Source organism: Vipera berus (genome assembly GCF_964194415.1).
Source record: "Vipera berus genome assembly, chromosome: 2".
Lineage (NCBI taxonomy): Eukaryota > Metazoa > Chordata > Lepidosauria > Squamata > Viperidae > Vipera > Vipera berus.
This window is the reverse complement of record NC_138203.1, coordinates 266,438,256-266,508,546: the sequence shown is the minus strand read 5'-3', so window position 1 is coordinate 266,508,546 and position 70,291 is coordinate 266,438,256. Positions and strand designations below refer to the sequence as shown.

Genomic DNA, 70,291 nt, shown 5'->3' with positions numbered 1-70,291 from the left:
ATCGACTGGGCTGTGGGTAAGGGTGATGGGTATAGGCCCAAGCGCCCTCTGGAACCGTTCCGGGTCCATGAGGCGCCTGGGGCGGAACCACCTGGTCGGTTCCGCAGCCCAGCGGCGGGGGGGTGGCATAACGGAAGACCAGCCGCAGGAGGTAATGATCTGACCATGACAGGGGGGCGATGGTTGGTGAACCCCCTCCCAGATCATCCAACCACTGTCCAGATAGGAAGACCAGGTCGAGAGTATGATCCCCCACATGAGTCGGGCCCTCAATAACTTGGGTCAGGCCCATGGCCGTCATGGAGGCCATGAACTCCCGAGCTAACTCAGACGACCCTCCCAGTGAAGGCAGGTTGAAGTTACCCAGAACTATAAGCCTGGGGAACTCCACCGCCAGCCCTGAGAGAGTGTCGAGCAGCTCGGGCAGGGCTGTTGCCACACAGCTGGGCGCCAGGTATGTGAGCAACAAGCCCAACTGAGCCCGAGGACCACATCTCAAGAGGGATTCACTCCCGGCCATCTGGACAATGGTGGCCTCCCGCGGACATAGAGTCTCCCGGACAACCACCGCCACCCCACCACCCCTGTCCTGAGCCCGTGGCTGGTGCAGCACCCGGAAACCTGGAGGGCATAACTCGGTCAGAGGCACCCCTCCCTCCGAGCCCAACCAAGTCTCCGTAATGCACACCATATCCGCACATTCCTCCTCGATCAAATCAAGGGGAGCCTTGTTAACGACGGATCTGGCGTTAAAATAAACCAGCCTGAGCTCAGGGACCTGATCACCCTCATCCCCGGTTAAGAGGGTGCTAACCGGAGGGTCGGAGCGTGCCACCGCTCGAAGACAGCGGGGGCGCGATCCCAGATGTCGATATGGCCCTCCGTGCAACCACCTGCTGCCATTCCCTATCGTCGTGGGGATTTGAAGCCCCACCCCAACATTCACAGAACCAGCAGCCACCTCCCCCAACCCCGTCCCGTCAGCACCCCTAACAGGCCCAGACTGAGTGCTGGTTAAAGATTCCCTTCCTACCCCTCCCCCTCCCTAATCTTTTAAAACAACCGGCTAAAAAAATTATCAGGGGCCTCTTAGCGCGTCTCAACTCGAGGCCCCTATCTAAGCCCAGCCACCTCTCGGAGTCCCAACACTTGGGCTCATCATTAAGGGGAGTGTGGAAACAGGCGGTAGGTCGCGCCCAGGAGGGAGAAACCCCCCTGAGGGCATACAGATCAGCTTCAGAATAATGGAAGCAAACCATGCAGCACTAGAATGTTCACATAGGGCAGATGTAACAGATATGTCCAAAGGGTAGTTCGATGGTATTGTTATAGATGAAAAAGTAAATCCAGTAGGCATGTCTCTCAATCCACTAGACCAGGGGTCGGCAACCTAAAAAAGAAAAAGAGCCACTGGGAACCGGTTCCATCACAAATTAAAAAAAGAGGGAGCCGCGTGCGTGTGTCCATGCACGCGCATGCGCAAAAAGGTTTTTTGCGCATGCACGGATGCACGCGGCTGCCATTTTTTAAAAAATGAGATGGAACCGGTTCCCGGTTGCCCGACGGCGACGGCCCGTCTGCAAAGCTGCCGCTTTCGGCAGCTTTGCAGACGGGCCGTGGCAGCTTCCTCAAAGAGCGGCGCCCCTGCCCATTCCGAGAGGTGCGCGCGCACCTCTCCGAACGACCGGAGGTGCGCGCGTACCTCCGCGCGAATGGGCAGCGGTGCCGCTCTTTGAGGAAGCTGCCGCGGCCCGTCTCAGCTTCCTCAAAAAGAGCGGCGCCCCTGCCCATTCCGAGAGGTGCGCGTGCACCTCTCCGAACGACCGGAGTTGCGCGCGCACCTCCCCAAACCTTTGGGGAGGTGCGCGCGTACCTTCGCGCGAAGGGGCAGCGGTGCCGCTCTTTGAGGAAGCTGCCGCGGCCCGTCTGCTAAGCTGTCGCTTTCGGCAGCTTCACAGACGGGCCGCGGCAGCTTCCTGAAAGAGCGGCACCGCTGCCCATTCGCGCGGAGGTACGCGCGCACCTCTCCAAAGGTTTGGGGAGGTGCGCGCGCACCTCCGCCCATTCGGGGAGGTGCGCGCGCACCTCTCCAAACGGGCGGTGCCACTCTCCATTTGGAGAGGTGCGCGCGCACCACTGCCCGTTGGAAGAGGTGCGCGCGCACCGGGCGGCTGGGAGCCGCAAGAGACGGCTCAAAGAGCCGCATGCGGCTCCGGAGCCGCAGGTTGCCGACCTGTGCACTAGACCATCTCAGCTCTCACCTGAGATGGCAATCAAAAGGAAGCCCCAGCCGTCCTCTCACTCCGGCTGAGGAGTCCAATCTGGAGTGGAGAGAAGAGGGAGTCCTGGGCCAAACCCACCCCAACTGGTCTCTCACACCAGTGGGGTGGTCAATGACCAGTCCATGACCGTCCTCCCACCACGGTCAAGTCCCAAGCCAAACTGGTCTGTCAATGGGGAGGTCTTGATTCCAGCCGGGCATGGAGATAGCCATAGTACCTGCCTGCCAGCACAGAAAGCAAGCCAGGCCTCTGCTGATCTTCGAGTCGCCGGCCACTGCCGCCAGTCTGGGGGGGGAGGGCAAAAACATTCTCTCCCCCAAGCGCCCGCCCGCCAATCCAAACGATATTCCAGCGGCGGAGAAAGGCATTCCCGGGAGCTATCTAGAATCCGGGCATTCACCAGCACATCCGCCGAGGCCGATGTCCAGGCCCACAATCCACTGCCGCCATCCGGGAGGAGAGGGAGGCTCCGCGCCGCTGAGGACGGCGCCTGCCAGCTGATAGCCCTGATCGAATCTCCAGCCAGTGGGATCGTCGCCGCCGCCCGTCCGAACGAGCAGAGGGTATCCACGACGAACAAACAGGAAAGGAAAGGCAAGCAAGGATGCCCACAGCATTCGCAGCATTCCAGCATTGCTCGGCAGGCCGGCAGGCCGGCAACATCCAAAGCACCGCTATTCGGAGGGGGGGGGGCTCAGCGCCGCCGAGAACAGCGCCCAGCAGCCGTTTCTGCATCCCCCAGCCCCCGGAGTCACCCCATCATGCCGTGCCGCGGCTGGGCCTCCCTAAACTGACCCATTTAGAGCCCTTGTGGAGCGCCCGAAGCTCAAACTGCGGCCGCCGCCATCTTGGGCAGAAAAAAAAATGACTTCTCATCACGTGACTATGGGGATGCAGCAGCGGTCAGAAGTGTGAAAAACAGCCATACGTCACTTTTATCCATGCAGTTTTAATTTTGAACGGTCACTATACGAAGAGTTATAAGTCATGGACTACCTGCGATACGAGTGTTCTGTTTGGCTTAGGGATGCCCCGCAATTGCGAGTAAGTAGGGAAATGTAGGGTTGTGTCGTGTAATAAATCCTCAGGAGGCTTCATTGCTCATATTTACATGTTTATAAGCTGAAAGCTGCTGCTGTGGAATGCTGTGTTCAAGAAAGATGGAGAAATGGACATACAGATGGTCCTGTATGAAGAGTCTTTGCTTTATTGGAGTTCCACATTTGTCAATTTTAATCATTGCAAATTTGCTTTTCCCTTTTGGAACAATACTTAAAAGAGTCTTGAGGTGGTTCCCAAACATGTTCAGTTTCAGCATATTTTCCTAGTGCAGGGGTAGGCAACCTTGGCTCTTTTATGAGTCGTGGACTTCAACTCCCAGAATTCCTGAGCCAGCCATGCTGGCTCAGGAATTCTGGGAGTTGAAGTCCACGAGTAATAAAAGAGCCAAGGTTGCCTACCCCTGTCCCGGTGTCCTAGTTCGCTTTGCCAGTTTCTTAGATTGCTTTCATCTTTTCTGGGCTGGGCCTATTCATTTCTCCTTGGCTTCCTTCCAGATGGGACTGGAAAAAGGGAAAACCTATGCCTAGTTCAAAATATGGTAGGGGATACTGCTAATCAGAAGACCGCGGGGCTCCAGGTGGGCAAGTGGACTTGTTTAGTATAAAATAATTCCTTCTGTTGCTATAGTGAGCAAGTCACACAGCCAGAAAAACTGCCTGTCCTCATATAATGTTTCCTGTTCCCTAAAATATCACGGAGACTAGATATACAGGATTACCTATAAAATGGATTCATTTGGTAAACTCGAGCCGTGGTCTTTTCAGTGGTGGCCACTCCTTTGTAAATTTTTCAATGCATAGAGATAAGATCACATCAGGTCTGGTTATATAAATGGGTAGAACTCCATTTCTTTTTTATTATTTCCGTTTAAGATACTTTCATTTAATGAGCTTGACTTACTATACATTTCATTTCAACAGTCTTGAGTTAACACCAAGATGAATTGTTAAAGAATTGACTGGCAGGCAGTTGCGAGTTGGATTAGTTAAGTCCTGAGAAAGAAAGCATGAGAAAGAAAGTTAAAATAACTTGCCTTGATTCTGTTTGGTAGAAGAGGGGGCAAAGGGAGACACATGTGGGCTTTCAAGATTTCTGTTATCATACCTTACAACTATAAAACGGCAATTCTGGAATCCTTGAGGTATCTGTTTCCTGACCTGACTTACTTCAAAGGGTTGATGGTGCATATGAGATGGTAACTTCTTGTCCTCTGCATACTGAGCACGTTTGCAAAATGTTAGGCACAGGTCATAATTTCCTTTTCCTTTCCCCTTTAGAATACATAACTAAATATGGCAACAACCCCGTCTGGTTTGGATACAGGCGTAATTTCAAAGGTCAGGTTCCACCACAGAAAACCCGGAAGACATGCATTGTGAGTACATTCTGTTTATGTAGGTTTATGTTCCCGGAGAACTGAGCGTAGTATTTGCTAATGTTGCAAAAATCATGCTTACAGCATTTTCTTTCTTTCTTTCTTTCTTTCTTTCTTTCTTTCTTTCTTTCTTTCTTTCTTTCTTTCTTTCTTTCTTTCTTTCTTTCTTTCCTTTCTTTCTTTCTCTTTCTTTCTTTCTTTCCTTTCTTTCTTTCTTTCTTTCTTTCTTTCTCTTTCTTTCTTTCTTTCTCTCTTTCTTTCTCTCTTTCTTTCAAGGTGGTGAACATACTCCTTCCTTCTATTTTCTCCACAGCCAGGGCTTTTTTTTTTTGTCATAGAACGCACCAGAACAAAGTTCCAGCCCCTTTTTTCAACAGGTGATAACATTAATAGTATTAACTTAACCTTGAACCAAATCCTAGTCTTTTAGATAAATTAAAAACTGAAGAGGTTTTTTTTCATCTACAAAGGTAAACCTTGTAGGGTAGGCAAGGCAGGTTGTATGACCTGTGTGAGTTCCGGCACTTTTTTTTTTTTTTTTTTACAAAAAAAGTACTGTCCACAGCAATAATCCTTTGAGGTCGGTTGGGCTGACAGCTGGCTTTTATGCCAAAGGCAGGACTAGAACGTACGGTGTCCTGGTTTCTAGCCTGGTGCTTTCAACAAATTGGCTCTCTTTAATTTGTTAGGTAGTGTAAAAAAAAACCCATAAAAATTGTACGGACAGTTGGATAAGATGCAGCATATCTGTAATTTGTACTTGAAGGGATTTCAGGCTTAAGGGATCAGTCGTGTGTATTATTAACTCTATGCAGTATAACATGGTTTGCTCCTGGAATGAACCAGGTTTTTCTCTTTGAATTAGCTAATCTGAGTTTTGGGGAAGGGAAGGGCAGATTCTTACTCTGAACATTGTAGGAGCTCCTAAGAGCATTGAGTTCAAATCCCTTCTCAGTGTGGGAATCCTAATTAATTCATCCTGTCTGGTTTCTGCTTGAACCTATCAGGACAAATCCACGGGGAGGCCAATTATTGTCAAGCCAATTACTTGATGTTTCCGTGAGACGTGTCCCAAAATGCAGAATTATGGATTTGTTGTTTATAGTAAGGAAAAACAACAAGCCCATAATTCTGCATTCTGGGAAAAGGGGGAATCAGTCTTCATCTTAGATTATGTGATATTATAGTACAGTATTTTAAAATTTCACCCTGGTCTCTTCTATGCTAAACATTTACAGTTCCTTCAATTTCTGCTCCTGAGACAATTCCCAGTTTCCTGCTGACTCTTGAACTTGTTCCAGGTGTTTAAATGTTTCTTAGAGTAGGTGCCTATCATCATCATCATCATCATCATCATCATCATAGGTGAAAGGGACCTTGAAGGTCATCTAGCCCAACCCCCTGCTCAGGTAGGAAACCCTATACCATTTCAGACAAATGGCTGTCCAGTCTCTTCTTAAAAACTTCCGGTGTTGGAGCATTCACCGCTTCTGGAGGCAGGTTGTTCCACTGGTTAATTGTTCTAACTGTCAGGAAGTTTCTCCTTAGTTCTAGGTTGCTTCTCTCCTTGATTAGTTTCCATCCGTTGCTTCTTGTCCTGCTTTCAGGTGCTTTGGAGAATAGCTTGACTCCCTCTTCTTTGTGGCAGCCCCTGAGATATTGGAACACTGCTATCATGTCACCCCTCACTCTTCTCTTCATTAAACTAGACATACCCAATTCCAGCAGCCGTTCCTTGTATGTTTTAGCCCCCAGTCCCCTAATCATCTTTGTTGCTCTTCTCTGTACTCTTTCTAGAGTCTCAACATCTTTTTTTACATCACGGTGACCAGAACTGGATGCAGTATTCCAAGTGTGGCCTTACCAAGGCATTGTAAAGTGGTGTTAATACTTCATGTGATCTTGATTCTATCCCTCTGTTAATGCAGCCTAGCACTGTGTTGGCTTTTTTTGGCAGCTGCAGCACACTGCTGGCTCATATTTAAGTGATTGTCCAGTAGGACTCCAAGATCCCTCTCACAGTTACTACTACTGAGCAAGGTACCCCCTATACTATACCTGTACATTTGGTTTTTCTTGCCTAAATATAGAACCTTACTTTTTTCACCACTGAATTTCATTTTGTTAGATAGCGCCCAGTGTTCAAGTCTGCCAAGATCCTCCTGTATCTTAAGCCTATCTTCCTGAGTGTTGGCTATTCCTGCCAGCTTGGTGTTGTCTGCAAATTTGATGAGTTCCCCATCTATCCCCTCCTCCAAATAGTTGATAACAATGTTGAAGAGCACTGGGCCCTGAACAGAGCCCTGGGGCACCCCACTACACACTTCCCTCCATGTAGATGCGGCTCCACTGAGGACCGCATGCTGAGTATGGCCGGTCAGCCAGCTACGAATCCATCTGGTGGTGATGCTGTCTAACCCACATTTTTCTATCTTATCAAGTAGTAGGTTGTGGTCTACTTTATCAAATGCCTTACTGAAGTCCAAGTAAATTATATCCACAGCATTTCTCTGGTCCACTAATTTTGTCACTTGGTCAAAGAATGCAATAAGATTTGTCTGGCATGATCTGTTTTTGACAAACCCATGTTGGCTTTTAGTAATGACTTACTAAAGAATGAATTATTCTAAGTAATCTGTGATGAATGGGACATTTATAGCATTTTCTTTTCTTAATTTTTTTACACAATAAATTGTTTTGTTCTGTACTTACAGAGAGGAGGTCACGTTTGTGGGAACCCCTGTCCCATCTGTAGAGATCAACATCTTTTTTTGGATTATAGGGTAAGAGTGGTGGGATTTTTTCTTCTTATATTTCTGTTTAAATATACCGAAATTGCCTGAAAGTCCCCAGAGCAGAGATGTGAACCTGTTCCATTGATTAAACATAGAAGAAGGATGTTACAAACAATATACACAATATAAAATGTAGACAGTTCTGGAGCAGCTGGACATAAAAACTATAAGGGCAGCATTGGAATGTTAATGGAAAACAATTGCCATAGCACCACAAGCTTAACTGGGTGAACTTTTAACGGGAAGTTTGAAAGACCAATGCCAGTGGCAGAAACAATTCTGGTCTGTCTTGCCACCAGTTGTATTCGGGCAGCAACAAAACAAGAATTTAATGAATAAAAACAGTTGCAGTTGTTGTATAAGCCTTGTTTCCTTTTCTAACCGATGAGTAAAATTGGGCATGCCCTTTCATCTTACAGAATGTGAAGCTTCTTGAACAGTTTATCTGCCCCCACTCAAATATCGTCCTTGAACCAATCCAAACAGGTAAAGCAGCTATTGCATTTCATGCCTGCTCCATTTAATTCCCTGTCCTAGGTATGTATTCTCTCTCTCTCTCTCTCTCTCTCTCTTCCTCCCTCCCTCCCTCCCTCTTCCCCTTTCCTCTCTCTCACTTGATTTGTGTAACTATTCTTGTTAATTCTGCTCTCCCCCTACTCCATGCACAATGTTATGGCTGACCACATTTGCAGCAACCGTAGTATTTCCCAAAACCTTATTTTAGACAATGTCACAGTTGGTTTGCTACTCTTCAGGCAAGATGCCGGGGCTTTGGAGTGACAGCATTTTAGTAGAACATCTGAGGACCTAGGTTCAAAACCACCGGACTTGTGTTACACACAATCAAGTCCCTGGATGCAAATCCGTCTAGACCACAGGTCGGCAACCCGCGGCTCCGGAGCCGCATGCGGCTCTTTCAGCCGTCTCCTGCGGCTCCCAGCCGCCCGGTGTGCGCGCACCTCTTCGAACGGGCAGTGGTGCGCGCGCACCTCTCCAAATGGAGAGTGGCACCGCCCGTTTGGAGAGGTGCGCGCGCACCTCCCCAAATGGGCGGAGGTGCGCGCGCACCTCCCCAAACCTTTGGAGAGGTGCGCGCGTACCTCCGCGCGAAGGGGCAGCGGCGCCGCTCTTTGAGGAAGCTGCCGCGGCCCGTCTGCAAAGCTGCCGCTTTCAGCAGCTTTGCAGACGGGCTGCGGCAGCTTTCTCGAAGAGCGACGCCGCTGCCCATTCCGAGAGGTGCGCGCGCACCTCCCCAAACCTTTGGAGAGGTGTGCGCGTACCTCCGCGCGAACGGGCAGCGGCGCCGCTCTTTGAGGAAGCTGCCGCGGCCCGTCTGCAAAGCTGCCGCTTTCGGCAGCTTTGCAGACGGGCCGCGGCAGCTTTCTCGAAGAGCGCCGCCGCTGCCCATTCCGGGAGGTGCGCGCGCACCTCCCCGAATGGGCGGAGGTGCGCGCGCACCTCCCCAAACCTTTGGAGAGGTGCGCGCGTACCTCCGCGCGAACGGGCAGCGGTGCCGCTCTTTGAGGAAGCTGCCGCGGCCCGTCTGCAAAGCTGCCGAAAGCGGCAGCTTTGCAGACGGGCCACGGCAGCTTTCTCAAAGAGCGGCGCCCCTGCCCATTCCGAGAGGTGCGCGCGCACCTCTCCGAATGACCGGAGGTGCGCGCGCACCTCCCCAAACCTTCGGAGAGGTGCGCGTGTACCTCCGCGCGAACGGGCAGCGGCGCCGCTCTTTGAGGAAGCTGCCGCGGCCCGTCTGCAAAGCTGCCGAAAGCGGCAGCTTTGCAGACGGGCCGTCGCCGTCGGGCAACCGGGAACCGGTTCCATCTCACTTAAAAAAAAATGGCAACCTCGTGCATCCGCGCATGCGCAAAAAACCGTTTTGCGCATGCATAAAACTTTTTTGCGCGTGCATGGACACACGCACGCGGCTCCCACTTTTTTTAATTTGTGATGGAACCGGTTCCCAGTGGCTCTTTTCCTTTTTTAGGTTGCCGACCCCTGGTCTAGACTCTAGAATTTACACAGTACTTACGTAACCTTTTGGACATATAATGTACTTGTCCTGTTGATTTGAGTAGGTGTGAACAAAGCAAGCTAGACTGAGAGGCCAGGGATTTATCAGCAGTACAGGAAGTTGCTGAGTTGTTGCTAAACGAGGACTAACTGTATTTCAGGTACAGTTGTTTTTTTGTTTTGCCTGCCATAATGATCTCTTATTAAGTCTTGGAAACACATTTCCTCTTGTTTCGTAGGCCTGTGTGTGAGTAAGCAGAAGGTGCTAGTCAAAGCCATTGATCAAGCTCAAGACAGTGGTGAGTAGCATAAATTGGGACTGGAAAATAAGGCAGAGTCGACTGGTGGCCCCCAGGGGGAGGGCATTCTCTGTGGGCGCGCCGGATTTATGGAACCATCTTCCGGTTGAGCTCCGGATGGCGCCCGACCTTTGCTCCTTCCGGCGCGATCTAAAGACCTACCTGTTCGAACAAGCCGGCCTGGCCTGATGGGTGATGGGTTTGGGTTTTATTGTTTTTATGTATTTTAACTTATTGTTATAGTTCTTGGGCATCTTGTTTAATCTCTTTTAATTTTTGTATTCTTGTCTTTTAACATGTATTGCCCTGTTCACCGCCCTGAGTCCTTCGGGAGAAGGGCGGTATACAAATTATTATTATTATTATTATTATTATTATTATTATTATTATTATTATTATTATTATTATTATTAGTTCAGCGGAAGGTGGCAAGTGCCTGTATGATACGTTTTGGAGTTTTTAGAGCATCGAGGGCGAGAATGGGAGTGGCTCACAGAAGTTTTGCACACCCATTTTTACTATTTTACTTTCACCATACCATTTGCCATTTTGCTGCCAAATTTCAGCAGCATGGTCTTGGAGTGCTTTGCAGGTTATAGATAGGATGCTGCCTGCCTTCCCCCACCCATATGAGCCATACGTTATCTACCCTGTGCCATGGTTTATAAGCTCACTCAATGTATAAGATAAGCTAAGCCAGGCCCCTCCCCCAATCTTCTGTTAGATAGAAGGTGTGAACCAGATCAGTCGCTATCTTCTTTCTAATATGTTTTCTCTTTTTTTCTCCTTTGTTAGGACTTATAACAGTTAGCACTCCCTTGGTTTCCTTCCAGCATGTGGATTGGAGCAACCAACATCCAGCTGTTTCCAAGACTCCTCCATCCCCAGCTCTGTGTAGCAAGACATCATGGTATCCTTGGTATGACTGGCAACAGCCTGCGGAGAAAAAAATTAAACTCTTCAGGAGGATTTACAAGGATTACCTGAAAGAAGAGAGCAACCTTTCATAAACCAAGCCAAAAAAAAGTAATTATAACATTCCCAACGAAGCCTGTAATCGATCCTTAAAAATCCTCTGAAGAATATAGTTCAGCTGTTAGAGGGCTGCTATTATTTCCTCCAGAAGGACTTCCAGTGTCACTAAATTGATTCTGGTGATTGAACTTTGCTGGGAACTGAATGGGGTAGGTGGAGGGGTGTGTGTACGGCAATGGTTAAAAAAAAATTCCCTTGAAAAGCTATGTGATGTGTGATGGGCTCTTTATTTTACAATAAATCATGTTTTTGACTGTTGGCTGCATTCATACAAACCCTAAACAGGTTTGCTCACCCCCACCCCACACTATGCTTAGGACAGGGGTCTCCAAATTAAGAGACAATATAGAACTTTCAAGATAACTTTTTGGGGCAGTTGTTTTGAATCCAACCAATATATGCAATTTTAGCCATTTGTAAAAATGCTGAGTTTAATGAAGGTGCTTGACAATGTGCATCTATTGTAAAAAAAGAAAAGGCCAGTAGGCCATGTTAGGAATAATAAATGGTGTTAAAAAATAGATGCAATTATCCTAATGCCTAAAGTTAACTCATTTGTATAACCATATCTAGAATATTGTGCATAGTTCTGGCCAACCATACCTCAAAAAGGAGCTAGACAAAGTTCAGAGGAAGGCAACTAGGATGATCAAAGGGCTGGCGTGGCTTCCTGATAAGGAAAGGTTGGAACATGTGGCCTTTTTGGTCTAGAAAGGAGTTGGATGAGGAGATTTGAGGTTTACAAAATTACGCATGGTGGGGATAAAGTAGACGAGAAGCTATTTTGCCCTTCTGACAATACTAGAGTCACCTGTCTGAGACGGTATAGGTTCTCCTGCTTGAGCAGGGGGCTGGACTAGAAGACCTCCAAGGTCCCTTCCAGCTCTATTCTATTCTAGACTCTGCAGTCACTAGAATCGCAATTAGATGGAATCCTGGAAGAATCAGGACAGACTTAAGAAAAAATAATTTTTATCCAAAGCTTGGCTGACTTCAAAAAAGAATTGAACCAAATCACCAAGTCATGGGGATCTATGGCTGTTGTCAACATTGATGGCAGTGTGATTGCCTCTGCAAGCCGCCTGCTGGGACACTAGTGGATTCCTTGAATAGTTGGTTCTTCCTTCTGAGAAAAAACTGCTGAATTACATGGGCCAGGAGTCTAATTCAAGGATTGAAAGAAATCCCTGGATATCCCAAATTTAGGATTCCAAATGGAGAATTTATCGCTTTCATGAATATGTCATTGTGAAGTTACTGGCCTGTTTAATTACTCATAAAAGTCATAGGATCTCAGTTCAATTTAGAAATATATTCTAATATATGAAAAGTCAATAAATGCAGGGTACATATTCTGCAAATCGATAGGTTCTTGTCTGAAATGATCAAATGACATGCTTATGTTCTGATGAGCCTTCATCTCAGTAAAATACCATATTTGATCTAGTGATGATGATTTGATCTAATGGTTAAAGGTACCAGTTAGAGACCCAAACTGAGTTCTAGTCCTGTGTTAGCACAAACCCAACCAAGAGACTTTGGGCCAGTCTCTCTCAGCCCTAGGAAAAATGGCAAGCCTCTGATGAAAATGTTGCTAAGAAAACAATTGGCAGGAATCAAGACTCAAAGACACATTAAGAATTCATGAATAATTTTGGTGATTTTTTCCCCTAGGATATTTCAATGTTAAGAAAACTCTTTTAATTACACAATATATGAATGACAACCCTAGGGTGATCAAGTGTGTTTTTCTTATATAGTAACAGCATTCATATGCTGAGAAACTTAATGAAACTCTTACCTAGTGGAAATATGAGAATGTTGTCAGAAATTTATTCCTTTAAAAAGTCATTAAAGAACAATAGGTTGTTCCCATAAGACACATGTAGAGACTCTAATAAGGCACAGCAATGAACAACGTAATCTTGCAACTTTATAATAAAGTTGGAAGGTACCATAGAGGTCATGTAGTCCAAACTTGTGCTCAGACAGGAAACCCTGTACCATTTCAGACAAATGGCTGTCCAGTCTCTTCTTAAAAACTTCCAGTGTTGGAGCATTTGCAGCTTCTGGAGGCAGGTTGTTCCACTGGTTAATTGTTCTGTCAGGAAATTTCTCCTTAGTTCTAGGTTGCTTCTCTCTTTGGTTAGTTTTCATCCATTGCTTTTTGTCTTGCCTTCAGGTTCTTTGGAGAATAGCTTGACTCCCTCTTCTTTGTGGCAGCCCCTGAGATATTGGAACACTGCTATCATGTCACCCCTCGTCCTTCTCTTCATTAAACTAAACATACCCAATTCCAGCAACTGTTCCTTATATTTTAGCTTCCAGTCCCCTAATCATCTTTGTTGCTCTTCTCTTTACTAGTCTCAACATCTTTTTTACATCTTGGTGACCAAAATTGGATGCAGTATTCCAAGTGTGGCCTTACCAAGGCATTGTAAAGTGTTATTAACACTTCACATGATCTTGATTCTATCCCTGTTAATGCAGCCTACCCCTATGTTGGCTTTTTTTGGTAGCTGCAGCACACTGCCGGCTCATATTTAAGTGATTGTCCACTAGGACTCTTGAGATCCCTCTCAGTTACTACTTTTGAGCAAGGTATCACCTATGCTGTACCCGTGCATTTGGTTTTTCTTGCCTAAACGTAGAACCTTACTTTTTCACCATTGAATTTCATTTTGTTACATAGAATTTCATTTTTGATAGTCTGTCAAGATCCTTCTGTATCTTAGCCCTATCTTCTGGACTGTTGGCTATTCCTGCCAGCTTGGTGTTGTCTGCAAATTTGATGAGTTCCCCATCTATCCCCTCATCCAAATCGTTGATGAAGGTGTTGAGAGCACTGGGCCCAGAACAGAGCCCTGGGGCACCCCACTACACACTTCCCTCCATGTAGATGCAGTTCCATTGAGGACCACAAGCTGAGTACGGCCTGTCAGCCAGCTACAAATCCAATTTAAGCATTAAATTGATGGCATTTAAACATTAGTCTTTCCAACTGAGAACTGACTTCCTCAGTGATTATCCAACCTCTGCAATTTCTCAATACAAATGTCTAACATTGCTCACCCTGCAGTTTTAGATACATATAAGAGGAAAGCACAACTGAGACTTAACCGAGACAGATCAGTTGCTGTTTCAAATGGATAAGCATTGAAGCAGCTTACGCCAAAGTGGAATGCATATGGTAATGAGTCCATAACTGGCTCTCTATTTTGGAACCCACCTCCATTTGGGAAGTATGTTAGTGTTTAGAGACAGATTGGTATAGGGCAGGGGTAGGCAACCTTGGCTCTTTTATGACTCGTGGACTTCAACTCCCAGAATTCCTGAGCCAGCTATTCTGGGAGTTGAAGTCCACGAGTCATAAAAGAGCCAAGGTTGCCTACCCCTGGCATAGGGGTTAAGGCACCAAGCTAGATACCAAGTGGTTGTGAACTCAAGTCTTTTATTAAAAAGAGTTTTCTTCGGCATGAAAGCAACTGTTGACTTTGGATCGGTTGCTCTCTCTCAGCCTAACCCACCTCACAGGGTGGTTGTTGGGGAGGAAAAGAGGAAGAAGTATTATGGTTGTTCCAACAAGCGGGCCTGGACTGACGTTTTTTAATTAGGCTTTTTACTGGGTTAAATTGTCTCGTAATTATTTATCTATTGTTTAATTCTTTTTTAAAAATTTTTACTCTTATGTTTTTTTTTAATTTTTATTGTTGTGAGCCGCCCTGAGTCCTCAGGGAGAAGGGCGGCATATAAATTTAATAAAATCAAATCAAAAATCAAGTATTATATACGTTCACCCGCTTGAGTTATTTGTAAAATAATATAATAATAATAATAATAATAATAATAATAATAATAATAATAATAATAATAATAATTAATAATAATAATTTTTACTGGGTTAAATTGTCTCATAATTATTTATCTATTGTTTAATTCTTTTTTAAATTTTTTACTCTTATGTTTTTTTAATTTTTATTGTTGTGAGCCACCCTGAGTCCTCAGGGAGAAGGGCGGCATATAAATTTAATAAAATCAAATCAAAAAGTATTATATACATTCACCCGCTTGAGTTATTTGTAAAATTAATAATAATAAATAATAATAAATAATAATAATAATAATTTTTACTAGGTTAAATTGTCTCGTAATTATATATCTATTGTTTAATTCTTTTTTAAATTTTTTACTCTTATGTTTTTTTTTAGTTTTTATTGTGAGCCGCCCTGAGTCCTCAGGGAGAAGGGCGGCATATAAATTTAATAAAATCAAATCAAAAAGTATTATATACGTTCACCCGCTTGAGTTATTTGTAAAATTAATAAATAATAATAATAATAATAATAATAATAATAATAATAATTTTTACTAGGTTAAATTGTCTAATTATTTATCTATTGTTTAATTCTTTTTTAAATTTTTTACTCTTATGTTTTTTTAATTTTTATTGTTGTGAGCCGCCCTAAGTCCTTAGGGAGAAGGGCGGCATATAAATTTAATCAAATCAAATCAAAAAGTATTATATACGTTCACCCGCTTGAGTTATTTGTAAAATAAATAATAATAATAATAATTAATAATAATAATAATAATTAAATAATAATAATAATAATAATAATAATAATAATAATAATAATAATAATAATAATAATAATAATAATAATAATAATAATAATAATAATAATAATAATGATGATAATAAAAGGCGGGCTAGAAATAAAACGACTCATTATTTGGCCAAGCGGCGAATTTGAACTTTCAATGGAACATTGACAGCCGTTGTGGGCGAGGCCGTCCGCAGTCTGGAACTGAGAGATGCAGAAAACAAAGGAACGCATTCAAACCGCGTCAACGAGACCTTCGCTTTTAAAATGTTAAGCAGAAGAGCGGGTGGCACAAAACAGCTACTATCCACATTCTTTCACCGCTCAATATACGCATAGAGAATTGAGCCGCCTCATCCTCCCTTTCCCACCGCTGCGTTCCACTCTCTTTCAGATTCCCCTCCTGGCTGCCTTTCGAAACTTGCACCGATTTTTAACCATCAAGCCAACGGCCGTTTCGAAGCTCCCCCGGGTTCCACGCGCGCGCGCAGACGCGCGCGGCGCGCGCCCTCCTCCAGGCCAGGCGGAGAGGCGCGGTCGCTGGAGCGAGCCTGTTGCTAGGCGAGTTTGGCGGCTCGGTTGCTAAAAGGCGGAGCCGAGCGCGGGCCGTCGCTCCGAGACGGCCGGGCCCTGCGTCGTTAGGCGGAAGTCGTAGAAGACATAGAAGAAAGAAAAGGACCCGGATGCCGAAAGTATGGAGTTCCCTTTCGACGTGGACCTGCTCTTCGGCGAGCGGATCACGACGGTGGATCAGCACTTGCAGCCGTCGGGCAGAAAGGGAGCCGGGCTCGGCGCGGCTCACAGGTAACGTTGGCGGCAATGCAGCCTCCGGGGACGCTTTGCATTCCTAAGCGTTGTCCCGGGGCATCATGGGAAGCTCGTCTCTCCTGTCTGGCCGGCGTGCGCGTCACGCCTTCCTCCGATCTCCCCGGCTGTCTCGAGGCTCACAAAGAGCCCGAGCAGCAGCTGGGCGGCCTTCGGAGGCCGGGAGGGGGAGAGGGGAAGTGTGTGGGGAGTCGCTCTGCGGCCGCCACTCACTAAACCAGGGGTCTTCAAACTTGGCCCTTTTATGACTTGTGGACTTCAACTCCCAGAATTCCTCAGCCAGCCATGCTGGCTGAGGAATTCTGGGAGTTGAAGTCCACAAGTCATAAAAGGGCCAGGTTTGATGACCCCTGCACTAAACAGAAGAAGGCCACTGAAGGCAGTTTCGGGTTCAGGAGGGCAAGAAAGGGTCATAGACTGAAACATAAGAAATTGGGGGGGGGAACACAAACACGCACACAGCGGTCTGTTGTTGAGCAAAAGAGCCTTGGTGGAGCAGTGGGCTAATGCCTCCTTAAGTAACACCAGCTGACTGCAATTAGTGCAGGTTCGAGTCCCACCAGGCTCAAGGTTGACTCAGCCTTCCATCCTTCCGAGGTAGGTAAAATGAGGACCCAGATTGTTGGGGGCAATAAGCTGACTTTGTAATAATGCTGCTGGGTGTGTGTGTGTGAAAGCCCTAATAAGCAGGCATATACATAGAATGAAGGCTACTGCTAAGTACATTGGTTTGTGCTTCTTAGATTGTAAGCCGCCCTGAGTCTTCGAAGAAGGGCGGGATATAAATGGGATTAAAAAAAAAAGTTAAACTGGCTAAACCAGGGGTCAGCAACCTGAAACAGTGAAAGAGCCACTCAGAACCGGTTCCCTCACAAAAGGAAAAACTGGGAGCCGCAAAAAATGTGTGCGCATGCGCACACGTGCAGAACAGGGTTTGACTGAAGAGTGGAGACAAGGCGAGATATGCACCTACCCTGCATATTTGAATTGATTGGTTGAACTTTTTTAGTCCCACTTTTTTTTTGGACTGCACATGGCAGAGGACTGGGAGCCGCAGGAGACGGCTGAAAGAGCCGCATGCGGCTCCAGAGCCGCGGGTTGCAGACCTGTGGGCCAAACGTAGAGCTAGCTCATGAGTGGAAAGGTAGATGGCTCGAAAGGGGTGGGTAGGCGAATGCATTATGTTGGGGGTCTCATGCGATATTCCCCCACCCCCCGGTATCCTTCCGGTGCTCCGAAGCACCCACGGAAAAATAGAGATGCGTGAATGAAAGAGTTGGACGGAAAATAAAGGGATTTGGAACTGTCTCCACACTGTTTCTATGACTGATTGATTCTGCACCATCAAAATGATGAGTCTTTGAGGACCACGTTTGTGTGCGTGTGTTTTGCCTTCGAGGCTTTGTTGATTCCTGGCCTTGGCCTGGATAAGTCCCTGCAGTTTTCTCAGCAGGATGTCAGAAGTGGTTTGCCATTGCTGCCTTCTTCCTGGGGTTGAGAGAAAGCGACTGGCTCAAGGTCACCTGGCTGGCTTTGTTCCTCAGGTGGGAGTAGAACTCACAGGCTTTCTGGATTCTAGACTGATGTCTTAACTGCTAGGCCCACTAAGGACTACATAGATAGATCTATTTCACACCTTGTAGATAGATACTCCTATGCAGTGCTTTTTTTGTAAAAGAAAAAGGTGCCGGAACTCACACATGTCATACAACCCACCTTGCCTACCCTACAGGGTTCCATCCAAAAAAGGTGCCGGAAGTCCGTTCTGAGCGTTATGAGAAAAAAAGCCCTGCTCCTATGTCTTAAACCTCCAGCTCAATTTTAACTTGATATGTTAAAACTAAGCTACAACCTCCTCCTCTTCCACCCCAGCGAAATGTTGCACAAGGTAAAATAAGTATGCCTGCAGTTCAGTGCTGCTGGTAAAGGAAGAAAGATTCAGAGGTCAAAATCCCCTTTTTCACCAGTCTTAATAAGAAATTAACTTGCTTGGGGTTTTTTGGTTATATATCTATATCTGTATATGAATTCTGGTTTGCTGTGGCACATAAACTCAGCTCAGGTGTCAAATAGGACAATCACTTGAAGCCATCTTGTGTTGAATCCAAAAGTGCCACACACACACACACACACACACACACACACACACTGTATATATAGAAATCAGTCCTGGATTTTATTGTATCTCTGATGCATCAAATTATCCATTTTTTTAAAAAAGTGGACAACCATTTTGTTCTTGTTTTATTTTTGCCTTTCCGATAGTTACTCCATGTTTTGTTTTACCAGAGTTGATATGCAGCAACAACTCATGAAGATCATAGATGAGATGGGTAAAGCCTCTGCCAAGGTAGGTTAGTCTTTGTTAAAGACTCAGTTATATTTTTGGAAGAAGTAGAGATAGCAACAAACTATTGGGCTGAATTTTCTAAATTAGCTCATTGATTGAGCTAGAGTACAAATCCAATCAGAATCAAGGAAGAGCTAGCTATTGCTTTGCCAAATGTGATCCTGCTCATCTGGTCCAAACATTAAGAGACAATTAACACACACATCCTTTTGAACTAGGATGTGTGGATCTGGATCCAAAAACAACATAAGAAATAGGCAGGCTTCAGGACTTTTTATTTCCCAAAGTTAGCATTTTTTCCATGTGCTCAAGCCCAATTTCCTTTTTCCAGTTGAGATGACATTTTTTCCTATATTTTCTTAATGACTTGTTTCCTTTTTATCTACCTCCCCCAGAGGATTTCTGGATTTTTATCTTCTCTACTTAACATGCCTCTGAATCTTTAGTTAGAGCAGTTTCAGCCTAGTTCAGGGGTAGGCAACCTTGGCTCTTTTATGACTCGTGGACTTCAACTCCCAGAATTCCTGAGCCAGCCATGCTGAGGGGAAAGGGAGAGGTTTCTAAGCTGAGCCATACTGGCTCAGGAATTCTGGGAGTTGAAATCCACAAGTCATGAAAGAGCCAAGGTTGCCTACCCCTGGCCCAGTTTCACATATAGGAAGTCCTTGACTTATGAGCACAATTGAGCCCAAAATTTATATTGCTGAGACAGTTGTTAAGTGAGTTTTGTCCCATTTTATGATCTTTCTTGTCATAGTTGTTAAGTGAATTGCTGCAGTTGTTAAGTTAATATCACAGTTGTTAAGTAAATCTGGCTTCCCCATTGACTTTGCTTGTCAGAAGGTTGCAAAAAGTGATCACATGATCCCAGGACACTGCAACTGTCATAAAGATGGACTAGTTGACAAGCATCCAAATTCTGATCCTGTGACCATGGGGATGCAATGGTCGTGTGAAAAATGGTTGTAAGTGACTTTTTTCATTGCCATTGTAAATGAACGGTTACTAAACGAATGGCTGCAAGTTGAGAGCTATCTTCATTCCTCTTGGTTCAGGGTGCTGTGATTGGTGTATAGATCCCAGGATACGCAGGCTAAATGAGGAGATGAGGAATAGATGAGGCAAAGAGTATATTCTTCTCTCTAAGCATTATTTCAGATGCCTATCATGTAATTGCATCTTCTCTTCCTACCCTCTTCCATCATTCTGACCAAAACTCAAATCTCCTTGATTTCAGGCCCAGAATCTGCCAGCTCCAATCACCAGTGTCTCACGGATGCAAACCAACCGCCATGTGCTCTACATCCTGAAAGACAGTGAAGCAAAAATGTGAGTGTCATAGCAAAAAGAATTTGGATTCTATATAGCAGGGGTCTTCAAACTTGGCCCCTTTATGACTTGTGGACTTCCAACTGCCAGAATTCCTCAGCCAGGCATGGCTGAGGAATTCTGGGAGCTGAAGTCCACAAGTCATAAAAGGGCCAAGCTTGAAGACCCCTGCTATATACAGTCTGCCTGTTTGGAAGTAACGTTTGCTTAGTTTGGAAGGATTGATTTCCAGATAAATGCATAGAGCAGAGCTTTTCAAATTGTGGGTCAGCAGACTCATAAGCAACTTTGAGTAGTGAAACAGGGTTGTTTTGTTGTTGTTTTTTGAGAAAATTTTGTCAGGCTTATGAAGACAAAATGGGAATGTTGTCAAAACTCATTCTTGTTTTGGCTCATTTTGCTTATAGAAGCTCACAGTTGGTAGAATCCTCTTTGCTATGTAGCCTAAATCCACATAAATTCATTTATCATTTTAAAGGTGCAAAGTACTGCAAGAAGCCTTGGCATATAGAGTTGCATGACAGTCAAAGGATACTTTTGTGAAGGGAGCATCTGCTATATATCTAATCTTAATTTCTTGAATATTTTTCTCATCGCTAGAATAAAGCACGATATCGCAAAGAGCACTGCAATACAGAGTTGCATTGCAGCTTCTCCAAAAAACTTTGTTCAGCTGCAGTGGTACTCCCTATGTCAGTGCCCGTTGCAGTATCATGCTTTACCCTAGCTGTATGCCAAAATGCTTTTGACAAACTGGTGTTGTCGCAATCCTTTGTGTTAGGATCAATCTTTGGTCAAGTTTTATCTAAATTTCGCAGATCTAGATAGATATTCTACAGAATATTTGCTGAATATTTACCGCTTTTAATCTTTCCCTGAAGAAAATCTCACTTTTTGTAAGATGGGCAGCTATATAAATTTGATTGATAAATACATAAAATAAAGCTTTCTGTCTTTTTTTTTTTACTGATTTCAGGACTGGGAAAGGGGTTATAATTGGCTTCCTCAAGGTTGGTTATAAAAAACTCTTTGTTTTGGTAAGTACACCGGGGGGGGGGGAAATCACCCTTGATACATGGAATTTTTGCCACTAGTAGAAAAGGACGCTTGGTTCCCGAACAGGATCAGTGCAAGTTCTGATTGGGAAGTTAAACTAGTAGATCTCCAAGATCCCTTCCATCTCTATGATCCAAGAAGTTTTAAATTATACTGGTACTGGTATATTTCCACACTGATTTATTTGAGGCGTATTCTCAAAGCATAAAATCTCTATTTGTTTGACACCCCTAGTTTAGGGGCTCAGGGGCAAAGCTTGTTGCAGTTCATTTACTGAGCCATTGCTTCCTGTTATGCTTAAACTAATTCCAACAATAAAAAAATCAAATAATGTATCTTGGTGAATACTGTAGTGTTTGTGTCATAGTTCCAACAGATGAAACTCTTCAAAGAACTTTGAGGCATTGTTTACCTTAAAGAATCTTTATTCGAGTGGCATAACATCGGCACCCCAAAGCCCAAATCTGAATTCCCGTCCCCTGAGCACATAGTATCAAAGCACAATTCCCCCCTCTAATTAACAGTCATAAATCACATTCTCCAATTTTTTTGAAATGCAGGCTTTCCCTCCAGTTCTCCAACCGCCAATTCTTATCATCTCTTATTTCATTAACCTTGGCTCACACACACTAGTTACAGTATTGTTATGTCTGACTAAACTCCCATGCACATTCCTCCTCCTCCCCCCACCAGTATCATCTAATTCTAATTTTAATTCTAAGAGTAAAACATAAGAAGGAAAATGGTTGCATCTCCATATGTTGTCAAAGCAAAAACATCTGATGTTAGCAGCGTTGACAGTTTGAAATCAGTGAAGAACAGCTGAAATGCTTTTTAAAAAAGAATCTTACAATAGTACGTTATGCAGTCACTCTTGTACTGATTTAGCTGCAGTTTACTCTGTTTGCTCTAACTTGAGGCACAGAAGGTGAAATAATCCTTTTCTTGCTTGCAGAATAAATTCCTCCCCCCTTTAACAATCTGCTATTTGTGGAATATAAAAAATTTCATGAGTCGAACATACTATTTGCTTTTGACCGAGGCTTCCACAATTTGTATCCTGAGGGTTCTTCATCTTTAGATTTTTGCCCTAAATTCTGCTTACCATAGGTGCAATGGATTGTTAAAATATAAATTAAGCTGCTTTATTTCAGTATTTGGAAATAAAGTACTATTGTCCTTGGTTTTATTATACCTCTGTGGTGTTATGTGTCTTTTTAGAAAGAGTAAATTTAGTAATGCCCAGGTGCCAAAAATTGTTAAGAATATTCCTAAGAAAAAGCCTTAAATGACTTTGCGAGGGCAGACCCAATGACTCTGGGAAACTCTTAAGGACTGGTGAGTTGAAGGAGAATAAAAATTGCAGTTCACCAGGCCTAATGTTCTTGAACGCTAACCAGCATTTAAATTACTGGTTTGAGCAAACAGTCCAAAGATTGGGATTCAAACCTGAGGTTCTTTTGAAAAGCGCAGGAAAAGTTAGCATGCGTCAGAATGCCTGGTTCAGAGACATCTGAGCTGTTTTAACATAGAAGACACTCTGTCTTGTTTTTTGCAGGACCGTCAAGGGGCCCACAATGAAGTGGAACCTCTCTGCGTGCTGGATTTCTACATTCACGAGTCTCTTCAACGGCACGGCTATGGCAAGGAGCTCTTCCATTACATGCTGCAGGTGCAGCCTTCTTTTTCGCAGTTGCGTAATCCAAGAAATGATTTTCCTAACTTGGATTAAGCCACTGTATTTCATTGTTACCACTTGCTTCATAGACAAGGCCAAACCTCCCCATAGCAATATTAAACCTGCAGGATAGAGGCATGGACATAGAGCTGTCACAATCCCGGAAGGATTGGAAAGATTTCTGAAATGCCAAAGCTCTGTCAAAGAAGAATTAATGTGACTCCAGTAACCTACCCCTTAGCTTGCTGCCTTCCAGATCTGTAGGAAATGCCAATCTCGTAATTCATGTGATGGCTGGGAATTTGGGGCATTGTTGTTCCAGTGTATCTGGAAGTCCCAAATTTGGGAAAGACTCTTTAAGAGGAAATGAATCCTTCAACTAGCCAGGTTGAAGGACATGGGACTGAGGAAAGGTTTGTGTAGCACATGGACTCTGTTTTGAGTAAAAGCTTGCTTCATAACATAGATCTTTTAGGCAAGAGGCATTTTCGCTATTCTCTAATCATGGCTACTATACTTTTTACTTTTATTTGGGAAATTGGTTTTAGGAAGGTTAACAGAGGGTTTCTTGTACCTGGACATTGTACATTTTAATACAAGTATTCCTTGACTAACAGTCATTTGTTTAGTGACGGTTATAGTTGCATGGGGAAAAAAGGGATTTATGACTGTTTTTCACACTTATGACTGTTACAGCATCCCCGCAGTCACATGATCAAAATTTAAATGCTTGGCAACTGGCATGTATTTATGACGGTTGTAGTGTCATGTGATCACCTTTTGCGAACTGCTGACAAAAGTCCATGGGGAAGACAGATTTATTTAAGAACTGTTTTACTAACTTAAGAACTGCAGCGATTCACTTAACAGCTGTGGCAAGTAAGGTCATAAAACGGGGCAAAGCTCACTTAAGTGTGTTGCTTAGCACTGGAAATGTTGGCCTCAATTGTGATCATATGTCAAGGACTACCTGTATATAAACATTTCAAGCTGTCAAAACTGAAGGGAACAAGATCCTCTGATATCTTAGAGCCATTGTCTGATTATTTATTTCTGAGCTGAAATTGTTAGCTAGAAATAACAGCCTGGGAAGAGAACAGCCTGCAAAGCTAAGGTTCAGTTGCTCCTCTCCCCCTCTTTTCGGGTCAGATATAAACTGGTCCAATCGTGAAAGATAAAATAATAAAATCTGTCTCTAAATCTTATTTTCCCCCAGAGAAGTAAATTGCAGAGAACTTCTTTCTTTTTTTATTCCCTCAGCGAGAGCGAGTAGAGCCCTATCAGTTGGCAATCGACCGGCCATCAGAAAAACTTCTGTGCTTCCTACGGAAACACTATAGCCTCAGTGACACAATCCCCCAGGTGAGCCATCTTCTTCAAAACAAAGGCCGCTCTCGCCTCATAGTATTGTTTTGTCATCTGTGTGTTTGTACTTTGTTGTCCTTTTCAACCACGACCACAAAGACATACAACTTGGACATTCTGCTTACAAAAAGTACAAAATCCTCCAAGGTTAAGTGGACACTGTGTGGTTTTTGTAATGCTGATTTTCCACATTTTAAAGACGTGAGCTGTGGAAAAAGTGATGTAACTGGTTAATAACTTAATAAGGGACAATAAAAATACTGTACTGATTTTTCAGTTAACTATTTTAAAGAGGATTGCCATGCAGTTTAATTGAACGCATTATGTAGAAGTGGCCTGAATCAAATGTTTGAAGGAGGTGAACCTGGATTTAAGAATTTCGTATTTTAATTACCATTTGAAAAAATTAAAAGGCTGTACTGTGACCTTCCAAAGCTTTTACAATACATACGCTGAGAATTTAACCCGGCATCTTCTGCATGCAGAGCATATTGGCCTATCTCTGAACTGTCCTTTTCCTTTTAAAAAATGTTTTTCTATCTAGTGAGGAGAAACAAATCTTCAAATTAATGGCAGAAAAAAACCCCAAGAATGGTGTAATTTCTGCTTCGGGGGACATTTGAAATGGACAGTGGAATCAGACTGGTTTATTTAACGGGTTTTTTTCTGTTTCAGGTGAATAATTTTGTAATTTTCCAGGGCTTTTTCAGCCATCAGCATGGTGAGTCAGTGATATAAATATCTGGCTATATCCATTTGGAGTTGTCTCATCTTGCACAAAGTGTTTTAAACAAGGAGATTTCTGATTTCAGAGTTATGAAGACATACTGCAACAGCTGTTGGCTGTGTGGCCTAGAAATGTTGAAAGCCGATATCCAAAACATTTGCAGGGCACTAGACTGGGAGAAATTGGATTACATTGTTATCTTATAAACAGTGCATGCTACATAACAAATAAATAGATCTTCTGGAGTTGTGAGATACGGAGTGCTTGAGAAAGTTGAGAAGGCACATGTGGTCTCAATTTATGTTTGGTTGTTTAGCAACCATTCAGAGTTACGACTTATCTGAAAAAGGGGACTTAACGTGCAAATCCACTATTCCATCAGTCAGGCTGCTCCCCGCAGTCATGTGACTACACTTTGGGCGCTCGGCTACACAGCCACATTTATGACTGTTTGCAGCATCCTACAGTCACATGATCAAATTCTTTTATAACCTTTACTACTTAATGGGCCCACTCCATTGCGGCTGCCATTTGAGAACTAACTTCAGTGCATTTATTTCTATTGCTGCATTAAGGTTTTCTCTGAACCTCTGATTTTGCAGCTGTTGGTTCTTCTGTAGTGAGGATGCAAATATGCAGCTTGTGAAAAGTTAAATGTAGCAGAAAATTCCAGTTTATCTGCCATATTCCATTTTTTCATGAGATACGGTTGTACAATTTTTAATTTTTTTGTATGAGCAGGTCACTGATCAAGGGAGTTTATTAGGTTCAGAATGGGGAAACTATGAATGACTTAAACTGACAATAATGAATGGTTAGTCAAAATTAAACCTAACATAGTAAATTATTTCTTCTGTAGATCATGAATATCCTGCATTCCTTTCATAGCTTTTGTTTAATCATAGAGTACTTATTCTTTGAAACCATAAATACTGTCTTGGCCTGAAATAAAGACAAATAAGAATATGATTTAAACAGGCATCTAGTAGGTGAACTAATATCATACACATGATGTCACCATAGAAAGGATATAATTATGTGCATGGTGCAAATTACATAAGTACTGTCATTTGTGTAATAATAGGGTGATACATGTTACTACTAAGAATGGACTAAATGTCTCTTAAAATATTATATGATGTTCTCCCAGTCTTTGTTCAGCATAGTCTTGTCTGAAAATACCATTTTGGATATAAAACCTGAAAACAAATGGACAAATACATCAACCAATCAGAGGAACACCCATAGGATCACTACTCTGAGGACTCATAGCAGAGACTGTAATGCAGCATCTAGACCAGGGGTAGACAACCTTGGCCCTTTTATGACTAGTGGACTTCAACTCCCAGAATTCCTGAGTCAGCATGGCTGACTCAGGAATTCTGGAAGCTGAAGTCCACATGTCATAAAAGAGCCAAGGTTGCCTACCCCTGATCTAGACACTAGAGCGCTCTCACACATACAGCCAAAAGTATGGATCCAGTTCTGTATGTAGACAACATCTTTGTCAAAACAAAAAGAACAACTAGAGAAGACCACGTAAAACAACACCTTTAAAGGAATAAAAATCTCAAGAGAAGAAGAAAACAAGAAGACAGCTATCCGTTCTAGATATCCTCATCAGCATAAATAACAGTGGCAAGTTAGAAATGCGTGTTGAGAAAAACAACCCACGCTAACCAAGTGCTCCATTATCAAATTAACAACCCAACGTCCCACCAGGGAGCTGTGTAAAAACATTATTCAGATGAGTACAGATGCATTGCGACAGCCCAGGACACCAGAAAAAGGAAACAGAACTTCTACACAACATCTTCCAACAAAATGCATACCCATCCAAATTATCAAAAAGTGCCTCACTGCTCAACCCACTGCAACACAAGCTATGCAAAGAATAACACTGCCATAATCAAAAACATCTCGAAACAACCAACAAACTATTAGAGCTGCACACTATTGCTGTATCCTCTAGAACGGGTCCCCAACCTTTTGGGCTTCACGGACCAGAGAGGGAGGAGATTGGTTTTGTGTGCTCAATCCCATAAAATAAAACTTCATTATGCTCTCCCGCCACTCACACGGCCCATTTCCCAGTGGACCACAGGCTGGTACCAGTCCATGGACTGGGGGTTGGGGACCCCTACTCTAGAATTTGTCTTATCCCCTTTGATAAATAATCAAAAATGGTGCAAGGCAAAAACAGTTATAAGAGGTCTTTTATATTCTTTCTGCCTCAGCCTCAGAATTTCTCTGTCAATTAGCTTTAGGCTCTCGGTGCTTAAATAATTTTCAGTATCTAGAAATGTTGCATTAAATGAGTTCAACGTTCTGGTCAGGGCAGTTCCTTCATTTAATGACAACATGGTTTCTGCGGTTTGCAGAATAAATTGCCTAGCTTGCGTGATGGAAGTCTTTCAACGACTGTAACATTGCTTCTGCTCTTTCACTTCGCTGTTCAGAATTAATGCTCTGCAATTTTAGACTCATTTATTGGGATCTGTCTTCTCATACCTCCACATAATTTTGAATGGCCATTCTGCACAATGTGATTCTTGAAACATACTGTCTCATGATAATGGAAACTAATATTTCTGGATGGTATTTTGGGGATTACTTTCCTACCACAACCACAAATACTCGTTTGTTTGGTTTTTTTACCCTCTTGTTGCAGCTCCAGCAAGAAAGCTGCCTCTAAAACGCCCCGAGGGAGACATAAAGCCATATTCGCTGTCAGATCGAGAATGTAAGCAGTGTTCATTCTTAACTGGAAAAATGGGTTTGAGCTTTTTGAGACAATTCAGGTAAATCAGTGTCTAAAACTGAGCTGATATTTAGCTTACAGCTTTGTGGAAATGGTTCCTGTTTGGTCGCCTTCTCCCATTTTAGCAGCTTACTTGATCTACTTTTGGAGGTGGGGGCCCACTGAATTCATAAGACAGAAGCCTACACGCATAATGTTGTAAGGAGCCGGATAAAGACAATGATGAAATAGTTAAAAGACAGGAGAAGGCATTAGGCTGCCAGCCGCCCTCAGGATTCTGTGCTGCTCATTGTACGCCATGCAAGTTGGCAGAGCCACATCTCCTTTGAAAGACTCGGAGAGTGGGGGCCCACCTCGCCTCTGGGGAGGGAATGTTCCAACGGCCAAGGGCAATGGCAGAGAAGGCTTTCTTCCTGGACCCCACCAATCAAAATTCTTTAACTGGCCGAGTCTGTAACATACCCTCCCAGCCCGGCTGGCTGGGTGGGACGGGCTGAAGTGATGGGAATGAGATGGATCCTCAGGTAGCCCGACCTCAAGCCCTGTGGGGGCTTTCAAAGTAATAACTAACACTTTGAATTGGATCCGGAAGTAAACCAGCACCCAATGCAGCTTAGGCAGCAAAAGGATTACATGCACCATGTGTCAACGCTGCTAACATTGAAAGTTCTTGCTTTGACAAAAGATGAAGCAGCTGTTTCATATTTGTGTGTTACTTTTAGAGCTAGAATCAGTTGTTGCTGGGGGGGGGAGGAGGAAGGCTGTCTCTCAAGGCTGTCTTGAAATAAGAGAAGAGAAGAATTTGGCGGGTTGTCTAACAGAAGGGAAAACTGACCCTTCAAATCAATTGGAGAATGTGATTAATGACAGCAATGAAAAGGAGGAGAATTGTGTTTAATATATTGTGCTAAGGGGAGGGGAATTCAGATTCCAGCTTCCCTAGCAAGCTCTGCCGATGTTATAGGGCTCTGTTGTGACTCAGGGCCAGCCTGTGGGTCCGGCAGCCGGCTCAGATGTCTCGGATGACTCAGATGAGGGGGAGGAGGAGAATGTGGAAGACGAACTGGTTGATGATGGCTTGGAGGCTTCGCAGAGCCCTCAGCCGGGGCCCTCTTCTCAGCTGCGTGAGCCCGATAGTGCGGAGGATGATGACCCACAGCTGGCCCTGTTCAAGGACGCCCGACGCAGGAGGCAGTCGAGCAGGAACAAACAGAGAAAGGCTGTGGGACTCCTCGGGAGGAGGCACAGGGAGGCCACGCCCTGAACTCTAAATAAAAGGAGTGTTTGGGGAAGGGCTGGTTGCTGAAAGCAACCCTTCCGTTTGAGGATTCAAGTTCCAGTGTTTTTGTTTCTTGTTTGTGTAATAAATCTTGGCAGACGCTTTGCAGCCTCAGACGCTCTCCAGTCTCTACTGTTTGAACAGGGGTTTGCCTTATTGCAAGGCCGGTAGCAGGCTGGTTCAGAACAGGCTCTAATAAAAGACTTTTAAGGTAAACAATGCCTCAAGAGTCCTTTGAAGAGCTCATCCGTCGTCGGAAATTTGACACCATGCTTGAAGCACCCCAAATTGCTCTCCTGGCCGCATTCTGTTTCTGTTAGATGAAACAATCCAGATTGGGATGGGAATGCTATTTGGTGTCCAAAAGGTATCTAAAACTGCCTCCAGTTAGGAAGAATCTCAATCCTGTGTGTCGACTACGCAGGAATCAGAGAGATCTGAATTGGCGTTTTCTAGGAAGAGCTGTTATACGAAAGCTAATTTGTAACATTTTGCCTAGACTTCGTTACCAACTTTAAAATGTGCCGGCTTGAGATTTCTTTCTTGTTCACCTACAGACAGAATCTTGCCAGACTAAAGCAACTGTTTGCATAACTATTAGATGCACTCTGTGAACTGCTAGAGAGGGTCTGCCTTCACCCTTTTCCTGCCTGCCAGACATTCCAAACTCCGCTGTCTCTTTGTCTTCCGGGAAGGAACCCTTCCTTCTTGTGACCCTACGCTATTATTCTACCACAACTAATCAGACAGTAAGATTTAGATTAGCAGACAGATCCTTCTTCTGTCTACTAGGTTATGTTAAGTCGTCTAAGTCTACTTAGGCAGTAATCTTATTTCTGTAAATTTCTGCGTGCTAACTCTTCTATCTACTAGTCAGGGGTCCTCAAACTTGGCCCCTTTCAGACTTGTGGACTTCAACTCCCAGAATTCCTCAGCCAGCGTGCCTGGCTGAGGAATTCTGGGAGTTGAAGTCCACAAGTCTGAAAGGGGCCAAGTTTGAGGACCCCTATACTAGGTTATATTAAGTCTGGTTGAGAACTGAATTGTATTTTCCCTTTTGTTTATTTACTCTTTCTTGTAGTCTTGAAGGAAGAGACTGAGCCACCTTGGCCCTTCAACCAGTCTCGGGCACTGACCCGCTCTAGCAGCGTGGGGAATTCTCCAGTGCGAGGCTGCCTCAAACCTTTTCTCAACGAGCAAGAGTTGCTGAAGAACTTGCGTCTGTGTCCCCCACGTGCAGCTGCCCAACATCTGATCAATGGTGATCCGGGTAACTTGCTTTCACAGAGGCGGAGAACCAGGTAGGAAGGGAGAAGGATTCTGGAGAGTTCTATTTTACTCAGAGGGCTAATGGGATGTTGCAGTACTGATCCTCTAGTAGTACAGGGGTCCCCAACCCCCGGTCCATGGACCAGCACCGGTCCGCAGCATGGCAGAAAATGGGCTGCAGGCAGCACACAAAACCAAACCCCCTCAAGTCCAGTGGAAAAACCTCTCTCCACGGAACCGGTTCCTGGTGCCCAAAAGGTCAGGGGCCACTGCTCTAGTAGACACATGAATGCTATGGATGCAAGGTGCATTTACTCCTCCTGCTTCCAGTCCCATACAGAAATCCTCCATTCTAACTTAGAAGCACAAGGAGGAAGGATGAACTTTTAATGGCCAAATAACGGTTGAATTATCTTTCCGGTTCAGTTTCTTCTTGTTGCCTAATGCAGAGGTCTCCAACCTTTCCGGGCTCGAGGACCGGAGGGAAGCAGCTTCAAAATTGATGGGCGTACACGTGCGCGTGGGGCCACACACGCTGGCGCAGCACGAGCAGCCCTGTTTGTGCATGCGTAGGCGTTGTGCACGTGCCCGAACGTCCATGCAAACTGCCCAGGCTAGCGACGCATGTGCAAACAGGCTGCCGACACCCGCCCTGCGCTAGCATTCCTGTTTGCCCCCGTACGCATGCACAAACAGCTATGGGCTCGAGGGGGGGAATGCACACCCCAACCTTTCCAGCTTTGCAGACCAGTGGGGGAAGGGGAAGGGATTGTTCAGTGCGAGCAGTGGGTGAGCAAGTGCACACAGCTCCATTTGTATAATTGTATAATTGGTGGGCACGTGTGCCCGCCGCTCAGGCAAATGGAGTTGAGCGCGTATGCATGCGCTCACCCGCTGCTTGCACAAATGGAGCTGTGCATGTGCACACCTGCCGCTTCTGGAGCCCAGTTCTAAATGGGCTACAGCCCAGGATTGGGGACCCCTGGCTTAGGTAGTCCTGTGAACCAGGATAGCAGCAAAGATAATGGAGGACCACAGAGAATCTTTGGCTTAAAAGAAGTGAAATCAATGCCACCGAACCTCAGATCTCTCCATTTTCACTTACTTTTATTTAGCTGAAGTGAAAAGGGCAATATACTGTGACTTATTCAATAAGTGTAACTTTTGAGCGCAGAATTTGGACACATCATTGAACCCGTTGTCATTCTGTACGTCTTTCAGCTGTCTGTTGCATTGCATGTGCCATTTTGCATGTTTTTTTTATAATTCTTAGTTCATACTAAAAACTTTACTACCGTATATACTTGAGTATAAGCCGAATTTTTCAGCCCACTTTTTGGGCTGAAAAATTCCACTTCGGCTTATACTCCAGTCAACAAAAAAAACTTACCGAGGACTTGTGCGCGGCCGAGGCTTTGGTGCTTCCGGGATCGCCCGCACCTCTCCCAAGCCACCGCCGTCCGAGACCTGCCGAAGTTTGGGGAGGTTTGGGGAGGTGCGCGCGCACCTCCCCAAACTCCGCGCCTTGCCTGCCTGCTTCTTTCCGCAGCGGAAAGAAGCAGGCAGGCAGGGCGCGGAGGAACGGAGACTTGCCGACGTTTGGGGAGGTTTGGGCGCCTCCCCAAACCTCGGCAGGTCTCCGTTCCTCCGCGCAGACCTGCCGACGTTTGGGGAGGTTTGGGCGCCTCCCCAAACCTCCCCAAACGTCGGCAGGTCTCCGTTCCTCCTGCCGACCTTTGGGGAGGTTTGGGCGCCTCCCCAAACCTCGGCAGGTCTCCGTTCCTCCTGCCGACCTTTGGGGAGGTTTGGGCGCCTCCCCAAACCTCGGCAGGTCTCCGTTCCTCCTGCCGACCTTTGGGGAGGTTTGGGCGCCTCCCCAAACCTCCCCAGGTCTCCGTTCCTCCTGCCGACCTTTGGGGAGGTTTGGGCGCCTCCCCAAACCTCGGCAGGTCTCCGTTCCTCCTGCCGACCTTTGGGGAGGTTTGGGCGCCTCCCCAAACCTCGGCAGGTCTCCGTTCCTGTTTGGGGAGGTTTGGGCGCCTCCCCAAACCTCCCCAAACCTCGGCAGGTCTCCGTTCCTCCGCGCAGACCTGCCGACCTTTGGGGAGGTTTGGGCGCCTCCCCAAACGTCCCCAAACCTCGGCAGGTCTCCGTTCCTGTTTGGGGAGGTTTGGGCGCCTCCCCAAACCTCCCCAAACCTCGGCAGGTCTCCGTTCCTCCGCGCAGACCTGCCGACCTTTGGGGAGGTTTGGGCGCCTCCCCAAACCTCGGCAGGTCTCCGTTCCTGTTTGGGGAGGTTTGGGCGCCTCCCCAAACCTCGGCAGGTCTCCGTTCCTCCGCGCAGACCTGCCGACCTTTGGGGAGGTTTGGGCGCCTCCCCAAACCTCGGCAGGTCTCCGTTCCTGTTTGGGGAGGTTTGGGCGCCTCCCCAAACCTCCCCAAACCTCGGCAGGTCTCCGTTCCTCCGCGCAGACCTGCCGACCTTTGGGGAGGTTTGGGCGCCTCCCCAAACGTCCCCAAACCTCGGCAGGTCTCCGTTCCTGTTTGGGGAGGTTTGGGCGCCTCCCCAAACGTCCCCAAACCTCGGCAGGTCTCCGTTCCTCCGCGCAGACCTGCCGACCTTTGGGGAGGTTTGGGCGCCTCCCCAAACCTCCCCAAACCTCGGCAGGTCTCCGTTCTTCCTGCCGACCTTTGGGGAGGTTTGGGCGCCTCCCCAAACCTCGGCAGGTCTCCGTTCCTGTTTGGGGAGGTTTGGGCGCCTCCCCAAACCTCGGCAGGTCTCCGTTCCTCCGCGCAGACCTGCCGACCTTTGGGGAGGTTTGGGCGCCTCCCCAAACGTCCCCAAACCTCGGCAGGTCTCCGTTCCTGTTTGGGGAGGTTTGGGCGCCTCCCCAAACCTCCCCAAACCTCGGCAGGTCTCCGTTCCTCCGCGCAGACCTGCCGACCTTTGGGGAGGTTTGGGCGCCTCCCCAAACGTCCCCAAACCTCGGCAGGTCTCCGTTCCTGTTTGGGGAGGTTTGGGCGCCTCCCCAAACCTCCCCAAACCTCGGCAGGTCTCCGTTCCTCCGCGCAGACCTGCCGACCTTTGGGGAGGTTTGGGCGCCTCCCCAAACGTCCCCAAACCTCGGCAGGTCTCCGTTCCTGTTTGGGGAGGTTTGGGCGCCTCCCCAAACGTCCCCAAACCTCGGCAGGTCTCCGTTCCTCCGCGCAGACCTGCCGACCTTTGGGGAGGTTTGGGCGCCTCCCCAAACCTCCCCAAACCTCGGCAGGTCTCCGTTCTTCCTGCCGACCTTTGGGGAGGTTTGGGCGCCTCCCCAAACCTCCCCAAACGTCGGCAGGTCTGCGCGGAGGAACGGAGACCTGCCGAGGTTTGGGGAGGTTTGGGGAGGCGCCCAAACCTCCCCAAACAGGAACGGAGACCTGCCGAGGTTTGGGGAGGTTTGGGGAGGCGCCCAAACCTCCCCAAAGGTCGGCAGGTCTGCGCGGAGGAACGGAGACCTGCCGAGGTTTGGGGAGGTTTGGGGAGGCGCCCAAACCTCCCCAAACAGGAACGGAGACCTGCCGAGGTTTGGGGACGTTTGGGGAGGCGCCCAAACCTCCCCAAAGGTCGGCAGGTCTGCGCGGAGGAACGGAGACCTGCCGAGGTTTGGGGAGGTTTGGGGAGGCGCCCAAACCTCCCCAAACAGGAACGGAGACCTGCCGAGGTTTGGGGACGTTTGGGGAGGCGCCCAAACCTCCCCAAAGGTCGGCAGGTCTGCGCGGAGGAACGGAGACCTGCCGAGGTTTGGGGAGGTTTGGGGAGGCGCCCAAACCTCCCCAAACAGGAACGGAGACCTGCCGAGGTTTGGGGACGTTTGGGGAGGCGCCCAAACCTCCCCAAAGGTCGGCAGGTCTGCGCGGAGGAACGGAGACCTGCCGAGGTTTGGGGAGGTTTGGGGAGGCGCCCAAACCTCCCCAAACAGGAACGGAGACCTGCCGAGGTTTGGGGACGTTTGGGGAGGCGCCCAAACCTCCCCAAAGGTCGGCAGGTCTGCGCGGAGGAACGGAGACCTGCCGAGGTTTGGGGAGGTTTGGGGAGGCGCCCAAACCTCCCCAAACAGGAACGGAGACCTGCCGAGGTTTGGGGACGTTTGGGGAGGCGCCCAAACCTCCCCAAAGGTCGGCAGGTCTGCGCGGAGGAACGGAGACCTGCCGAGGTTTGGGGAGGTTTGGGGAGGCGCCCAAACCTCCCCAAACAGGAACGGAGACCTGCCGAGGTTTGGGGAGGTTTGGGGAGGCGCCCAAACCTCCCCAAACGTCGGCAGGTCTGCGCGGAGGAACGGAGACCTGCCGAGGTTTGGGGAGGTTTGGGGAGGCGCCCAAACCTCCCCAAACAGGAACGGAGACCTGCCGAGGTTTGGGGACGTTTGGGGAGGCGCCCAAACCTCCCCAAAGGTCGGCAGGTCTGCGCGGAGGAACGGAGACCTGCCGAGGTTTGGGGAGGCGCCCAAACCTCCCCAAAGGTCGGCAGGAGGAACGGAGACTTGCCGAGGTTTGGGGAGGTTTGGGGAGGCGCCCAAACCTCCCCAAAGGTCGGCAGGAGGAACGGAGACCTGCCGAGGTTTGGGGAGGCGCCCAAACCTCCCCAAAGGTCGGCAGGAGGAACGGAGACCTGCCGACGTTTGGGGAGGTTTGGGGAGGCGCCCAAACCTCCCCAAAGGTCGGCAGGAGGAACGGAGACCTGCCGACGAGCCGCGGCCACACAGGGTATTCCTGTGTATTCAGGCTTGCAGAACGGCGGATCGGCTTATACTCGAGTCAATAACTTTTTCCAGTTTTGGGGGGTGAAATTGGGGGTCTCGGCTTATACTCGAGTCGGCTTATACTCAAGTATATACGGTATTTACATTCTGTCTGTGGTGGCTGTTAATGGTTTGCTTCACCGTGTGAAGACTGGATGCCAACACTTTCCACTTGAACATATTTCAAGGATTTTTTAAACAGATTTAGAAGGCTTGTTCGGCAATGGGCCTGCAGTTGCGTGCTGTAATGCAGGGGTGTCAAACTGCCAGCCCACAGCCTGGATGCGTCATGCCAAAACCGCACCCAACCCATTGCCGACAACGGGGAAAAAAGTCGCAATACTTTGTGACACGTCATGTGATGTTGCGAGTTTGACACCCCTGCTGTAATGGCTTTAATGCTGAGAAGAAGCATATTAGATGTTGGAAGATGTGAAAGGCTCTTTAGGAAAAATACTTTCACCAAAGTCCAAGTTGACATCCTTCAAATGTTTAGTTTGGTAACGAAACATTCAGAAATTATATTGAAACAATCTTGGAGAACAAATCAGAGCCAAAATTCTTCAGATGTTAGTTTTTCATAATCCTCAGCCATAGGAACATTTGGCTGCTTTGGCTGAGAATGATGGCACATGTCAACCCATGTTTTTGGAGGATAGCAAGTTGCAAATATACTTTCTTGTTGCATTTGGCAAATCCAGGATTGGAAATCACTTATGTATTTGTCTAATATGCAATACCAGCTTGGAAGCTGGCCATTTTGGTGACCCAGATTTATTAATCTGTTTAAACAAAGCCTATTTTAATAGAGTGACCTAAATCTGTTTCCGTGTAATTTTTTGTTTCTAGTGCAGTTGCTTCTCTTGAGAGCCACTGACTTCATTCACACATTGCTCGTGGCTTAAGTTTGGCTTATTGAATGAACTATAATTGACTGTGTTTACACAGCACACTGAGCTGCAATCGAGCAGACCTCTGAACGCAATGTATGAATCCTGCTATTTCCTTTGCATTTCACCTTTATTTTATTTATTTTATTTTATTTTATTAAAGAGTTTTACCCCTTTATTATTGCTTCTCTAAATTGCCATATAAATGATAGTGCTTCAAGAGTAGAATAGGCAAAACCGGACAAGATTAGTAATCTAAGACATGGGTCCCCAACCGCCGGTCCGTGGATCAGGATTAGGCCGCGGCATGCCAACAGCCGGTCTGCACAAAGAAGCAAAGCCCCATCTGCGGGATGCAGGCAGCACACAAAACTTCACGCCCTCCGGTCCGTGGAAAAATTTCTCTCCACGGAACTGGTCCCTGGTGCCAAAAGGTTGGGGACTTCTGATCTAAGAAATCAGAAACAACTATCAAATTGACTGTTTTTGTGATTATTGCTATCACTATAGTACAGGTAGTCCTTGACTTATGACTGGATATCTAATTACCATTCGGAGTTACGACAACCTTGGAAAGTAAGGCTACACAGTGCATAGAATACTTGTGGCTGTTGTAAAATGTCACCTCCACCCCCATAGTCAAGTGATCGCAGTTCTAGTGCTTGGCAGCTGTCTCACATTTACAGCTGTTTGCAGGATCACATGACCACAACTTGCAAATTTTTTTTGCTGGAAAAATGCCCATTCAGAGAGAATGGATTTGGACTTAACGTCGTGATTCATTTAACGACCACAGCAAACACAGTTGTAATAATGGATCAGGTCACGTGGTTGCCTCAATTTAACAACCGTCTTGACTTACGACCAAAATTCTTATCTCCAATTGAGGTCGTAAATTGAGGACTACCTGTGTAGTAATACTCCAGCATCAAGGGTATACGGTTGGTCCTCGACTTAGGAGCACAATTGAGCCCACAATTTCTATTGCTGAGACAATTGTTGTCGGTTTTGCCCCCTTTTAAGGCCTTTCTTGTCACGGTTGTTAAGTGAATCACTGCAGTTGTTAGTAACCCAGTTGTTAAGTGAATCTGGCTTCCCCATTGATTTTGTTTCTCAGAAGGTCGCAAAAGATGATCACATCTCACACACACACACACACAAACACACACACACTCCAACCATCGTAAACATGAGCCACAGGGATCATGCAATGGTTGTAAGTGTGAAAAACAGTCATAAGTCACTTTTTCTAGTGTGTAACTTCAAGCAGACACTAAATGAATGGTTGTAAGTTGAGGACTATCTGTAATGATTCCATAATTTATAGGTAATGTCATTCTTCTCAGCAGAGAAACGATTATCTTTAATTGGACGGATGCTTTTCTTCAGTCTGAGATCTAACCTGTCTCCTTTTTTCTTTCTAATATCCAACCCCCCCTTCCTTCCTTTTCTCTCTCTCTCTCTCTCTCTTTCCCCCCCCCCCCGCCCCTCTGTTTCCCACTGCCAGCTCCTTGAATCGCTCGGAGAACAGCCATTGATTGCCGGTCTCTGCTTTGTCTCCCCAACCATTGGGCCTCTCTCCTTGTGTCTTGAGCACTTTTTAGCTGCAAGATTTGATTTTCATCTAGTTTGTTCATCCTCTTGTTTTTAATAAGCTTTATGGGTACAGCCTATAACAGAGGTAGGCAACCTTGGCTCTTTTATGACTCGTGGACTTCAACTCCCAGAATTCCTGAGCCAGCACTGCTGGCTCAGGAATTCTGGGAGTTGAAGTTCACAAGTCATAAAAGAGCCGAGGTTGCCTACCCCTGGCCTATAAGAATGGGCCTAAGCCTATAAGGAAGTGGGTTTATTTATATAACGTATAATGTGTGTATAGCTTTCACTTTTTAAAATATCAACAATTGCAAAAGTGCTTAAGAAAAGGAACATAATTGCAGTTTGGAAGAGCAGATTCTCCCTACTTGATTTATTTGCCCTTTAGATCCAGCTATTTATGAAGATATGCTTTAGTTCCAAAATGTTTTAAGTTTACAGCTGGGAAATGATCAGTGCTGACTCATTATCTAGCATTACAGTAATACAAACTGATGCCTGCTAGGGCATGGATTGTGCCAGTCCAGGCGCTATGACTAACTTAATTTAATTTAATCTAAATTTGGCTAAACTAGAGGGTGCCCAAGTCCAGATGGTTCTGGGTGCCTTAGATTAAAACAAAAGAGCAAGAACAATAAAAATTGAAACAGATCACAAATGCCCAGAAGGGAAATCTGGAACCCAAAGAAGAAAAGGGTAAATTAGTTGCCAGCCATAAATGATTGTTGGACTACATAATAAGGATTCTCCTTTTGGGGGGCCTGGTAGCCAAAGGAATACTCTTGACGTGGGCCAGATGGTTTTTACAGAAAAGGTTTAATTAGTACCGATACTATTAACAACTCTGTGGGTTTGGGCCAATTCTAGTGTTGGCTTTAGATCTTGAAGATAATGTATGTTGTTCTTTCAGAGAGTTGAATGTGAGTCAGTAGAGGCTTTGGTACATGTGTTGTTGTTTCTAGTAAATGGATTCAGAGAATATGTAGCAGTTCAGAAACCTGCCTGTGTTTTCCTGGTTGTTAATAGTGCAGATAGACCAGGGGTCTTCAAACTTGGCCCTTTCATGACTTGTGGACTTCAACTCCCAGAATTCCTCAGCCAGGCTGGCTGAGGAATTCTGGGAGTTGAAGTCCACAAGTCATAAAAGGGCCAAGTTTGAAGACCCCTGAGATAGACCCTCTTAAGATCTCAAAGGATTATTTCTCAGTAGATTTTGAATGGGAGAAAAAAAAATTAAGAAGAGAGTAATTGAAAGCTTTGCAAACTGTCATTGAGCTACTGTAATATTAATATTTCAGTGAGGTTTAGTATGTATATACTGGTTTTCGGCAGGTGTTCTGATTCAAGATAAAAGACCCTCTGTTTAGGAAAAGATGTAAAAATGAATCTTCACAGGATCTCTGATTCAAAACTGAACCATGCAAATTAAAAAAACACGTATAAGAGGGCAGTGTTAGGCAAAGTGGCTAAGATTTAATTTAGATTTAGATACCCAGTTCCTGACCAAGGGAAAGAAACTGGGATTAGAGAAAGCTGGGACCAAGTGACTACTTTAAGGCAGGGCTTTTCAACCTTTTCATCCATTGTACCACTTTTAGGACAAGGCAATGTCCGAGTACCTCCAGTCGCCCAGCAAGGTGTCAAAAACATGACCAAAAAAAAGGGGAAAAAATGATAAAGTACAGGTAGTCCTCGACTTACAACAATTCACTTAGTGACTGTTCAAAGTTACGACGGCACTGAAAAAAGTGATTTATGACCATTTTTCACACATATGACCATTGCAGCATCCCCAGGGTCATGTGATTTACATTCGGATGCTTGGCAATCGATTCATATTTATGATGGTCACATTGTTCCAGGGTCATGTGATCGCCTTTTGCAACCTTCTGACAAGCAAAGTTAGTGGGGAAACCAGACTCACTTAACAATCATGTTACTAATTTAATTTCTCTCTCTCCTTCTCTTTATCTCCCTCTCTTCCCCATCTCTCTCTCCCCCTCCCTCTTTCTTTCTCTCCTCTCTCTCCCTTTCTCTCCCTCTCCCTTTCTCTCCCTCTTTATTTTTCTCTTTCCCTCTCTTTCTCCCTTTCTCTCTCTCCCTCTATTTCCCTCCCTTTCTTTCTCCTTGTCTCTCTCCCTCTTTCTCTCTCTCTCCCTCTCTCTATTTCTCCCTCTCTCCATTTCCCTCCCTTTCTTTCTCCTTCTCTCTCCCTCTTTCTCTCTCTATTTCTCTCCCTCTTTTTCTCTCTCCCTATTTCTTTCTCCTTCTCTCTCTTTCTCTCTTTCTCTCCCTCTCTCTTTTTCTCTCTCCCTCCCTCTCCCATTGTCCCTTCCTTTTTTTCCTTCCTTCCTTTCTTCCTTCCCTCCCTCTTTGTCCTTTCCTCCTTCCCTCTCTCCCATTGTCATTTCTTTCCTTCCAAATCCATTTTTACCAAGAAAACTGATGCCCACTTAACTCTTTATGAAGCACCGGAGGAAAGTTGGGGAAGATCTATCAATGTTACTTGGAAGTTGCTAGCTCATTTAATAAGCTTTATTCCAGCAACAGAAACACCTCATATTCACTCAGAGTCAATCCACACACGCCAACAATGCTGCTGTGGACCGTAGGGCAGGAAGGCGCCCTTCACACAGGAGGGATGGAAGATGCACCAGAGCACCCTTTTCCCCACTCGCCTTCTGCAGATGCGGCCGGAGTCCCGGGTGGGGGGAGATCCGGCACTCAGGGAAGCGCACACTAGCAACTCACAAACAGCTGCTCTTGGGGGACAGAGGCACAAAGCCTGCCAGACAGGGCTCTGAGCGGTTGACCGTCCCGGACTACAGCTATGCTTCCACCTTTCCCAGGGCGGCCCCCGCAGCGGAGCGCAGCGCACGGCACCAGCATGCCCCACTGCCACAGAAGCGGCCTGCCAGAGCAGCCCCAACTCCTTCACCCCCAACAGACCCTCGTCCCAGAGCCTCCCGCTGCTGGAAACCTGAGGCGGCAGGATAGCAGGACTTGTGAAAAGTGGGGTGGGTGGTGGTGGCTGCTCCTGGCGCCTACTAAGGGCAAGCAGGGAAGGGCGCTCCTGCTCGAAAGCCAGGATTCGGCGGCCGCTGAGCCACTCGCGCGGGGCTCTCCCGGGGCTGGCAGGCCGAATGGGGACCGGCCTCTCCCTCTCCACGCTAGAGCAGCACCCGCGGAGGCGGCCCTGCGGCCCGGCTTTCTCTTGCAGAAAGCAAGCTGAAACTGAGCGAGGGAGTTTGCCAGGAACGCGAGATCGGCCGATTCACGTTCCTGGCAATCTCCCTCGCTCGGTTTCAGCTTGCTTTCTCTTGCAGCAAGGCAAGCTGAAACCGAGCGAGGGAGATTGCAGCAGCGTGAGATCGGCCGATTTGCGTTCCTGGCAATCTCCCTCGCTCGGTTTCAGCTTGCTTTCTCTTACAGCAAGGCAAACTGAAACCGAGCGAGGGAGATTGCAGCAGCGCAAGATCGGCATTTCTCAGCACGCGCCGATTCGTGCTCCTGGCAATCTCCCTCACTTTCCACTTGCAGAGGTCAGGGCTGGCCATACGGATCAACTGGTGATTCCATACGGCCGGCCCCAACCTCTGCCAATGGGCTTCAGTCGGTGGAGGTCATGGCCAGCTGTACGGAGTTGCCAACAGTGTGGGGGGGAGGGAATCAGGCGCATTTTTCCCTCCACACCCGCATTCTGATGGCTTCACCTGCCCTGGCGCGCATCAGGAAAACAAACATGGGCCTCGATTCCCACCTGCTGCCACAGGATGAATCCTCGGGGAGGGCGCGCGCTGTGTGGCTGCTTTGCTTTCCCCTTTGCATTGCACATCAGGAAGGGGAGAGGGGGAAATATCTCAAGCCCCAGGAGGGAGGCAATTGAGGGCCGTGAGGGGTATCACAAGCTCGCGGGGGGGGGGAGGAGGAAAAGAAGATGGACGCGAGTGGACGTCTCCCCTTCAGGCTTGCGCTTGTTTCTGGGGGAAGGACAACATGGTTGCTGCACAATGAGTCCCAGGGGAGGGCGGGGCCTCACTCTGTGCCTGCAGGAAGGCGACACCGCGTACCACCAGCCACGTGCTCGTGTACCACCAGTGGTACGTGTACCACCGGTTGAAAAGCCCTGCTTTAAGGGAACTAAGGTATCAAGTTCTCCTCTTAACACCCACCTCACAAAATGAGGATCTTATTTAGGTAGTTTGTCCCTTGATGAGCCATGTAAAGTCAGGTATGACCCTTTTGATGATGGAAGTTGCATACCCATGAATCAAATTATTTTTTAAATTAAATTATTTTTGTTCACTCGCCTTCCAAATGAAAAGGCATTGTTTTGACTATAGGTCCATTTCTCTGAGGATCATGCAAAGACCTTTGCAGAATAGAGTCAAACAACTTTCCTTAACTCTGGAGATGATGTAGAGAGCCAGTTTGGTAAGTGGTAAAGGTGCTGACCTAGAAGCCAGGGATTGTGAATTCTAGTTTTCCCTAAGGCATGAAAATCAGCTAAGTGATTTTGGGCTAGTCATTCTATTTCAGCCCGACCCACCTCACAGGGTTCTTGTGAGGAAAATAGACAAGAGGGCTAAATATACTTGCTGCCGTGACTTGACTGAAGGATGTTAAAAAGAGGGTAAAAATAATAACAACCACCACAACATGGTGGCTCCAGAAGGCCGGAATTTTTGCTTTAATTTGCAAGTCTGTTAGATTTAACAATTTATGTTAAGCTTGTTGGAAGCTTAACCTACTTATTTCTTTCACTGAATTTCCCATGGCTCGGGAAGAACGATAGAACACAGGTAGTTCTCGACTTATGACCACAATTGAGCCCCAAACTTCCATTGCTAAGCGAGATATGGAATTATGTGAGTTTTGCCCCATTTTGTAACCTTTCCCGCCTCAGTTGTTAAGTGAATCACTGCAGTTGCTAAGTTACTAACACGGTTGTAAAGTGAATCTGGATTCCCCGTTGACTTTGCTTGTGAGAAAGTCGCAGAAGGTGATCATATGACTCTGGGGTTCTGCAGCCGTCATAAATATGAGTCAGTTGCTAAGCGACTGGATTTTGATCATGTGACCATGGGGATGCTGGAACGGTTGTAAATGGGAAACGATCATAAGTCACTTTTTTCAGTGCCGTTGTGAGTTCAAATGGTTACTAAATGAATAATTCTAAGTCTAGGATTACCTGTAAAAAATCAACCCTGAGCCACGTGGGTCCTATAGCTTGTACAGAGTGAAGCCTCAGCCATTAATCTGATCCATCACCTCTAAGGGAAATACAAGTGCTAAGTTCTTTGCTGTTTCAGCCTGGTGCCATTTTCTTGCCTTTCTCTGTTTTGTGGCCGTTGCTTGTGCTATATGTTGTCTTTTAGATGTTATTCTGCCTGTGATGGGTTATTGCCCTTTGGTCAGGCCCAATACTGTTGAGGTGTTTGCTTAGTAGGTCAAAAGGATGCGTTCGCTGTTTTCAACCTAGAACCGTTGCCATGCTCCTCAAAAGCAGGAGAAGCTGAAACTCTGAGCTTCATTTTCAGATCTGAACTGAAAGAGGTTTTGGGAATTAGGAGAAGGAAATAAAAAATTAGGAGCCGAGATTAAGAGTCCAGAGTTGTAAGCACGGAAGGGAGAATTGATAGGTAGTGTCAAAGAGGACGCTGTTAGGAGTCAGGCATGGGAAATAGAGAATTGTTAATATTATAATCAAATGTTCTGTTTGCTCTAAGGAAAGGAAATGCGGGGGAAGCAAATGTGTGCCAAGTTAATTCAAACGCTGTCCCAGGGGAGGAAAAATTGGTCTTAACAAATTACACAATTGGTTAGCTTTCTCAGTGTGGTTAGTACTTGTACTTGTACTAACCCTCCCCATCCTATCCAGTTGTGTAACTCCCCAGATGTGTGTGCTGTGCCAGCTAGGGGTACTGTAGTGGCCATTGTAGTCTAAGGCCAGAGGGTGCCAGGTGGAAGAACAACCAAGATGCCATAGTACTCCACCACCTGGTGTCATCCAGATGTGTTAGATTGTGAGAATAGCTGTGTTGGCTTAGGATTCTGAGGAACTGAACACCATCAACTGGAGGGAACAGATTTGAGAAAAGCTGCATTATGGAACCGGTTAGGAATTATTGGGGGAAAAAATAATGGTGATAGGATGAGAGGAGTCTTAGGCTGAATCCCCATTCAGATATATCTTTTGGATGACCTGGAACAAGTCATCTCTCCATTGGAACAAGTCATCTCAGATTTCCTCATCCTGCAAGGATGAAACAAGCGGGAAGATCTGTGATCTGGGATTTTTCCAAGCAACTTGGGGAAAGGTTGGGCTAAAAAAAAGTAGTTATGATTTGAAGTCAGGGTACTGATTTTGCCTTTGAACAGTACTACCGTAATTTGTTCTCTCGGTTGTTGTAACTTCTGAGATTTTTTTTTTTACTTCATTTTTAGGCCTGTTTTTGCCCCGATGCCAATATATTTGCTCCCATTACTTATTTAACAAAATCCTGGGGGCTCTGAATGATTAATCTGAAGCCAAATGCTTCCTTTCCCCCCCCCCTCCCCGCCCCACCCTCTTTTGAGTTGATCATCGCTTCCTCTGAGATCAGACACCTACAATAAATGACACTGAGCTTCACCATCTATACTAGAAAACTTGGCAAACTAGCCTGTCAGGGACAGGTATGATGCTCAGAGTTAGAAGACTTGGTGCTGAGAACAAAGCACAAAGAGAACAATGCTATCTGTTGAAACCATGCTGGTTGCCGCAGACCCCCCCCCCGCCCCCCTTTTCCTTTATCAAGCTTGTTTGAACCAGTATTGACTTTTCCTGTCTTCCGTTTTCTTGATGGAAGAAATTTGGAACCGGAGACTGCAGTCCCTTGAGAAGGAAGTCAGTTTTGCAGCTAGAACTGTGTCTGCTCTTCTCAACCCAGTAACGGCCTTTACTTAAGGTTCCTTGTAGAACACCCCTAGGCTGGACTTTGCCTAACACCTCCAAAGGTCTTAACCCAGTTCCCATGATTCCCCATTTGGGAAAGCTGCAAGAGATGTCAGCTGTGTTCATTTCTGGAGAATTTCTCTCTCACACTCTTCCTCCGTTCCTTTCCTTTTTGGGGGGTGGGTGGGTGTCTGGCGGTTTTCCAGCAGCCTTTTGTTTGCCACTCCACCTTCTTGTTCCCCATCCTTTCTGATCAAACCAGCCAAGATCCTTTGGCTATTAGTGCGTGTGGCATGATCAAATAATGAACTTTTGTTTACATTTCAATAATAAACTTTGGAATTTTTTTTAAATTAAAGTGTGTGGTTTTGTCTTTTTTGTCATTTCCCCTGCGTTAGCTTCTGGAAAAACTATTGTACTTCTGCAATCCACTCCTCCAATACATGAATGGCCCCTTGAAGAGTTAGAGAAGATGGGCTGTTAGAAGTTTTATATTGTTCTGTGCTCATTAGCAACCTTTGTGGGTATGCTCCATTCTTATAAAATGTGGTCTTTTGTGTAACGCTTGTTGCACAGTTACAGAAACCCAAACCCAGGTGGAGATCTCTTGGGACCTCACAGGAAGGTTCAAACTCAAGAAATTGCTAGCAGATGCCCAAAAACACAAATCATTCTTAAAGGAGTGAGACTCTCCTAGACCAGGGGTGTCAAACTGGTGGCCCATGGGCCAGATGTGTCACATGCAGGCCACGCCCACCCCAGCTCTGCAAAGGCAAAAAAACCCCGTTGTGATATGTCACGATACGTCACATGACGCGATCAAGTTTGACACCCGTGTCCTAGACATTTTAATCATTTATTAACCATCTTCCTCCTAATGATGCACTCAGCATAATTGAAAAGATATAATATGAAAGGGGAAAAATAAAGTGGAAAAAGTCAGATTAAGATGTGACTCTTAATTTATCTCCTGACTTGTATTATTCTTTCTCTGCTGCTGCAAGGCAATTTTGGGTAGAAAAAAAAGGACCTCGGGAATTCTTTTTACTGCAATCATGTATATACAATATGCATTTTTGTAACGGGAAGCATTCCATTTGTAAAATGCTACCTTATAATCTGCTGTACTTAGTCTCAGACTGGTAAAAAGAGAATGTCATGTATTGCAGGTACAGAATACAGAAGGGAGGTACATGCTAAATAAATCTTGAGATCTTATAGTCCATTACTTGGATATTCCAACTTTCCAGTCTGGTACTTTTCCGCTGAATTGGATTACCACTCCCATCTTTCCAGTCATGATAGCCAACTTTAGGAGAGTTCACTTCTCCAATGCTTGGACTGAAGCTGCCATGGACCAAGCCTATGGAACAGAATTAGGAATTTTTTTTAGCTATAAGCACTGCAGATAAAGCCACCTGAGGGTTGGGGATGAGCACTAAGGGATATGTGTATGTATGTGACAGAGAGAGAGAATAGCCTTTCATGACAGTTTCCTCCCCACTTTTATCAGTGTAAAAGCAAAAATGGAATACTATATATAGTATATACTATATATAGGGATGCGGTGGCTCAGTGGGTTAGGACACTGAGCTTGTCGATCAGAAGGTCGGCAGTTTGGTGGGTCGAATCCCGAGTGCCGCGTAGCAGAGTGAGCGCCTGTTACTCATCCCAGCTTCTGCCAACCTAGCAGTTCGAAAGCACGTAAAAATGCAAGTAGAAAAATAGGGACCACTACGGTGGGAAGGTAACAGCGTTCCGTGCGCCTTTGGCATCTAGTCATGCAGGCCACATGACCACGGAGATGTCCTCGGACAAGCGCTGTCTCTTCGGCTTTAAAACGGAGATGAGCACCGGCCCCTAGAGTCGGAAATGACTAGCACGCATGTGCGGGGGAACCTTTACCTTTACCTATATAGTTGTAGTTCTATAAAGCATTAGAGAGCTTCCAGTTAATCAGCTGTTTTGTAGGTTGCTGCAGGCAGAGTACTTGCTGGGCCTCTTAAGATTCTTAGGAATCCTCACTTAACATCCACTCCTTCAGTGCTCATTGTAAGTTATGCCAGTGCTGAATGAGGGGGGCTTACAATGGGTCCTCATAATTGTGGCTCTTGTAGCCTCTCCACAATCACACGATCACAATTTAGGCGCATGGCAACCAGTTACAACTTCATAACATCCCACAGTCACACGATCACCGTTTGCAACCTTCACTGCTGGCTTCCACAACAAGCAAAGTCAATGGGGAAGCCACCGGGAGGTTGCAAGTGGTGATTACGTGACCATAGGATGCTGTGACCATGCAGGATTTACTTTAATGTTAGCCAGTGAGATTGGTGGAACTGCCATCATAAATTGGTGCAGTCACATGACATTGTGTCTTACGACTGCTTGCTTGGTAACAAAGAGTTCCTGGTCCCAGTTACTTTCAATAAGCAAGGATTGCCTGTATTGTAGCAGAAGCCGACAGTACTATCTGGCTGGATTGACCGTTATTTTGCCAGGATTGTCTGTATAACTGGGTGTTAGGGTTCTTGTTAGCCTATATCCTTTGTCATCAAAGAAAGTATCTCATGTTTTGTCTGCTGTCAATCTTTTCCATTTACTTTTGATTTTCAAAGCACCAGGGTCTTCTCCAAGACTCTTAACTTTAGATAGATAGATAGATAGATAGATAGATAGATAGATAGATAGATAGATAGATAGATAGATAGATGATAGATAGATAGATAGATAGATAGATAGATAGATAGATAGATAGATAGATAGATAGATAGATAACCTTTATTGTCATTTTTTACTGTGGGCACAATGGCACACATTAAAAATGAAATTTAGTTGCTTCCTCTCAAAGTGTACACATAAGGAGAATATTCGCAGCTCAGGGTTGAATGAAGGTTCCTTGGTGCTCTCTGAGTTTGCTGATGTTACCTAGTTTGGGTAATGAAACGTCTGCAAGGAAACAACCATCTCACAGAGCCCCAAGGACCCCTCTTAACTTTTCGTAGTGTATCCAGGAGATACAGCCTTAAAAGAACAAGAGTCTTCCCAAATCCTTGAGATTCTCTTCTGCTGTCTTCTGCCCAGACACGTCCTCCTTCTGCTGTGCTAATGGTAGATATTTTCATTACTTTTTCAAGGCTGTAGCGTAATATACGTATTTGTTTTTGATGAATTTCAGTTGTATTTTTTAGATGGATATTATACTAGGGCAGTGGGTTGTGTTTTTTTTAATGGATGACTTTTTTTTTTACACATGCTGATGAGAGGTATAAAAATAACCTAAATGTGCTTCCTGAGCAAGGGAAGCTATGGCTCACCGTCTTGATTCTATTTCATGGGCCTTTCCCCTACAACACATCCTTTGTCCTGTTGCATTTTGGCTTGATGCTCTAACCCCACCCACTGCTTCCTGCTGCCTCATCATTTCCACCCCCCTGCTTGTTTTTCCCCTCCCTTCCTCCAGGGGGAGCTCTGAAAAGGACAGCCTGATAGCTAAGAAATGTTCCTACAGCCGCTTCAAGAACTCTGCTGAAAGCGCAAAAGACCCTGAGAAAAGACCAAGTGAGTGATGTCTGATGAGTGTGTGTGTGTGTGTGTGTGTGTGAGAGGTGTACAGGTAGTCCTTGACTTACGACTGCTTGCTTAGCAACTGTTTGAAGTTCTGACGGACCTACCTGGAGGTTAGTTACAACCTGGATTCGAAGCTCCAACGTTCAGCCATCCTCCCTGCAGTCCCGTGACTGCATTTTGGACACTTGGCACCTGGGCCACATTTATGCCTGCCTGCAGCATCCTGCAATCACATGGCCACATTTTAACAATGGTTTTGCCAAAAGCTGGCGTTTACTTACTTTTTTGGCAAAGCCACCCCCATTGCAAACCATTGGTTTGCTTAACGACCACTGCATTTGCTTCACCACCACCACAAAAAAGATTGCAGTCACGTGACTAACTTGCTTTATGACCATAATGAGTTATGATCGTGATGAGTAGGCTCCATTACTGTCATGACTACCTGATTAAAAAAAAATCGCACTTATACATAGCTATCAACTTTACTTGACAAGAGTTTGGGAATATGTAAAGCACTGGTGTGAATGCTTTGCGGAGTGAAGTGTTGAAGGAAAAGTCTTCATCAGGGTCCAGTCCAAGCCAGGAAAAAACAACATGGCGACTGCTTTAGAAAGAAGGTTGCAGTTTATGGAAGAGGAGAGCCAGACAGAAAGATGGCTCTGGAAGAAAAGAGAAAGAGCACATGTAGGAAGTGGGTTTTATATCCTCTGGGGCTCTTGAGTTTGTTTCCTGTTCCTGTTTGAGGCTTTGTATTTCCTGTGTCGTGTCCTTTGACCTGAGTCTGAGTGTGCCCCTTTGACATCTGTGGGTTAATCCTGTCCTGTCTTAAGAGTTTGGGTGGGGTATGCAGATTTTAGGTGTCCTTGTCTTGTTAATCTTCTAGTTTGAGGCATCCAACCTTCCTGAATGGATTACCACATCTGCATTTCTACAGAGCTGGTTTCTGCTTGGGGGAAGGAGACTTGGGGCTATTAAGAAAAACTGGGCATGCTTTTCTGCCTCTTTAAGATCCTTTGAGGAAATATAATATTCTGCCCTTTTAATATTTCCTTCTCTTGTGTGTGTGTGTGTGTGTGTGTGTGTGTGCGTGTGTGACTTCCCACAGAAGTTTGCATTTTACCTGGGCGGGGCCACATTCAAACAACAGATGGGAAAAACAACAGTCCTCAAAACTTGAAACACCCAAAACAAAATTACTTCATTGAAATATGCATTTATCCAAAGACTAAGGTCAAGGGCCTGAGGCTGCCCATGGCTACTGCAAAGGATTCACTTTGAAACAAATACGTGCAAAGTACCCTCAAGTCTCTGAAGATGTTTACCATGCTTGCCTGTTTGTGAAAAAATAAGAATTTTCTTTATTCTGAACCACCTTGCTGGTCCATCTAGCCAAGGTAGCATTTTTCCCCGTGTTTAGATTCATTGACTGAGAATAGAAGATGAAACCTCTATGTGGAAAATGTGGCTCTCTGATCACTCTATCATATAGTACAGGTGGTCCCCAACTTACAACAATTCATTTAATGACCATTCAAAGTTACAATTGCACTAAAAAAAGCCAGTTGCCAAGTATCTGAATTTTGATCAAATGATCATGGGGATGTTTCAAAAGTCATAACTGTGAAAAAGGGGTCATAAGTCACTTTTTCAGTGCTGTTGTAACTTTGAACAGTCACTAGATGAGCTGTTGTAAGTCGAGGACTACCTGTATATGATTGAAATCTCATCTGGAACAGTCTTTTAAGACAGAGCCTACAATGTATTGGCATGCATTAGTAACATGACATTTAATCCTAGCTTCTTCCTACTTTTTTAGGTGATATAAAGAATAACCCTGATTCACCAAGAGCAACTCAGAGATCAGACAGCAAGTAAATCTTCCCCTTCCTTGCTTTATAGTCTCTTTTTATCTTCATTTCCAGGGAATCACAAAGGGTCCAAAAGCTTGGGCTTGATAGCTTAGCCTGCAATGATAACTGTAAGCACAACACTATAGCAACAACAGCAAATGAACTAGGAAGACTAGCTGTGAAGCGACACTTGGATCGGAATTGAAAAATTACAGAGCCTTCCCCAACTCCGTTCAGCACTTTTCAGTGTGTTGAGCTACAACCACACTTGTGCCAATCAGTTAGTACTGTTGTAAAACAGTTCAAGAATCCATTAATATAGCATCCAAATCAGAAGAAGACCCAGCTTTTACTTAAACATCTCCACTGAAGGCAAATTCACCAGCTGCTAAGTCAGTCAGTTCCATGATTAAACAGCTCTTGCCATTAGGAAATGATTCCAGATGTCTTAGTAACATCTGTTCCCTTGTTGTGTGAGGTAATTGTTTCTTGTCCTGTCTTCTGGAGCGACTGTAGTTCATCTTCTACATGACAGTTTCTGGGTTTTTCTCCCCTTTGGCAGTTTCTACTGTCAGGAATTGTGCAGAGATCTCCTTGAGCTAACAAGAAGTTATTTATTTATTTAGTTTTCTATACCGCCCTATTCCCGAAGGACTCAGGGCGGTTTACAGGGCAATATTTAAAAGACAATATAAAATTAAGATAAAAATAGAATTAAAAAGAATTAAATTAATAATAGCCCAACAATAAAACAATGTTAAAACTTAAAACTAAAAACCCCCTCAGTCCAGGCCAGATAGATCGAAAAGCCAGGTTTTCAGGTCCCGGCGAAACGAGCGCAGGTCGGGGGCAGTCCGGAGTTCCACAGGTAAATCATTCCAAAGAGCAGGCGCGCCCACAGAGAATGCCCTCCCTGTGGGGATCACCTGCCGGCATTCCCTGACCGGCGGCACCCTAAGGAGGCCCTCCCTATGGGAGCGCACAGGACGATGGGAAGTTGATGCGGGCAGCAGTTGCACAGACAAAAAAGGTACTGAGAGCAGCAAAGTTCACACAGTAACCACACAGATACACTGAGGTGTGAAAAACAGAATACTTTACTTTGTGGTGTAATACAAAGCACAGTCAAAAATAAACAGTCCAGGTCATACACGTGTAAAGAACAGATAAACGATAGTAACAGTCCAAGGAGTATTCCAAATACAAAGTCTTCTTACCGGTCCAAAGGTCAAAACACAGTTGTTCAGGTTTAACACAGTAGCAAACCAACAACAGCAGAGTAACTAACAGTGAAAAAACAGTGAGAGCAGAGAGAGAGAAAAACTACATCCCTAGCTCCCTCTTATGGCCATTGGGAGGCAAACACACCCTTGGCCAATCATCACATTTAAAGTGATATCATACATCATGGCTTATATATTTCCAACCCAACCAGGTAGGCTTAATAAGAAAACTAATCTACTTTAGCCAATGGATGTCGAGTTAGAAAAGCACTGTAAAAGCTATAAACCTAATTAATTAAACAGATTTCTATGCCCACTCAATTCGCACATGGTGAGTCTGGGCAGCTTACAACATTACTAATCCACAATCCTGCACATACACACAAACACGCACATGCACAGTTGACAGATACAATCAAACCAGCCACTTGATTGGTTTCATATCAACTTGGGGTCCTCAAGCCTGCTGACCAGGTCTTCAGGGCCTTTCAGAAAAATATCGGGATGGGAGCCAGTCTTTCTATCTCCGGAGGAATGATATTCCACAGGGTGGGAGCCATCACAGAGAGGGCCCTTTTTCTTGTTCCCTAATAGTTGGGACGTGCAACATGTCCTGCCTTCCTGCTCTGGTGGGCCAGTTTTATACAGTACAGCCACAATTATACACCTACATAATTACCTTCATGGGTTTTTTTTAATCTTCCCTGATCTATCTAGATAACTGCTCTTTTTCTCCCTTAGACCTAAAGGCACTGCTCTGAGCCATCCCCATGATCCAGAACCGATGGTCATTAGGCAGATGGAAGAGACAGCCCAAGGTCCTGAAGAATCTTCATCTCCCAAGATGGACGCTCAAAGCTTTGATGATTCAGCCTTTTTGGAAAAGATAAAGAACTCCAATGCTTTAACAGTCCCTTACAAGAATGCCATTTGCAAAAGTAACCATCACGTTCCCAGGTTTCCCCTGAAGCAGAATAAGGGGCTGTACAATCTGGCCCCAGACTCATGGCAGATGAAGCCACTGTGGATAGTACCAGGAAGTCCTTATGAAGCCAAGTGGATCCACCACAAGTATCTGTATTGCAATACTAGACCTTGGTAAGGGAAATGGGCCAAAATCTTGGCTGTTAACAGATAATGTTGTCTATACGAAGTAGGACAACACAGCCAACAGCATTGTTAAAGTATTAGTTATTGAAGTCTTCCTCTTCTCTGTTATTAGATCTGACTGAGGGGGCAGCATAACTTTTCTTAGGTTTGCTTCTTTACATCAGAGTAGAAGCCATTTAGTATTGTTCGCTACTTACTCCGTATACAGTAGTGGGGTGGCGAATCTGGTCCTCTAGAACAACAGTTCCCAAACTTGGCAACTTTCCAAGGCAGCTATGTTGGCTGGCCAATTCTGGGAATTGAAGTCCACACATCTTAAAGTTGCCAAGCTCGGGAAGCCCTGCTCTAGATGATGCTAAAGTGCAAGTGACAGCAGCTCCAGTTAACATAGTCAACGATGAAGGGTACAGGAGTTGTAACTCAAGAGACCTTCTCACACCTGCCTGTATTTTAAAAGTATGGTCTTGTTTGCTTTATGCTGGGTGGTTGTTTTTTTTACTTTGAAATCCTAATTTCTTCTTTGCAAATGGAGGTTTGTTTAATTAGCTTTTGCTGTATCTGAAATTGTATTTGAAATTCCTTTCCCCCCCCCCCTTTCTGTCAAAATTTGTGATCCAAATAGAGGACTCCAAATGAGAATGAAAGCAAAACAGATTTATTAGACCATCATTTGCTGTAAAGTTGGCAAGTTGACCCACCTGGAAACTTGAACGCAGATTTAAAACATTCTTTAGAATGTGATGGAACTGAATTAAGTTATCTTCACTTGGAGATACTGTGCCATGCTGAATTTACTTAAATGTTAGGAAAGGGCAGGCTAGAGTCCTGTGCTTTTGTCTTGTCAAATAAGAAAATGTTGGAAGGGATATGTGCAATAAAACTATCCAATTTTAATCAAAATGGATTTAGCACTTTGGGGTCGAAATTCAGATCTCAATTCTAGTTCAGTTTATTTAAATTCTCAATTACACGATGTAGTTGGAAAAGGTTGTTTGAAATAAAACTGGCATTTCTCATTCTTGGTTGATCCTTGTCAGGTCCCTTTAACGAGAGATTTAATAGTAGATGATAGGACAAAATATGCTTATGGGGGAGGGAAGTGTTTTTTTAATTGAGGCGTGTGTGAAATGTGAAAGTTTATTGTATATTTGATGATTTAGAAGAAGCACATTAAGAGAACAGACGTGAATTATGGATTGTTCTCCATGGAGTTGAACGTTGATTGCTGTGATAAGGGAGTATAGGGAGGACATAAAGGATGAGTAAAGAATGAATGGTATGCTTAGCAAATGACTCAGTTGAAGCAGGACTAAAATTACGAAGTGTGATTATGCCCTTTGAGTTTAATGTATTAATGCAGGGGTGTCAAACTCGCAATGTCATGTGACGTGTCACAACGTATCGTGACCTTTTTGCCATTGCCTGCAATGGGGTGGGTGTGGTTTTGCTATGATGCATCTGGCCTGCATCACCCCTGTGATGGGCGAATGTATTAAGAATAGTAAAGGTAAAGGTTCCCCCGCACATGCGTGCTAGTCGTTTCCAACTCTAGGGGCCGGTGCTCATCTCCGTTTCAAAGACCTTCTGATCAACAAGCTCAGTGTCCTAACCCACTGAGCCACCGCGTCCCTGTATTAAGAATACCTTGTAGTAATATTAGAGATGCGTTAGGGTCATCAGTGTGTCTGTGTGTATATACACACCCACCCACATAGATGTCCCTAACTGATGCATTATACACATGCACATTTTTGTATATAGTTAAACTATTTAAAGGTTAGCAGAGATTGCAGCAAAAAGTCTACGTGAAGAGTAGATGACAGGAAACATTCTGGTAAATAGCTATACAGGTAGTCCTTAACTTACAATCACAATTGTGACCAGAACTTCCATTGCTAAGTAAAGCAGTTATGTGAGTCATGCCCAATTTTACAATCTTTTTAGCTGTGGTCATTATAAGTGAATCACACAGTTGTTAAAGTATTTCCGTTGATTTTGTTTGTCAGAAGCTGGCTGGGAAAGTTGCAGATGTGATCAAATGATCCTGGAATACTGCAACCATCATAAGTGCATGCCAATTGCCAGGTGCCATAATTTGATCATGTGACTTTAGGGACACTGCAGTGGTCATAAGTGCAAGAACCAGTTGTAAGTCACCTTTTTCAGCACCATTGTAACTTTGAACCCTCACTCCCATCCTGTTCTGTTCATGTTGGAAGCATCTAATGCACTTCTGGTTGAAAGGATTAGCCAGTGACACCACTGTTGCCTGGGGGACGCCCAGTTAAGGGGTCCTTTTATGGCATTAATGTGCTCACGGAAGTGGCACCTACCGTATTGATCTACTTGCGATTGGTCACTTTGGGAGCTCACCCCTCCACACAGCAGCACTCAGGTCTGGAATATGGGCTTGCTAACTGTCAACCCAGCATCCTAACTATGTGAGCCACTGTGCTCCTTGAACAGTCACTAAATGAACTGTTGTAAGTCGAGGATTACCTGTAATGCACTTTGGGGAATGAGCAAACCCTCCCTCCCCCATCCATTGTTGCACTTATGTATTCTCAGACTTTCCAACAGGTTGTGTACCTTTCAAATTTTCCATGCAATAAGAATCTTGATTACAGAGGCTTGTTTCATACCAGACTGAGTCTCAGAAGCTTGGGCAGGGGGAGGGAGGGCAGGAGTTACGGCTATTTCAAAGCACTGTAAGGAAAAAGGAAGCTGTATCTTGCCTGCCTTTGAGCCAATGGCTCTAATTTTTCTATCTACATCCAAAATATTTATTACATTTGCACCTACCCTGTCAGAATAGCCCCACAGCCATTTATAAGTATAAATAGAATTAAAACAGTAGAAATTAAAGATGAACAGCAATTAAAACAAAATCAGACTGCCCAAATCCAATGATCAATTAAAATAAAAAAAGAATTTTACAGAGTCCTCGACTTACAACAGTTCATTTAGTGACCATTCAAAGTTACCACAGCACTGAAAAAAAGTGACTTATAACCATTTTTAGTTACAACCTTTGCACCATTCCCCATGATCATGTGATCAAAATTCAGATGCTTGCCAACTGATTCATGCGGTGCTCCGAGGTCACGCGATCCCCTTTTGAAACTTTTTGACAAGCCAAATCAAATAGGGAAGCCAGATTCACTGAACAACCCTGTTACTACCTTTTAACAACTGCAGTGATTCATTTAGCGGGTGTGGCAAGAAAGGTCGTAAAATCCATTTAAGAACTGTCTCATTTAACAACAGAAACACTGAAGACTACCTATATTGTAGAATGGCCTGGGAAACAGCTCGGTCCTCCTGAATGCCATCCACGAAGACCTGGCTCTTTGAGCTTTCCGGCCAGGACTGAGAATTTTAATTGTAATTTTATTTTAATTGGGTTTTAATTGGAGTTTAATAGGGGTTTTATTTTATTCAAGGACTAAATTTAATTATTTTAATTGTTCTTAACTTTTGTAATTTGTATTGTTAGAGCCTTGGTGGAGCAGTGGGCTAATGCCTCCTTAAGTAACACCAGCTGCCTGCAATTAGTGCAGGTTCGCATCCCACCAGGCTCAAGGTTGACTCAGCCTTCCATCCTTTCGAGGTAGGTAAAATGAGGACCCAGATTGTTGGGGGCAATTAAGCTGACTTTGTAATAATGCCGCTTGGGGTGTGTGTGAAAGCCCTAATAAGCAGGCATATACATAGAATGAAGGCTACTGCTAAGCTTGTAAGCCGCCCTGAGTCTTCGGAGAAGGGCGGGATATAAATGGAATAAAAATAAAAAATAAAATAAATATACATAGAATGAAGGCTACTGCTAAGCTTGTAAGCCGCCCTGAATCTTCGGAGAAGGGCGGGATATAAATGGAATTAAAATAAAAAAATTAAAAAAAATAAATTCCTTGTGAACCGCCGAGTCCTACGAGAGAAGGGCGGTATATAAGTCCAATCAACATAATCAAACATAAACATCCCTGATTCAATGATCACTGAAGCAACCTGAAGGTTTTTGCAGCGCACAAATATTCCCAGGGAGAAAAAGGAACAGGATTTGAAATGTTCACTCGCTAAAAACATAGCCCAGGACAGGGGTAGGCAACCTCGGCTCTTTTATGACTCATGGACTTCAACTCCCAGAATTCCTGAGTTAGCTATGCTGACTCAGGAATTCTGGGAGTTGAAGTCCATGAGTCATAAAAGAGCCGAGGTTGCCTACCCCTGGCCCAGGAGAACTAGGAGAAAATGGAGGGAATGGAATGTGATGGGGGGGTGGGTGGGAAGCATCACTGGGTGCCTTGACATTTCCTTGCAAGCTCCACGTGTAATCCCCAGCGCTCTGGCTCGCCGCCCGGAGGACTCCCTCAATTAAAGCCAAGAACCGGAAGTCTTGCCGAGTCCAAAGCAGCAGGACGGCTGACGGGCGCCCCGGCCGACCTTCTCAGTGCGCAGGCGCGCTAAAAGAGGCGTCTCTCTCGGCCTCGCCGGGAGTTCACGCCGGGTCTGGCGGCATCGGCGTACCATTTCCTCCTTCGGTCAAGGAGACTGGAGACGTGCGCCTGCGCAGTAGTCAGCGCAAGCGTCGTGCCTTGAAGCCGCTGGAAGTGGCGGCGGGGTTCGCTGCTCGGGGGGCTCCCGGGCGGGGGGGGGGGCCGCGCGGCAAGGGTAGAAGGCCGCCTCGCGCGCGCGCGCGCCCGAACCATGTACCAGCGGAGCCCGAAGGCGGCCCTGCGCGTGGGCGCCCGCTGCTCCTGGCGGTGGGACGGCAGCAGCAGCAGCAGCAGCCGCCCGTTCCGCCTGGGCCAGGGCGAGTCGGCGCGCTGTTGCCACCCGGCGCGGTTGCGGCAGCGGGTGAGTGAAAGGGCGGCGGGACGGGGCGTGGCCGGGCATCCCCAGCTCCTCGCGGGAAAGAGGAGGCAAAGGCAGGGGCGCCTGACCCCCCCACCCCCACCCCGCTCGGAGCAAGCTTGTTGGAAAGCGCGGGGTTGGGGAAGGGGAGGAAGGGACCGGCAGACCGCGGAGAAGACAGAAGCAATTGGATCCGTTTAGGCTGAGATCGCGGATCGATCAGTCGACTTCCTTTGCAGATCTCCCTTGCCGGGGATCGGCGGTGCTGGGCTGGACAATAAACCTTGGTTGGACCCGGTTAGAATTGCCGGGTTGAACGGAGGAGGATTATAGCGCGGTTGATATTATTATTATTATTATTATTAATAATAATAATAATAATAATAATAATAATAATAATAATAATAATAATAATAATAATAATAATAATAATAATATTTTTATTTATATACCGCCCTTCTCCCGAAGGACTCAGGGCAGTGAACAGGGCAGATATATAAAAAATACAAAAATACAAAAGTTAAAAGAAAATTAAACATATGCCCAACTAAAAACAGTAAATACATATATTAAAATGACAATAAAATGACAATATTAGCCGGTTGGCTAAGGTTTGCCCGTGACTTCACGCTTCCTCCCGTGCTTCTCTCCAGTGACAGCTCGCTCGGCTTGATCAGCCGAGGCTCTGCTGTCGCTGCAGGGATGTGTAACCTGCGGGTAAAAGCGGTTTTTATCTACCGCTTGAACATCTTGGGAGGTGTGGCTGGCAGCCTTTCCAAAAATTGCTACTCGGTTGTTGATGTGACCTGAGGGGCAGTGATTAAATCCCGGCGTAACAGAGGATTTGCTGCATTGAATGAAATTAGTTGTAGTCTTGCAGTATGGTTGCTTATATGTAAATGTAATAAAATAAAAATGCCATTTAAAGATCAGAGATAGTAAAAGAAGAAGGAAAAAAAATAGGCCAAGGTCTTGCATTGGAATGTAGGAGATGTGTTTGAATATTAGTACTGTGTTTCATTCCTGTTTCTAGTCAAATCAGCGTGTGAGTTATAAACCTTAGTCTGTACTTGCTTTGCGCTCACTAAGGTTATTTTATTTTTTTTATTTTGCCTGCAAAAGGGTTGCTGGGATCTTGTCTTATATTAGATTTCACTTTCATTTTCATGAGCCAAGTTTATAATATTTTTATTTTATTTTATCCTGTACTATGCAGAAGTGTTATTGCTTTGACACCCATAGTTCTGAGAAGATTTCTTCTCTCAAAATAGAGTAAATTATGGCCTGTAACTTATCTTGTGGTTGGTCCTTAATAAAAAAAAACCCAAACAACCAAACAGGGGATGTATTTAAATATCAAAGGTTTTTCTTAATTACCAAAATTCTGTTCTGTAAAATAATGAGTTCTGTGCTCTGCAGGCATTACTCAGATAAAAGCAAGCTTCCTTTTCCGTGAAAAAGGCTTGTCAAGGTGCAGATCTGTCAGGTGAGATCAGACAGCCCAGGCGCAAGGATAGGCAACCTCGGCTCTTTTTTATGACTCGTGGACTTCAACTCCCAGAATTCCTGAGCCAGCCATGCTAAGGGGAAAGGGAGAGGTTTTCCAAGCTGAGCCGTGCTGGCTCAGGAATTCTGGGAGTTGAAGTCCACGAGTCATAAAAGAGTCAAGGTTGCCTAGCCCTGGACGGATAATAAGCTGAGGGAATGCTGCTTCCGCCTTTCAGGAACGCCAAAGGATTGAATACGTTTTTTTTATCATTAGGTTCATTATTCTGAAATCTCTCTCTCTCTCTCTTTTTTAAGGATGTGGCTGCCTCCTGGGATAAATTACCTCCTGAGCTTGTCTCTTCCACATCAACAAGACTGACTCTTCACTCCCTATTCTCCAAGAAGCTGTCAGAAGCCACCCCTCGCCATCTGGCTCTGCCTCACCCTTCTGCAGAAAACTGTACTGTAATCAATTATGGACTGAAATTCAGCAGCCTGGAGACTACTAGACCCCTTTTCCAGCCAACTGTTCCCTCCCCTCCTGAAAGCATGGAAGATGCCATCATTTTGGAGAACGGGAGGCAAGAGGATAACCTAAGGGCACCACCTAGAGAAGGACTGGACAGTACTTCTTTAGACTCTTTGTATAGTCTCTTTCATGGCTGGCCATTGCCCTCACCTTACCAGATGCCTGAGGCGGCACCCGCATCCCTTGCGCCTTTCCGAGCCACATCTGGGACTCCCTCCCCGGTCACTTCTCCTACCAGCAGTAACCGCGACATGGAAGAGCATCTCGAAGTCATGCAGCAGAAATTACGGGAAGAGGTACTAACGTCGCTATTTTGCTACTTGGGGAAACTAGCTTTCTTTTCCCTTGTAGAATGGTAGGGCTGATTGTGAACTTGGCATTGGATCAAAGACTTGTGTGTGTGAGACAGAGAGAGAGACAGTTTTGTCAAGTGTACCTTGGGAAAAAGAGAGAGCCGGGGTTTGCAGAGTGCTCGGTGGTCCATTGTTTGTTCTAAGGTTCAAGCAACTCCTAAGAAAGAGGAGATCTTTTCTGATCTCATCTGTTCATATATACCAGTGGTGGCAAACCTTTTAAAGACAACCCCAAACCCACTTATTTATGGCTGGGTGCCAGGTGGGCGTGGCCCACTGGGTGGGTGTGACCGTGGTGGTCATGGAAGATTGGGTGGGTGTGGCCAAGGTGGGTGTGGTCACCTCAATGTTGCTTGTGGAGAGGGACACCTGGGGGGGGTAGGCAGGGTCGGGGGAGGTCCAGGAGGTCTCTGGCAGATGGGGCGGTAGGCAGGAGACTCATCCTGTGGGGTGAGGCGAGGCAGGATGGGGGTGCCATTGCTGCAAGGCAAGGCAAGGGCTGTGGCAGCTGCTGCCTGACACCATCGGCCCTCGCACACAGAGGCCAGCAAGCGCATGGGGCCAACGGTATCCGTCAGTAGCCACAGCCTGCCGGCCCTTCAACAGGCGCACTGGGGCTCCGCAGCCCATCGCCAGCAGTTCAAAGAAGCCGCCTCCGAGATGGATGGTCGGCCAACAGCTGAGGAGGTGATGCAGTGGGTCGTGCCTGGGAAAAGGAGAGCATGCGAGGCCAAGAGGGACGGGATGTGAGGGAGGGAAACCAGCCGTGCCGGGATGCATTCAGCCACGTGGGACCCTGGCAAATTAGCAGGTGGCTGGTTGAAGAGGGACAGTTGCCACCTCCGGGGCAGGGCGCGGGTGCCCACAGAGAGGGCTTTGAGGGCCGCCTTTGGCACCCGTGCCATAGGTTCGCCACCACTGATATATACTATTAATTACTCTTTCTTATATAAGTTACGTGTTAACAGCCAGAAATGGAAAACTACATATTTTAAGTACATTACAATAAGATATGATATTTAGATTACCTAGTAAATGCCTTCAGTAAATTGTTGGTAAGTATTTAATGATGAATTCCTTCTCTGCAATGCTGTTGTTTTTTAAAATGTAAAATCATCCTTTCTTTCTATAAGCGGCATTCAAATTGTTTACTGGCTCGGTCAATTACTCTGCTAACTCAAGATACAACATGTGTGTTAGTTATAATAGATCCCAAAATCCCAACATCTTTTTGGATGGCTTTATGGGCAACTACATATCTTAATGTTTTGCTTTGGACTGGTAAAAGAAGCTCTGCAGTATTAGGAATCCTCACTATCATAAATAGGAATATTCTTTAAAGGAACAACAGAATGTTTGTCTTGTGGCATGTTTAGCCTTTTGTTGCAGTTTATAGGATAGCAGCAATGTGGGTTTTTTTTTTAACTAGCACACCTGCATTTCTTAATTATTGGAGAAAGATTAACAATTTTTGCTTTGTAATTGCTTGTTCAATATTAGTAATTTGCAGTAATCCTCTTGAGTTTTTGAGGTTATAGTGCTGACAATTACTTGAGGCAGTGCTAAACCATGCTAAAAGTCTTGACTTCTATAATCTTCAGGTAAAAGGATAACAAAGCAGATGCTTATGTGTTTATTAATGTAAAGAATATTTTGACTTCATAGACTAATAGTTCAATGTGTTGTAAAGCAGCTTTGTGTATCTGAAACACCTAAATTATTTTATAGATGGGATAGGAAGTCTAGAAATAGAGTGCACTAAATTTGAAAGCTCGCAGAAACAGGATTTATCTTAAAAAGAGTTTAGTTTGTCTTTTCTGCAAGTAGGTTGAAAGTTTGATTTCCAAAAAAATTCCCAAAGGGTCTTGATTTATGCACATTTATATTCCACCCGTTCGCACAATAGTGAACAATTATTTGTGCAGTTCTAGGGGCTCATGCATGCACTTGAGCTAAGCAGGTAGGATTCCAGCATGTTTTATTAACTAATTATTGATACAACACACATTCATGAATAAAAATAAGATTGTGAAATCTGCACTCCTATTCCTGGAAAGTTGAGGCATTGGAAATTAACAAGAATTAATTTTGTCTATGCCGGACAGAATATAGGCAGAAAACTCTCAAAGTAAAATATTGCCAATGTACTTCTGAGAATCTGTGAACTATCAATTCCTCACTTTGGTTTGCTCTTCTTGTTCTCTCTCCCATCCCTCCAGTTACCAGCCTTTTTTTTGAAGTCTCATAATTTTGCAATGTATTCCCAGGACGTAGAATTCATCAATGAGATTCTGCATCTGAAAACACGGTCAGTCTTGAATCGGGGGGGGGGGGGGAGGTGGGAAGTTACCTGAGGGCTGGATCGTCTGTCCTTTGATGAATGAGAAAGGTTCCAGAATATGTTTAGGACAGGGGTCTTCAAACTTGGCCCTTTTATGACTTGTGGACTTCAACTCCCAGAATTCCTCAGCCAGGCCCACTGGCTGAGGAATTCTGGGAGTTGAAGTCCACAAGTCATAAAAGGGCCAAGTTTGAAGACCCCTGGTTTAGGATTATACAGAGGAATTCAGTCTACACTTACGTAAGAGATCTAGCCATTGGAGAGCTGGGCAAATTTTTCCCCTCATGAAACATTTCCCAGATTTAATTTCAATTTATTGTTGGGCCTTGATCTTAGAAGACAGGAAACTCTGGCCAGTGTATCTGATCCGCAAAGAAAAATCTTTGCAAAACACGCCAGTCGTGAGAAAAGGTCATTAAATTTGCCCTCTTTTCAAAGTATGTATTTTATTTATTAAATGTGTACAGTATTCTCCTCCCCCACTCCCATTACCCATAGTTGGGGGAGAGAGCTCTGGTACACCATCTAGCTCTCTCCCCATTTATTGGGACAATTATTAGTAATCATGTCCTATATAGCAAGGAAGGTGTATAATTTTTAGTAACAAATTATACAATGTCTTGGCTGTATAAAATATGATTATTAGCAATTGGCACGACAGGAAGGGCAAAAGACCCATCAAGGAAGCATTTGGAATTGGTTTTCTTAAGATTCTGAATGAGTCTCATTGAATTCTCTGTAACCCTATCCAATAAAGCAGGGGTGTCAAACTCAATTTCATTGAGGGCCGCATCAGCATTGCAGTTGCCCTCAGGGGGCCGGGTGGGTATGGCCAGGGTGGGCGTGGCCTACTGGGTGGGCGTGGCTAGAGTGCGTATGGCCTACTGGGTGGGCATGGCCAGCTCTACATTGTTCGCATCAAGGGTGCCTATGGGGGCCCGGGCAGGAGTGGGACAGATCTGAGGGTCTCTGGCAGGAGGAGGGTCTCTGGGCCAGGGCCAAGGCAGTGGGGGCCGTTCCCTCACTTTTTCCAGGATGGCTTCGTGGGCCGCATGAAACCACTTTGCGGGCCGGATCCGGCCCCCGGGCCTTGTGTTTGACATGTCTGCAATAAAGCAACTACCTCATCTAATTAGTGATTTCATGAATAGCACTGACACCAAAAGAAAGCCTGCTAATTTTCCCTCATTCATTTAAGAGCACATTGTAGGAGGCAGCCGCGTAAAGAAAAGTCTTGGCCCATCAACTTTGTTACTGATGTGGCATTTTGTCAGTTGCTAGAATAACTACTGCTTTATAGTTTTTCTGACAAATAACTTAAGGACTTTTAAAAGCTGCTGCAATCCCCATTTCATTAATGGTAAGGCTCGTGTTGTCATATATTTGATTCATTAAAGCTGCCTCCTTTTCCCCCAATATAACTGACTTCTAAAGTTTAAAGGGACGCGGTGGCTCAGTGGGTTAGGACGCTGAGCTTGTCGATCAGAAGGTCGGCAGTTTGGCGGGTCAAATCCCGAGTGCCGCGTAACAGAGTGAGCGCCTGTTACTCGTCCCAGCTTCTGCCAACCTAGCAGTTCGAAAGCACGTAAAAATGCAAGTAGAAAAATAGGGACCACTCCGGTGGGAAGGTAACAGCGTTCCATGCGCCTTTGGCGTCTAGTCATGCCGGCCACATGACCACGGAGACGTCCTCGGACAAGCGCTGGCTCTTTGGCTTTGAAACGGAGATGAGCACCGGCCCCTAGAGTTGGAAATGACTAGCACGCATGTGCGGGGGAACCTTTACCTTTACCTAAAGTTTAAGAGCAGCACCCCCCCCAACCTTTTGAGTACCAGGGACCGGTTCCTTGGAGAGGTTTTTTCACGGACCGGAAGGGGCGTGGTTTTGCATGCTGCCTGCATCCTGTGGATGGGGCTTTGCTTGTTTGTGTGGCCCGGTTTCTGGCATGCTGTGGCCCAGTGCTGGTCCACAGACCTGGGGTTGGGGACCCCTGGTTTAAAAGTAGATAAACGATTTGTGGACTATCCAGCATTTCAAGTTCAGGATCGAAAAACTGCTTTGGAGAAGGTAGGGAGCACAATCCTTGTGCCTGGCAAATATCCTATTAAAACAGCCATTATTTTTCTTGACGTCATTGGAAATCGTCACATGATCTTGAGAAAAGTTGAAGCTGCTTTAAGATGTTGCAGGCAAGATGCGCTGTGTTTCCAAGCATTTGGGGGGAAATGAAACACGGCTCTCCTCTACAGTAATCTGTACTATAGGTATAAATTTTATTGTAGTCGTTGATGCCTGTTGAAGGTAAAGATTCAGCCTTCTTTTCCAAAGGCTATGGCTGCAACTAGGCCAATCTTATTTCTCAGAAGAAAATACAAGTAGTCCTCATTTAGTGACCACAACTTGGTCCTTAAGCACACTGGTTGCTAAGTGAATCTGCAACTGTGCTTTCCTTTACAGGAAACCGCATCTTCAGCGTTCCTTTGCAGACCTGGACAGTTATAAATGTGAGGATTGGTCACAAAGCTTCTTTTTCATCACTGTCATAACTGAGAATGGTTGCTAAACAAGGAAGTCTGTAAATGTGGACTGCCTTTACTATACTTAGATGGAATCTTTTTCTAGTCAGAGACAGGTACTCAAGATGGGTTATTTTGATTTAGGTAGTTCGGTACAGATAGTCCTTGACTTATGACCGGTTGCTTAGCGACTGTTCGAAATTAACAGTGTCCCTCCCCCTGGTGTGTTTTACGTTTTTGCTGAAAACTGCCCACAGTGCACAACTGATTCACTTAAGTGACTGCAGCATTTGCTTTGTGACCGCTACAAAAAAAAAGGATTGTAAAATTTGTAAGTTGTCAGTTCTAAGTCGAGGACTACCTGTGGTCCAGGGGTCCCCCAACTTTTGGGGCATGGTCCTCTAGTGGGCTGTGAGGTGTTTGCAACCAGGCCACGGAAACGGGCGAGCACGCATACACACAAATCCTCACTTGCGCAAACAGTGGGCAAGTGTGTGGACCTGCACTCCATTTGCGTGAGCAGCAGGCGCTAGTGTGGATGCCGCTCACGCAAATGGGGCTGTGCTCACGAGCGCTTGCCGGCTGCTTTTGTAGAACCATCTTCTCTCTACCTCCTGCCCCCCAGCAAGTCCGCAAAGCCGGAAAGGTTGGGAACTCTACTGTAGTCATCTGTCTTACATGGGACAAGATAAACAGACGTATGAGACCTCATTCAATGTGTATGGGAAATCCACGGTGAGAGAATTATTTAAACGTGCATCGAGGTCCATTTATGTATAGATGAGGTGCAGGTAGTCCTCGACTTACAACAGTTCGTTTAAGTGGGCCATACGAAGTTGCAGCGGCACTGAAAAGGTGACTGATGAACCGTTTTCATACTTAACGACCGTTGCAGCATTCCCCATGGTCATGTGATCAGACGCTTGGCAACTGACTCTTATTTATGACGGTTGCAGTGTCCCTGGGGGGGGTCATGTGATCGCCTTTTGTGACCTTCTGTCAGTCAATGGGGAAGCCAGAATCAATTAACAGTCCTGTTACTACCGTAACAATTGCAGTGATTCTTAATTCTAATAGTCTTTTATTGATTAGCCCTTGGGCCATATCAAAGTGAAAAATTAAAGCACAAATTGATAAAAGCAATTTAAATTGGAATTTGATAAAATATCATTTAAAATGGAATTAGAATAAAATATGATTTAAAATGAAATGGTAATAAGGTACACTCTAAAATGGAATTGTAATAGTGTACAATAATTTAAGATAATTGCAGTGATTCATTTAACAGGTGTGGAAAGACAGGTCGTAAAATGGGGCAACATTCACTCAACGAATGTCTCATTTAGCAACGGAAATTTTGGGCTGAATTGTGGTCGTACGTTGTGGCCTACCTGTAGCCTTTTCTGCAGTGAGGTGATACAGGAAATCCCTATTCGAACCATTCTCTTCTTACTTCTACCACCAGTGGCCTAATGATATATCAAATGGCGGTTGTGTTGTGCCGTTTTGTGGCCTGGAACTATTTTGTTCATATGCACCTAGAGGTGATGAAGGTGACACAACATCCGGAGAACTGGAGCATCCAAGTGCGGTGGCGGATTAGAGGACTGCCTTTCCACATCTTCCTGATGCGTTTCTTCAAGAATAAACCTGAATTTTACAGGTGAGGCGCCTCTGATGGGATAGGAGTAGCTTCTAGCAGGACTGCCCGATTCTGTAACAGCCTTGTTCCCTATGCCATCCATCTGGTAAACTCGCAAGGTTCGTTTTTCTCACCCTGCACAGGTATACACAATCCGAACTAAACTGTGTTGTTTCTTTGTGTCATATATGTGGGCATATGCACAATTCCGTATTCTTTTATTTTTTGTCATATTTATGTAGTGTATAGTGGAGGTGGTGACCCTTTGAGAGCTGTATGCGACGGAATTTCATTTTAATGTATGCCGATTAGTGTACATTCAAAGTGACAAAGTTATTAATCTGTTATTCTATTCTATTCTGTTCTGTTCTATTCTATTCTATTCTTTTTTTTATTGAAAAGTTTTACAATACATTTTGAATACAAAAAACTCCCTCCTCCCCCTCCCCAACCCTCCCCTATCCTCCCCTCCCCCCTCCCCGACTTCCCAGAGCTGAATACAGGGTATAATAATACAAACATAAGCTAAAATATGCTAACAACAAAAATAAAACATTAAATTCTATAGTACTTTAACTCTCCGTAATCATAATATCAATGAAATAACAACTAACTAATTATACATCATAAAAATCCACTACTTATTCAAATGCTAAGTGAATCTTTTTAGTCCCATATTTATTCTGAATATATTCAATCCATCTTCTCCATTCCACAATATATCTCTGTTGCGATTGGTCTTTCAAATATGCTGAAATCTTTGCCATTTCCGCCAGGTTAGAAACTTTCAAAGTCCACTCTTCTATAGTCGGCAGTTCCTCCTTCTTCCAATATTGTGCTACTAAAAGTCTCGGTGCCGTAATTAGATTCAACATCAACTTTGTATCTATAACAGTAGTATCTGTAATAATACCCAATAAAAACAATTGTGGAGAAAACTTTATCCTTTTCTTAAATATCTTTTGCATATTCCACCAAATTTTAATCCAAAAAGCTTTGACCTTTTTACAAGTCCACCATATATGAAAATACGTTGCATCCTCACAACCACACCTCCAACATTTGGGCTGGCAGTTCGGATACATACTTGCTAATTTTTTAGGGTCTAAGTGCCACCTATAAAACATTTTATAAAAATTCTCTCTTAAATTTTGGGCCTGCGTAAATTTTACATTTCTAACCCAAATCTTTTCCCAAGTATCCATTGTTATAACTTCTTGGAAATTCTGGGCCTACTTTATCATACAATCTTTAACAAGTTCCGTTTCTGAGTCAATTTCTATCAATGCATTATAAATCCTTTTAATATGTGCTTGACCTTGATCTCTAATTTGCTTTACCAAATTTTCATCAGTCATCGAAAAGCCAGCTTTATTCTATTCTATTCTATTCTATTCTATTCTTATTCTATGCTATTCTCTATTCTATTCTATTCTATTCTATTCTATTCCATTCCATTCCATTCCATTCCATTCCATTCCATTCTATTCTTAATCTAATCTAATCTAATCTAATCCTTAAGGCTGAAATAGAAAAACAGGCTTAAAATGCCCTTATCTTCTGTCTAACCCTTTTCTGAGAGATTTCTCTGTGGAGTCCTTGGTGCTCTCTGAGCTTGGTTGTTTTCTTGTGAATATTTCCACTGGCACTAGCACTGATGATGTTATGTAGTGTTTTTTTTTAAAATTCCATTTATATCCCGCCTTTCTCCGAAGACTCAGGGCGGCTTACAAGCTTAGCAGTAGCCTTCATTCTATGTATATGCCTGCTTATTAGGGCTTTCACACACACACCCAGCGGCATTATTACAAAGTCAGCTTAATTGCCCCCAACAATCTGGGTCCTCATTTTACCTACCTCGGAAGGATGGAAGGCTGAGTCAACCTTGAGCCTGGTGGGATGCGAACCTGCACTAATTGCAGGCAGTTGGGTAATGAAAGGTCTGCAAGAAAACAGCCAAGCTCAGAGAACACAAAGAACTCCACAGTTCAACCCTGAGCTACAAATATTCTCTTCTATTGATTTACCACTCTTTTGGCATCTGGGCTGGTCATCCGAATCCTTCCTTAATATAAGTCTGATTTGCTATGCTTATTGGCCTGTGATGTAAGTGCAATTAAAATGAATCAAGCCCTTTAGGACAGAGTAAAAAAGCTACTCAAAAATATTATAATTCTATAGCTGTATTTGTCTAAGAGGATGCCAGAATGTGGTCTTGCTTGGCTAATTTTCATTTTAATTCCTCTTCCAGAATTTACGATGCCTATTCCACTTTCTTCTTAAATCCACAAGGTTTAATTAAGTGTCACAGAGTCAGCAAGGTGAGTTCCTGAGCGTGAACAGTGTTGCAGGAGGTCCTGGTGCAATTCCCAACTGCCCCTCCACAAAAACTTTGCTTAGATCTTGGCAAGAAAACAAGTCTGTTGAAACTAACTTTGCGTTTTCTTTCCTGTCAGCTCATGCCCTCCGAGCCGCTTCAGAACAAGCTGAAAAACCTTGCCGTAGCCTCTTTGCTGGGCCTGGAGCTGTCAGACCAGAGGCCATCGCTTTTGCCGTGGCTAGTTATAACAGCAAAGGGCATCAGGAGACTGTAGGGGATAGTGAAGCCTTGCCCTCTTGTCAATACCTCTTTTGGTTCATCTGCCTGTATGGTAAGGAGGATGCCACTGAACGACCCATTGTATATCTGTGTTTCTTCTGTATAGTGTGGATGTTGCCCCATGTTGGTGCTCTTAATCGCACTAGTTAAGTGCTGTAAAGATGATTGCAATCTAATATTGTACATAATAAAGAAAAAGTTTACGTTGCAAGTGTCTAGTTGTGCATTAGGCTAAAGATACTGCCAGGAAGGAGGCAATTTAATTTCACCTCCATTCGTCCCTAATGAGATCAGAGGCCTGCTGTCCATAAAACATCTTGATGAAGTCCCTGCCCCAAATCTTTTTTTCAAAGACATGAAAAATGTGTAAGCATAGCTGGTTTCCTCTTGCTATAAAGGCTAGGATGTGAAAGAAGGAATGGAGGATATGCCTCGGAGCGCCATAACGAACCTACCAAGATGTTGACGTTAAAGGGGATAAAATGAGTCAGAGGGAAAAATGAAAGGAGCAACAACACAGTGAAAGATTTAGACTGCAAACAATCCAGATGACCACTCCAGGCAGTCCTCAACTTACGCGTTCGTTTGGTGACCACTCAGTTACAACGGCACTGAAAAAAAGTGACTTGTGACCATCTTTCTCACACAACTGTTGCAGCATCCCCATGAGCCCGTGATCCAAATTCAAATGCTTAGCAACTGAGCCATTAACGCAGCGTCCCAGAGTTGCGGGCTCAGCTTTTGCGACCTTATGACCAGCAAAGTCAATGGGGATGCCAGATTCACTTAACAACCGTACACCAATTTAACTTGGCAGTGGTTTCACTCATCAACTGGGCCAAGAAAGGTCTTAAAATGGATCAAAAATCCACTTAACAACTGAAATTTTGGCCTCGCTTGTCGTCGTAAGTCAAGGACTACCTATTATTGCACAGCAGTTTTCTGTGTCTTGGTGCCTGCGTCCAGCAGTTGCCTGGCTGGCTATTTGCAGTTCAGATCCAATAGCGCGGAAAAGCAGAAAGCCATTATTCCACTAGCCTCTTTAATTCTGAAGCCTTGAATTCCATGTAAAACGTAAAATTACTGCCTTTGAGTCAGTCTCGATTCCGGTCCATGCAATTTTTTTTGGCCAGATTTTTCAGAAGTAGTTTGCCATTGCCACCCTTCTTAGGGCATGAGGCACATGTACGGGTAGTGGTAAAGAAGAGTTGCAAAGGCTCTATTTTCCTAATCTCTCCCGTGCTTCAGTTCCACTGGCAGTCCTCGACATACACCCATTCGTTTAGTGAACTTCCCAAGTTACACAGTGCCACTGAAAGGGATGACCGTTTTTCACACACAACTGTTAAAGCATCCTCATGGTCACGTGCTCAAAATTTGGGCACTTGGCAACTGACATGCGTTTATGACAGTTGCACTGTGCCTGGGGTCATGTGATCGCCACTGGTAACCTTCCCAGCCAGCTTCTGACAAGCAAACTCAATGAGGGAAGAGTTGTTTAATAACCACACGATTCATATAATAGCTGCAGCAAAAAATCAGGTGCAATTCACTGGACAACTGCTTCACTTAGCAACAGAGGTTTCAGGCTGAATTGTGGTTGTAAGTTGAGAACTAGCTGCATTTTGTTTTCAACATTCTTAAAAACATTCCAATAATCATTTTCTATTCAAAATTCCTTGAGAAAGCTACAGCAAGGTTAATTTTGCTGCATTATAAATCTAATATCTAAAAGTCTTACTTTTCAGGGAAAATTAAGATTGTTGCTTTCAGGCCTTTAAAGCAGGGACTGAAGAGCAGAACTTGTTTTGGTTTGGTGCATAGTACCCTTCTCATCAAATGCCTCCATCTGGAATGGAAAATTTCCTTCAGTCTGAATTTGTGATATGTGTTGCAGGTAG

General features: G+C 45.1%; 4 protein-coding genes across 9 annotated transcripts in view; 3 read left to right on the top strand and 1 right to left on the bottom strand.

The window, feature by feature from the left end:
- The window catches only part of LOC308663573 (cholinesterase-like), a gene marked incomplete at its 5' end in the record, with an annotated part of 476,398 nt that extends 469,544 nt beyond the window's left edge, over window positions 1-6,854 (bottom strand). The window contains one exon of the mRNA XM_081320117.1: window positions 6,818-6,854. Within this exon, the coding sequence (XP_081176243.1) occupies window positions 6,818-6,839 (22 nt within the window). The remainder of the gene's footprint in view (window positions 1-6,817) is intronic.
- Window positions 1-13,152, top strand: part of MRPS18B (mitochondrial ribosomal protein S18B) — a 22,287-nt gene extending 9,135 nt beyond the window's left edge. The window contains exons 3-8 of one of the 2 annotated variants that reach the window (XM_081320184.1): window positions 4,622-4,719; window positions 7,434-7,502; window positions 7,934-8,000; window positions 9,767-9,826; window positions 10,622-10,852; window positions 13,044-13,152. In XM_081320184.1, the coding sequence (XP_081176310.1) occupies window positions 4,622-4,719; window positions 7,434-7,502; window positions 7,934-8,000; window positions 9,767-9,826; window positions 10,622-10,836 (509 nt within the window). In that variant the 3' untranslated portion in view covers window positions 10,837-10,852; window positions 13,044-13,152. Of the gene's footprint in view, window positions 1-4,621; window positions 4,720-7,433; window positions 7,503-7,933; window positions 8,001-9,766; window positions 9,827-10,621; window positions 11,108-13,043 lie in introns of those variants that run through there. The other variant, XM_081320183.1, reaches the window with a different exon arrangement.
- Window positions 13,153-15,650: 2,498 nt separating this feature from the next.
- ATAT1 (alpha tubulin acetyltransferase 1) lies at window positions 15,651-53,083 on the top strand. 5 transcript variants are annotated; one of them, XR_014025448.1, is made up of 12 exons: window positions 15,651-16,269; window positions 18,580-18,640; window positions 19,878-19,969; window positions 20,946-21,006; window positions 22,584-22,697; window positions 23,964-24,065; window positions 24,744-24,789; window positions 27,467-27,538; window positions 29,917-30,136; window positions 37,283-37,319; window positions 44,707-44,832; window positions 47,775-47,858. XR_014025448.1 is itself a non-coding variant. In XM_081320140.1 (12 exons), exons 1-12 carry the CDS (start codon window positions 16,160-16,162, stop codon window positions 52,057-52,059), a joined length of 1,392 nt encoding a protein of 463 aa, XP_081176266.1. In that variant the 5' UTR covers window positions 15,651-16,159; the 3' UTR covers window positions 52,060-53,083. The 5 variants fall into 5 exon arrangements, 3 of the variants coding, with proteins under 3 accessions (XP_081176266.1, XP_081176267.1, XP_081176268.1); XM_081320140.1 differs by lacking the exons at window positions 37,283-37,319; window positions 44,707-44,832 and adding exons at window positions 49,701-49,755; window positions 51,699-53,083 and having other exon boundaries at window positions 47,775-47,872; XM_081320141.1 differs by lacking the exons at window positions 37,283-37,319; window positions 44,707-44,832 and adding exons at window positions 49,701-49,751; window positions 51,699-51,849 and having other exon boundaries at window positions 47,775-47,872.
- Window positions 53,084-56,717: 3,634 nt separating this feature from the next.
- On the top strand, window positions 56,718-68,601 carry LOC308663591 (uncharacterized protein C6orf136 homolog). Its single transcript, XM_081320161.1, is given in 7 exon segments — window positions 56,718-56,924; window positions 58,725-59,234; window positions 61,511-61,599; window positions 65,615-65,812; window positions 68,043-68,112; window positions 68,248-68,355; window positions 68,358-68,601. Coding segments are annotated over 7 exon segments (1,308 nt in total). The 5' UTR covers window positions 56,718-56,774; the 3' UTR covers window positions 68,541-68,601.
- The last annotated feature ends 1,690 nt before the right edge of the window (window positions 68,602-70,291 follow it).

Bases quoted from the DNA above. Each gene is read 5' to 3' on its own strand.
- ATAT1 (XM_081320140.1), top strand. From the start codon at position 16,160: ATGGAGTTCCCTTTCGACGTGGACCTGCTCTTCGGCGAGCGGATCACG. The intron at 18,641-19,877 runs GTAGGTTAGTCT...CCTTGATTTCAG, and splicing joins TGGGTAAAGCCTCTGCCAAG to GCCCAGAATCTGCCAGCTCC. The intron at 21,007-22,583 runs GTAAGTACACCG...TGTTTTTTGCAG, and splicing joins ATAAAAAACTCTTTGTTTTG to GACCGTCAAGGGGCCCACAA.